Consider the following 71,857-nt stretch of genomic DNA (forward strand, 5'->3'; position numbering starts at 1 on the left):
TTCAGTAGTCTATTTTTAGTTTTTTGAAGAACCTCCATACTGTTTTCCACAATGGCTGTACTAATTTACATTCCCACACTTTTTGTACTTTCTGTCAACAAATGTTTGAGCACCCTCTATGAGAGGTAGTGTAGTGGACCATGCTTAGCACACAGGCATTGGGTTTAGCCTGCTTAGGTTCATATTCCATGGTCTCCACTTACTAGCTCCGTGGTGCTGAGCACATTATTTACCCTCTCCATATCTCAGTTTCCTCATCTGAAAAATGAAGGCAATAATACTGCTCACTTCATAGAGCAGACATGAAGATTAAATAAGTTAGCATACAGGTAACCTCCAAGGTAAATAAGTTAGCATACAGGTAACCTCCAAGGTGACTATCTCCCTGGGGTTTACAAAACAACTCTCCTGATCCATGCCCTAGTCCTGGGAGACTCAGATCATGTGGCAAACTCAGAATCCAGATACACGTGACAGGAGCACATGACTGTCACCAGGCAGGCAATGCCCTCTCTAAACCTCAGTCTCCTCATCTGTAAAATGGGCAGCACAGTCCCTGGGCTCCCCCACTCAAGGTGGTTGTGAGGTTCTGCTGAGATCATGGAGAGAAGGGACTTTGCAATCTATAAACTTGCCATGGCGAAATGGAGATTAGAGAGAACACAGCGTCACCCTTGCTGATGTGATGGGATCTACAGACAGGGGTGGCTGTCCTTGTCTTCTTCTCTACTCCAGGCTTAGGAGACACTTTCTCTTCCCCTTGGGCCTCACCTACTTCACTTCAGCATTAAATAGGGCTTGGGGATGGGGAGATGGTGCTGACTGTGGCATCAGAAGAGACCAGGCTGGCCTGTGCCACTTTGTGGTCCCGTTTCTCCCTGCACTTTTCTTCTCATAACATTCATCCCACTTCTGCACTGCTACTTGTTTAATACTGGCTTTCCTAACCAGACTGGCCATGTGACATGTTCCTCACACTTCTGGAGCTTGGGGCAGAGCCTGCTCCCTTGTAGCGAAACCGATTTGGTATGGTCTGGCTGCCCTGTTTGCTTTTGGTTGCTCACTTGCTTTTTGTTTTTTTTTTTTTTTTGGTGGTTTTATTTTTGTTTTCCTTTTTCCATGAAGCTGAAGCTACAGCACTGAACACTGAAACTTAACCTTCATTCGCTACTTTATAGGTAACATTCATAGGCCACTATGGTAATGATCTCTTCAGTTGTCTTTTAGGAACTTGGACTAGCTCCTGTCCGTCTCAAACTGGTGAGACCATTGGCCCTTCAACTGGGCAAGTGCCCCAAGAGGTGGCCTTTCAATGTCGGAGAGCCAAAAAACTCCACCCTTGGATCATGCTAACGCTGCCATTTTCTGCATATATGTCCTATGAAATACCATGAGCTCAGACTACACTGGCATGGAATGAACCTGTTTCTTCATTTGTCCCCACCGCCAATTGCCTTTCCCCATGGCTTAGACCACTCTACTTCCCTAACCCATAAATATCCTTAAGCCTTATCTTCTGGGAGGTGGATTTGAGAGCTGTTCTCCCCCCTCCTGTCTTGGTGCCCTTGCCAATAAGTCTTTTCTCTTTTCTAAAACCCATGTCACCTGATTGATTTCCTGCAGGGGCAGCTTGCAGGGCGGGCAGAGTGGACAGCGGACCCAGACCTGGCCGGCAGCTGGGAGCTTGGTAAATGTTTGTTCAATCAATGAAAAATGACACGTGAGAATCCTGAGTGGTGCTTATGACCAGTCTCAACTCCCTGCCTGCATTCACTTTCCTTGGGTGTCACTGTTTACCCCAGAGGCCCCTCCACCAACAAAATCACAGAATTTGATGGCCAGGTGCAGTGGCTCAGGCCCATAATCCTGGCACTTTGGGAGGCTGAGGTGGGTGGACCACCTGAGGTCAGGAGTTCCAGACCAGCCTCCCCAACATTTTTAGTCTCTACTAAAAATACAAAAAAAAATTACCCGGCGGGGTGGTGCATGCCTGTAATCCCAGCTACTCTGGAGGCTGAGGCAGGACAATCATTTGAACCCAGAAGGCGGAGGTTGCAGTGAGCCGAGATTGCACCACTGCACTCCAGCTTGGATGGCTAGACCCTCAAAAAAATAAAAATGAAAAATAAATCACAGAATGCGGCGCACTCCAGGCCCAGTTCTCTCATGAGGAAAGAGGAGGCTTGGAGATGAGAACTGGATGCCCGAAGTCACTCAGCTCGGCAGGGGCAGAGCCAGGGTGCTCACGGGGTGGCCAACCTTCCACGTCTGCCCTGGACACGGGACTTTCAGCACTAAAACGTGCGGTCCCGGACGTCCTTCTCCCAGGCCCTCGACACCATAGATGGGTGAGAAAAACGTGCAGGGCTAAAATCTGGGGTCCCCACCCCTGCCCCAGCCACGTGGCGGTCCCGATAGTGAAATCGACTAAGATCAAAGAGCTCTCCCGGTGAGCCCCCCATTGCAGCCGCAGCGCGGGCAGGGAGGACGCGGCAGGGGCCCGGGTTCGAGGCTGGGCCCTGGGGCTGCGGGGGCGAACGGGCGAGGCGGGCGGGGCGCGGGGGCCCCGCGGCGGCACAAAGAGGCCGGCCGCGGCAGTTTTGAAAATACCAAGGAAGTTGATCTGGGCCAGGGCCCAAGAAGTGACGAGGAGGGAGGGAGGCTTGCGAGCGAGGGAGGGAAGGAGGGAGAGGAGAGGAGAGGAGCAGGCGGGAGGGAGGGAGGGAGGAAGGGCGCGCGGGGCGAGGGGCGGCGGCAGACCTCGCGGGGCCCCAGCGGGAAGCGCGGGCGGCGGCGGGATGCGCGCTCTGGGCGGCGGGGCGCGGCGCTAGGCGCCCGGCGGGGCGTCCCCAGGCTGCGACCCCGCGGGACCCTCCACTCCGCCCGCCGCCTCCGCAGCCCGCTCGCCGGAGCATGAGTCCCAGCCGGCGCCCCACGGCCGCGGGCGGCGCCTAGGACGGCGATCCGCGCCCTGGAGGACCTGCCGGCCGCCCAGCTCCACTGCAGCTCCAGCCGCCTGCAGCGGGGCCCTCCTGAGGCCCCGGAGGAAGGGACCATGAAAGGTAAGCGCGGCCGGTGGCGGGCAGTTCCGAGGGGGGCCGCCTGCACCCCAGCTCCACCCAGGGCCTGGGGGGGCGCCTTTTCTGTAGGCGAGGCTGAGAGGAGGGCAGGGCGCCTCTGGCTTTTCCCCTGCCTTTTTGGGCATCCTGCGAGACAGGACGGATCTCTGAAGACTGGAGGAAGCAGAGGAGAGGGAGGATGGGGACACTCACACACCCCCCTTGCAGTCCTGTTCTCATCGGCCGTTGCTCTAACCTCACAAATAATTTTAAAGTCCAGAGAAGTTTCTGATCCCTTTAACCAGTAGACGCAGAAAGGTATCACCAGCCCAACTTTCCAGCAGTGTAAATTTCTACCCTGGGGACCCATCAGAGAGGCCCCTGAAGCCCCCACCGAGCCTTTCAACGGGGGCCAGGCCTAGGATTCTCCCCCAGGACCTCCAGCCCTTCCCCCAAAGAGACCTGCAGTGTCAGAGCCCCTCAGCCCAGGCCCTGCCCTTCCCAACCCCTGAACCCTGCCTGACCCACCCTCTGACCTGCTTGGGAGGAAGCCGCTGGGGAAGCCCCATGGGCCAGGACTGAGCTCTCCCCAGGGTGGTGAGCCAGCACCAGGGCGGCCCTTGCAGCCAGTTCTTGGGATGGAAATAAGAACCAGACATGATCCCACGTGGCCATTTCCGGGGCCTGGGTGTCTTTAGGCCCCTACTTGGTCTTCAAGGGCATTTTGAGGCTGGAGGAGAAGCAGGCTTTGGAGTTATCTTATGAGGCAGGGAACCTTTGAGGTTTTTAACGCCATTCCGGGTGTCTTTCGGTAATCCTCCTGCAACACCCCCGGCAGATGCTTGTGTTCCTAGCAGTGAGAACCTCCCCACCTCATCTGCTTACAGAAAGTAGAAACTGAAAAGGGCCTTTGAGATCATCCACAGGGCTCTCAACCACACTCTCAGGTGCCACTGACAGGTATGGAGGTGGAAGAGGTGGGGCCAGAGTTCTCAGCCTACTTCAACCAGAGCAACTCTGTTTATCTCTCATACATAGAACGGCCTGAGGGTTCATTGGAAGAAAGGGCTCCACCAACAAACTTCTGACTGGATGCAGCCTCCACATTGCATAGTTAGGGAAACTGAAGCCCAAGCAGGTAGGGCTGGCTTCATGGCTTCTGCAACCAGTGCCATCCTACAAGGTCCCACACTGCAGAGTTTAATGCTCTGCAGGTGCAATCTTGAACTTTTTAAAAATGTATTTTATTTTGTTTTATTTTAGAGACAGGGACTCACTCTGTTGCCCAGTCTGGAGTGCAATGGCATGATCATAGCTCACTGCAGCATCAAACTTCTGGGCTCAAGTGATCCTCCTACTTCAGCCTCTCATGTAGCTGGGACTACTGGGACTACAGGTGTGCACCACCATGCCTGGATTTTTTATTTTTTTGGTAGAGATGGGGCCTTACTTTGTTGCCCAGGTTGGTCTAAAACTCCTGGCCTCAAACGACCCTCCCACCTCAGCCTCCTAAAATGCTGGGATTACAGCCTTGATCCACCATGAGGCCTGAAATTCTTATAATTTTTTAACAAGTCATCCCCTCCCACCAACACACAAACACACACACTTTCCTTTTACACTGGGCCCCACAAATTACGTAGCTGGTCCTGTGGACAGAAGTGAGTTGTTACAAATCACAGTTAGTCGGGATGACTAGACCCCAGGACTCCTGACTTCTAGTCTGGAATCCACCTTGCCTCTTTGTGGCTTCCTTCCCTCTGCCTCTGGCACCTTTTTTCTGTGCTTCCCTTTGGCCTCCCCAAGTCCTAGGCTGTGCAGGATGAGCCAAGCAAGTTATAATCAGCCCTAGGGAGCACCTGGCAGGCAGTGAGGGGAGCCTCGCCCCAAGTCCTGCTCCTCACTGAGACACCTTTGCAGCTGAACCCTCTGAAGTCAGCTGGCCCAGGGCAAACCATTACCGGAAGCCTCCAGAAAGGTCTTGGACTACATCTTACACGGGGCCACACTGCCCTGGACCTTGATGATGGTGGTAAGATGTTTCACATTCTCAGAGTGGCTCCACCCCAATTCCAGACAAGCACCAGCAGGGCGTGGTGGCAGATACCTGTAATCCTAGCTACTCCAGAGCCTGAGGAGGGAGGATCACTTGAGCCTGGGAGTTTGAAGTGTAATGAGCCGTGATTGCAGCACTGCATTCCAGCCTGGGCAACAGAGTGAGACCCTGTCTCTGAAAAAATAAAATTTATTTAAAAAAAGAGGCAGGGCCAAAACCCTGTGAAATAGAGAAGAAAAGAGCTGGTGTGAATGAGTATTTAAAAAGAGGTGCCTGAGGAGGACCCGCTGACCACGTTGCGGGGTTCCAGGCTCTCCTTGTGCTGTGGGTTCTTATACAGGAAGCCAAGCCCTGTCTCTCTCCTCCTTTCCCTTGGATCCCACAGCCTTTTCATGTGCGGACAGCCTTTTCATGTGCGGAGCGGGATTCCTGTCTACGGAGGCCCTGAGGGCGGCGCTGGTGTGTTTTTCCTCCAGCCTCTGGAAACCCCTCAGTGATCTCCCATAACATCGCAGGGGCTGCCCGGGCTGCGGGGCTGGGGGCTGACTTCCAGCACTTCCCTCCCTGGCAGCCGGGAAGAGCTGCCGCCTCTACCTGACATGGAAACGGCAGGGCAGACAGCAAATAATTGGCTTCAGGGATCTGTGGGGTATAAAGAACCAGGATTTTTCTCACTCGAGTGGAAAAAGTAAAGTGCCCGGCAGAGTCGGGCAGGCAGCCCTTTCCAGAGAGCCCTTCCTGTGCTTTTCCAAAGCCCACACCAATCTTCGAAATACATCTGTTAGCAAAGGATCATGCCCTCCTCAAAACAAACACGTGATGTGATGTGATGTGATGTGATGTGATGTGATGTGATGTGATGTGATTGATGTGATGTGATGTGATGTGATGTGATGTGATGTGATGTGATGCTGTATGGAGAACGGGTGATAGTGAGGATGGTGATTAAGAAAACACGCTAGTCGGGCTGCCCAGCCCACCGGTGGCCGAGTGCCAGGGCCCACTCTGCCAGCCAAGCCATTTCCACCCGAGGCCCCTCCTGCCCCACGGCCAGCTGACGGGGCCTCCCAGGCCGCTACGTCTTTTGATCCAAGCTGGCACCTGGCCCCTCTCGCACGCAGCCCTAAGGGGACACTCAGGTGCCACCAGCCCCTTGGTGATAGGCCTACCTTGGAGCTTCCCACTGGCTTGTCCAAGCCATTAGCAGCCACCTGTGGGGTTGTTTCCACACCTCCAGTGAGAGGGACCCGCCCCCAAGATGCCCAAGACACAGGCTGGTGCACTGTGAAGACTGATTTGAGAGTCAAAGACATGGGCTTTAGTCCTGGCCCCATCATCTGCCCTCTTTGGCCCTGTTGTCCTCCTGGGTGGTCCCTGAGGCCCAAGAGCTCTGCGCCTGAGCACCACTTGGGGAGCGGAAGTGACTTAGTGATGAGGTATCTGGAAGCGGGCCCACCTTGCGGCCTCTTTGCCCCTAGAGACTTGTGCTTGGCTGCGGTGGCCAGGACAGGGGGCAGCCCTCTGTTCCTCAGGCGTGGGAGGAACAACCCCTCCTTGCAGAATCAGAGAGCGGCACCCACTTCATGTGGGCAAAGGGTGGAGGTGGGGAGAGAAAGGGCTGTGAAAATACAGCGATGCAGTCCCAGGAGGAATCTGCCCTGCACCGCTCATCTGGCTGAGAGGAGAGGATCTCCACTCATGAGCGGCCAGGCTGGGGGCCCCAGAAAGCCTGACCTCGCTCCCCAGGGACACCAGAAGGAGCCAGGGCTAGAAAAAAAGGAGCTGATGTGCTGAAGGTGAAAAGAGCCACCAGACAGCCTGACTGAGGGGTCCAGGGAGCACAGCAGCTTAGATGTTGGAGTTCGGCTCCAAACCCTCAAACATGGGCCCCACTTCCACCCCCAGCCAAAACAGTCACCTTGCCCTCTAGCTGGGAGTAAGCCTAATAACTGAAGACTCAGGTCCCAAGGCTCATTCGAGGGCGAGGGAAAAGCCTTCTGTTTCTCAGTAGGCTAGGTTGATGGATAGCTTGGCGGTTTCCGTGAAGGACAGGCAGCTGTTCTGGGTGTTAGAATTGATGCACAGGGTGGCATAGCTGGGCATGCCTCTCATACATGCACTGCCCATGTTTGATCATGTTTAATTTAGTGATTGTGTGTGTGTGTGTGTGTGTGTGTAGAGCACTGAGTCCCGAGGTCAGGCCCAGCCCCATCACAGGCCAGCTTTATCACTGGGATGAAGTCCCTGGTACTCCATGGGGTCAGTCCCCTCATCCAGGTGGACCAGATGATCCCACGGGATGGTATCAGAGTGTAAGTTTCATGACAGTGGGGTCTCTGTCTGTTTCTGGCACTTAGGGGGTGTCCACTACATCTGTTCAGTGTGCACATCTGTACTGTACCATGGTATCCTCAGAACCTCACACAGGCATTCCGTAAACATGCAGAAAGATGCCTGTATTCAACAAACATATATAGACTGCCAAGTGCCCGGCTCTGTACGTCTATATATGTCTAACGACTGAGGGAGCTACAAAGAGCTCAGACGCTGTCCCTTCTCTCAGGGAGCTTACTCTTTACTAGGACACATAGGATTTGTGCCCAAGTCACTCAAAAAAAGACTAACAGTGATACGTGTCTTAAAGGAGGTCCCAGCGAGAGAGTTTGGGGGTGGGTTGGGCTCTTTTCCTGGCTTTCCTTCTTTGCTGCTGTTCTTCGAGATGCGTCCTCATTTCAGCCACAGACAGGCTTCTGGTTCTTGCTGGCACCCGTTCCCTGAACAATCTCTCCCAGCCTCGAAGATGCGACACGTGGGAGTCAGTAAATCTGATGGCACCAGATTCACCTCTCTGGGCTTCACAGCCGTATTTCCATCAGTGTCTTCAACGTCTCCAGGTGGAGACCTGCAGGCACCTTCTTCATGGTTCAGATGAGACACCTTCCCCTTCACCTGAACCCAAGCTAAAAAATGGGTTATTCTGGGATGTTGCCCCAGCCCACACTTTTCAGTCAGCCAACAGGTATGGAGTTCCTGCTTTTGGGGAGGAAGCACACTAGTTGGAAGGCAAGCCTGGGTGCTTTCTGCCCTCCCAACAGAAACAAGACGTGCACACCTGAGACGAGAACTGAATCATCCAGGCAGATGCCACAAAAGAACAAATGCATGGCATAAATGGGAGATTGGATGGGAATCCCGGGAGAGAAAGGGAGCATTTCAAGTTAGGCAGTTCAGAAAGGCTTCAGGGAGGAGCTGAAGAGTGGGGAAGACTTGGATGGGGTCAGTGAAGAGGGCAGGAAGGAGTGCTGGGAAAAGCTGAACAGCAGGTCCTGGGGGAAGAGTGTTTGGTGGTGGGGGAGAAAGATGGCCTGCAGTTGAGGGAGCCCTAAGCCAGAAAGGACCTGAGTGCTCCATAAAGGGCATGTGGTTGTGTCTGGTTGACATTGGAGAGCCCTGGGAGGGTTTGTCAGGAGAAGGCCTGTTTGCCACTTGCCCCTGGAGATACTCTCTCATGGCCTTAGCCCATGTTGAGAAACCTCTACTTTTAGAGAGTGGGAGAAAGAAAATGAGCTTGTAAAGGAGCCAGGAGGAGCAGTCAAGGACACAGGCGGAGAACCATGATGGTAATGTCATGGAAATTGAGAGGAGAAAGTTCCAAGGGGGAGGAAATGACCCACTGCGTTGTCTGCTGATCAGCAGAGTTAGCTCAGGATTTGCGGATCAGAGAAGGCCAGGTTGCAAGGGCCAGAGGGGCTGAGTGGATCAGAAGCAAAGGCGCAGGAGGAGCTGTCCTTAGGGTGGGAGGCAGGGCCCAGCTCAAAGAGTTTTCAAGGCAGGGATGGCCCGTGCTCATTGGGAGGGGGAGGACAGAAGAGGAGGCATGGGGGGACTTGGGGACAGAGCAGTGGAATTGGGGGAGACTAGCTTTGAGAAAAAAGAATCTCTTTATTGGGAGGCAAGGGAAGGAGAAAAGATGGTTACAGACACAGACTCTGCATTACTAGCAGCTGCCTTTAACTTTTTTGTAGCACATTTATTATTTTTTTAAAAATCAAAAAATTCCAAAAAGGAAAAACATTCACTCACATGAACTCCTACCCTTTAGAGATAATAAATGACAAAATGTGGATGAATATTCTTCAGAAATCATTCTGTGTATGTTTGCACAGATTTTTTTCATGTAGATAAGAGTATACTATCCATGTTATTTTTATTTTTATTTTATTTTATTTTATTTTGAGACATAGTCTCACTCTGTGCCCAGGCTGGAGTGCAGTGGTACCATTGTAGCTTACTGCAGCCTTGACCTCCTGGGCTCAAGGATCCTCCCAGCCTCCCAAGTAGCTGGGACTACAAGCAGGTGCCACCATGCGCAGCTAATTTTTGTATTATTTGTAGAGATGAAGTCTCGCTATGTTGCCCAGGCTGGTCTCAAGCCCCCGACCTCAAGCGATCCTCCCTCCTCAGCCTCCCGATTACTTAGGGTTTTTGTTGGTGGTGGTGGTTTTTAGTTGTTGCTTTTGTTTTTGTTTGTTTGCTTCTTTGCTTGAGACAGAGTCTTGCTCTGTTGCCCAAGCTGGAGGGTAGTGGCACTATCATTGCTCACTGCAGCCTCAACCTCTTGGGCTCAAGCAATTGTCCTATCTCAGCCTCCCAAGTAACTGGGGCTACAGATACATGCCACCATGCCCAGCTAATTTTTGTGTTTTTTGTAGAGATGAGGTTTCACCCTGTTTCCCAGGCTGATCTCAAACTCTTGGGCTCAAGTGATCCTCCTGCCTTAGCCTCCCAAAATGTTGGGATTACAGGCGTGAGCCACAGCACCCAGCTTGCAGTGTTTTTTAAAAATGGTTTCATAACATCCCATAGTAAGACTCTGTGAGAATTTATGTAACCAATCCCCTAGAGATGGGTATTTTAGCTATTTGCATTTTCCCTCAGGTTTATCATAGCATGCAGTGATCACCTTTACATGTACACCTTGGCCTAGTTGTATAATTATTCTCTTAACATGAAGTTCCTAGAAGGAGGATTACTGAGTCAAAGGGCACTCACCCTTGCAGTATTGACAGAAGGTGCCAGGCTACTCAGAATGCACAAGAAGGCCTCTTTCCCCATCCCTCCCCCAGACTGGGTTTGAAGTGTAGGCATCTGGACAGAGTTAGTGGGTGATAAAGAAAGAAGTTGGAACCTCATGGTCTTGATCCTTTCAGAAAAGGAGGGGGTGAGCTCATCTTTGGAGAATGAGGTGGGCTGACCTGAGGAGGAACCCAGGAATGGGAAGTGAGGATCCAGATGGCAGGACTTGGCGGAAACCAAATGCATGCCGCCCTCTGACACTCTCCTGTAGCTCCGGGCTTCCCTAGTGCAATTCGAAGAAAGCAAGCTGAGGATGGAAGGGACCGTGGCCAGGAGAGAGAACTACAGGCTCTAGGGGGCGGAAGCCAACCCTGGGGACTGGGCTGGTCTTGGAGCTCAGGGTGAATGAGAGCTTGGAGGAAGGAGAGTAAGGAAAGGCTTAGTGCACTGGGGATGAAGAAGGGAAGGGGCTTGAGATCAAGCAGATGGAACAGCAATAAGCCTTAAGCTCCAGAGGGCAGGCAGGATGTGTAGAGATAAGACAGTAAATCCCGTGTCCAGGAGCCCTGAGTTTCAACAGAAAAGCTGCCTCCATTCAAGTTGATAGCAGGAGACAGAATGAAGAAATCACCCAATCCAGGTGATGTCATTATCCAGAACAGTGTTCCCTGAAGTCAGAGTCCCTCTGCCTCTGAACATACATCCCAGAATGAAAAGATACATATATTTTTCAAGATCTGCAGGAAGTTCCATGGCCAAATAAGTCTGGGAAACATGGAATTAAACACAGATTTAAATGGGCTTATTTTTTTTTTTTTGCAGGACTTTTCAAAATGTTTACTATGTGAATGTGAATCTCTAAGATGGCGATAGAGTATGCCAGGTTTTCCGCACTTACTTGATCAAATAATCCTTTTTCACAAAGAATAATTTGGGACTAGTGTCCCATAGGATATGTTTTGAAAAATTGATTTCTTGAAAGTTGGAAATTGGTCCTGGGACTGACGGGGGTTGGGACATGGCAATAAATGGCAGCATTATTGGAACAGGATAGAAAAATAATCCTAATAAAAGTGACTGCTACTATTTATTAAGCATTTACTATGTGCCAGGTACTTTTCATATATGTCTCATTGGATTTTCACAGCAGCTCATTGAAGCAGACAATCTCCCCACCATTTACGCACAAAGAACATGAAGCTCAGAGGAGGGAAGTGGGGTGCCCATGCGAGACAGGGTAGGGTTTGCAGTATCAGAGGTGACAACAGGGATCAAGAGAACTGGTGATTCCTGGCCAGGCATGGTGCCTCATGCCTATAATCCCAGCACTTTGGGAGACCCAGGGAGGAGGATCACTTGAGGCCAGGAATTTGAGACCAGCTTGGGCAACATAGTGAGATCTTGTCTCTACAAAAAATAAGCAAGATTAGCTGGGTGTGATGGCACAAACCTGTAGCCTCCGCTACTCAGGAGGCTGAGGTGGGAGGATCGTTCAAACCCGGAAGGTCTAGGCGGCACTGAGCCATGATCGCATCACGGCACTCCAGCCTGGCCAATAGAGCAAGACCTTGTCTATAAAAAAAAAGAGAGAGAAGAAAAGAAAGCCGGTGATTCCCACCCCCTCATCCCTCTGAATTCATGGGGGTCAGGGAAGTTGGGGGGGTTGGTGCTGTGTACACAGAGGAGATCAGTGTGTAAGTAATGGGGGGAGCGTTCCTGTTGCATTGAGTGAGTAGCCTGGGTTCTTGTCTCAACTAGAGGCAGCACCAGCCTGCCAGCAGGTATTTAGAAATGGGTGGGCATTCAGGGTTGTGACAATGACCAGGGATTGCTACCGGCCTTAAGCGGGCAAGGCCAGGATGCTGAATGTGCAGAGTGGGCCATGCCCGTCTAATGAAGAATTGCACCACCTAGAATAGGGTCCCAGTTAGAAAAGTTGAGGGCAAGAAAGGGGAGGAAAGTTGTTTAGGATAAAGAGGGTTTAGGATAAAGCAGGGATTTACCCACAACCTCTGTGGTTACCAAGAACAGAGTGGGAGGCAGCTGAAGGGATTCAGGTGGAGGTGGCAGGAACCTCGAGGGAAGCCTGTCTCAGAGCAGCAGATGTGGTTTTAGGGATGCAAGAGCTTGAGGATGGGGACCAAAAAAAGAGGCGAGTGCTGGAAGAGACAAACTGGCAGAGCCACGGAAGCAGAAAAGGACAACTTGGTGAGCAGGAGGATCTGAAGGGAAAGGACCTGCATCTTGAGACCTGAGTGGGCAGGCAGATTCCCAACCGATTACAGACAAACCCACAAAGGAAGCCTGTGGAGAGGGGGTAGTGGCGGAAGGGCTCTAATGAAAACCATTTTGCAACCTTACTTATAGCGTTCTCCAACCTTAAACTATAGCTATTCTGCACTTTAAATATAGTATTGGCTCCAGAGAAGACTCTGAAATCTTTATTTTTACTGATCCAATTGGCTGTTTTGAAAACCCACTCTGTGAACCCTGCAGAAGATAATTATCAAAATATGTTCCTTGAAGTGCCCAAAGAAAGACCTTTTATTCAATTCCTCGAATCTCTCCCCCTTGTTGACTCAGATGGAAGAATGCAGTCCCAGAAAGGCAAAAGAGGGAACCAAGGACACATTTTTGGTCAACCAAAAGAAAGCCGGCATTGGTGACCACAGTTGAGTTAGCAGTTGGTTAACAGGTCCAGGCTATTTTCTACCCCCAAGGGGAAAGCTGAACCAAGCTCAACCCCAGTGGAGTCAGTGGCCGTGCTTAGCAATGTGCCAAGACATGCACCCTCCATCAAACTTGCTACGTGGCTCTGTGAGAGCAGAGGCTTAAAAAAAAAAAAAAAAAGGAATTCCTCCTCTCGTGGCTGTCCTTCTTTCTGGAGTTTGAGATGGATATTGTGACCTAAGGGATGACAGAAAGAGAGGCCCTTTCAAATTTCTAGTGGTTGCCACTATTTTATGGGTCTGGGTTTGCAGCCTTGGCCTTGGCCTTCTCAGGCTATTTAACTTTTTTTTCTAATCACCTTGCCTGTGATTCGGATAGTAATCGCTGCAAGAAGATTGGGGCCTGGCTGTGCCTTTCACTAGGAAATCCATGGGGCTGGCTTCTTTATGACAGGGACCATGGCCTTCCCTCACAGCAGATGTGGTCCCTTGGGGCCTTGGGATCAGGGTAGGCAGAAACTGGCTCATGGAGTTTTAGATGTTCGTTCTTTCATGTTTCCCATGCTGTCCCAAGTTTGTCCCCAAAGAGGAGTTTTCCCATAGGTTTTTAGGTCCCAGCATCACCTTATCTTCTCCAGTGTCCTCTTCCAAGCCCACCCACTCCTGCTGAAATAACCTTTCTCCTGGAATCCAAAAAATGAAGAAAGGAAGGGGAGAGAGAGAGAGAGAGACAGAGAGAGAGAGAGAGGAGAGACAGAAGGCAACCAATGCTATTTCTGCCTTCCTATAAACGGAGCCTCTCTCCAGACACCTCAAGCCTATCATAACATGATGATTTCATTACCCTTCCAGACACCCAGCATGCTTCACACTCAGGCACTCCTCGATTTTCAGCATGTCAAGTGTCCTACATTTCTTTGTACACGACACAGACAAGAACCAGTGCCTTACTTTAGAGAGCTGTAGACATATTACATACAGGTGGTATTGAAAGGCAATTAACGGACAACAATGGAAAAACACCACCCCTCCAAACAAGAGCCCTTGGAGCTCTAGGAGAAGAATATGATGTCCCTTGTTCTGTTCTGAGAACGGGAGGAGAAGCAGAGCCAACATTTTGCTCCTACCCAGTCCTCCACCAGCTCATTCCTTTGCAGTTCAAACATCAGTCCTTGGTATATAAATTTCACCTTCACTGCTTTAAGCCTTTGCACTCCAAATGCATCCATCATCCCCAATACTCCCTAGCCATGGAGAATCCTAAGAATAAACCAGATTCCAACCCTATTTTAAGTCATCAATCTTCATTTTTTAAATACACATGAGCTCCTGATTAAAATAGCAGAGGATAACAGTTAACTGAAGACATAGGCCTTTGCCGAGGGCCAGAAAACACATCTTTATGGAACATCCACTATGTGATCAACCCTGTGCTGAAAGCAGTTGAGGGGAGCTTTCCTGACCACAGGGATGCAGCAAACTGCTAGGAGCATGACCTGTCAACAGATATCAGGCTTATAGGGAAAGGCCTTGTCCCAGTTCTGAGGCATTTCTGAGATAGGCATGTGCAACTCTGCAGACACTCAAATGCGTGTTTGGATTCTGCCTCAAATTCTTGGATATTTAGGAGCCACTAACCAGCTTCCAGGCCACTTAACCTCTCTGAGCCTTTGTGACATGATGGAGGTGAATCTGCAAATTCCCTTCCCACCCTCTCAGGCTGTGGTTCTCTATCCCTGAAACCCCTTTGGAGAGCTGGTGCACCTAACACTAAGTCAGTTTGCCCTTAATGGCAGAAGAATAGGCATAGAAGACGCAGAGGGGAAGGAAATTCTTTTCCCATCTCTATTAACCCCGCTTGGCCTAGTTCAAGGAGGGACTACGGATGCCTGCCTAATCAGTCATCCTCTGATCAATCACTACTCTGGGGCCTCAGCCAGGGCTTTTTCATTCTTGATGACTGTTTATTCATTCATACATACTCTGATCAGAACAATCTTGGTATAACGTGAACATAATGAGCTTGTGCTTGCAAAGGGCTCGGCTTATAAGAGCCTCACAAATGCTTTGGATTATGTTCTCACTAAGTGAACGAGGCTACAGTGGTGAGTTACTACAGCATTCCAGACATAGGTGAGTCAGGGGTCCCCACGGTCTGGGGCTTAGTGCTGGAAGACAGGAAATCCAAGGGATTAGAGAGAGAAGACCTCTTTGGGGATTGGGGAGGGCTGTGAGTTATGGAGCTGAGATGTCAGTGGAGGGAAGATGGCCAAACACCGTGGTCCCCCTAGTCTAGAGAGATCCAAGATCCTCGCTGGCAGCCGCCACTTCCCTTCCCATGGGTCACTCGGTGCGGTACTGGAAAGCCTCGTTAGCAATTTCCACTGGCTAACAGTTGCTAATTTGGGGGGCTGTCCATTGGGAAAGCTGGTTATAACAAAGCTCTGTGTTTTTTGAGAGGGTGTTTGCTGAAGGCTGGTGTCAGCCTTGCTTGATTTAAGTCATCCCAGATTCCCTGCAAAGGCTATAAACAGTGAAGTGATGAAATTGGCCCTAGAGCCAGAACAGGGAGGAGGCCCAGTCATGGGGGAGGGCAGAGGAGCTCAAGGATGGGGAGAAATGAGGAACCGGGCTGAGGAGGCAGCTCTGCTCTAAGGGATGGAAGGAATACCTCCCCACGGTAGCCCCGGGGCAGTGGTGAATACGGCCCACAGCGTGGTTCTGACTGGGGTCTCTGGAGGTGAGAGGCCATGGCTACTAGGGTGAGGTTTTGGTCAGACAGAAACAGAAGGTACCAAGGAATTCCCCTGCCTTGCCCCAGGCATTCATTTTGGGAAAGAGATCGTAATCCTGGTGACCGCCCAGGCCAGGCTTCCTTGCAAACTGTTGGCAGATTGATGACGGGACAGCTGCCTAAGGAGAGCTGAAAGTGATGCTTCTTAGGATATGCATGAAAAGGAACTTCTCATGCTTCCTTCCTGTTCCCACTTTACCCTCCAAAGCACTTGCCCGCACCCCCGCCCCCCCCACACACGCACTAGTGTCCCGGAAAGCAAACCTACCTGGAATCTCCTATTGTGGAGAGGAAAACCAAGATTCAGGAAGCTTTGCCACTGCCCAGCTCTATGACTTGAGCCAGGCATTAAAAACCTCACACCACACATACACAGGTACACACACGTGCACACTCATGGGCAAAAATGTACGTGCACACATGTGCAAGCACAGGCACACACACAGGCATGCACGTGTACTCACACATGCATCGGACACACTCTCACACACATGTGCACACATACACAAAGTTTAGTTTCATCACCTATCAAATCAGGAGAAAATGTTCTCACTCTGTCTCTCGGACTAGTTGTAGGGATCAAATGGGATAACAGATGTAAGAGCCCTTTCAAAGTCCTAAACCCCAGGTCTCCTTTGTCACCCCACATTAATTCAATCCCTGGGGGTGGTCCCTTGAAAGCTCCCCAAAGAGCTCCACAGGCAGGCAAAGAACTGCTGGAAAGCCTAATACCAAATCCTTCATTGGTTTATTTGAAATTGTGTTTGTTGAGCCTTTCTCTGTGCTGGCCACTGTGCTAGGGGTGTTGGATAAAGCAGAGAACATGACAGACAGTCCCTGCCCTTGGAACTGAAGCGCTGGAGAAGAGAGCTGCTGCATGGACAGGAGAGGAGCATTCTCCCACAGGAGAGCACAGAGCATGTGAGGTGTGGGCAACAGGGCCTTATGCTAGTCTGAGAGCTCAAGAAAGACTGCTGGGGAAGTGACGTTTAAGCCATGCTTGAAGGCCGAGCAGAGGGCATTCATGGCCATGATGGTGGCATCTTTAATTTGGGGTCACCCTCAGTCCCCTCCCTACTGAGTCCATTCGGAGCTGCCTTTGCTTACCAATGGCACCTTGCCAACTGCATCTCAGCTCCTATGTTGATCACAATGGCCGTGGCATGGCATTTGGGCCTCAGGTGCTCACAGGTCTAGGATGCGGCTCAAGATGCCCATCAGTCATGGTCAGGAGCCCCCGAGGCTCCGCAGCTCATTCATGTGCCACCCTCTTCTTGTCTACCCACTGACCTTGTAGTTGCAGAAGCAAGGTTTCTTAGCACTTTGTAGAACCTTTGCTCATTACCTCAAGGTGGTCATAGGTATGGTAGAAAAGATTTCCGAGTTCACATCTTGGCTTCACCACTTCTATTCTGTGGGCTGCTAAGCAACATTCTTCACTTCCCTGAACCTCAGTCTTTTTGTACATAAATGTGATTCTCTGGACTGTGAAGTTTATAAGGTGTTGTGAAGATTGCCTTGAGGCAAAACCCAGCACTTTATTGCATTAAAAACAAAAAGGAGGCCGGGCGCAGTGGCTCACGCCGGTAATCCCAGCACTTTGGGAGGCCAAGGTGGGCGGATCATGGTCAGGAGATTGAGACCATTCTGGCTAACACGGTGAAACCTCGTCTCTACTAAAAATACAAAAAATTAGCTGGGCATGGTGGCGGGCACCTGTAGTCCCAGCTACTCGGGAGGCTGAGGCAGGAGAATGGCATGAACCCAGGTGGTGGAGCTTGCAGTGAGCCGAGATGGCGCCACTGCAATCCAGCCTGGGCGATACAGCGAGACTTTGTCTCAAAAGAAAAAAAAGAAAACGAGAAAAGCAAAACTTGAAGCTTCTGCTTCTAGCATTACCAGCTTAAAATATTCTGGGGCTATAAAATGTAGACATTAAATAAACTACAGACATACTGTTAAGTGCATAGCTACAGGTGAAAGAAAGCAGGGAATCCTTAAGGACCCAGCAAAACAGCAAAGAAAGAGATAGAGAGGGAGAGGGAGGAGAGAGAAAAAGGAAGAGAGAAAGGAGGGAGGGGAGGGAGAGAGAAGGAAAGGAGGGAGGAAAGTAGGGAAGGAAAGGAAAGGAAAGGAAAGGAAAGGAAAAGAGAAAGGGAAGGAAAGAAGTAAGGAAAGGAGGGAGGAAAGGAGGGAAGGAAGGAAGGAAGGAAGGAAGGAAGGAAGGAGAAAAGGAAGAAAAGGCCAGGTCTTACTTACAGGGAGTGGGAGGTGAAGGGTGTCTGGGGAGCTAGAGGAATCTTCTGAGTGAGGGATACATCATTTAGGTTTTAGTTAGGGACCATATTGTCTCAGAGAATAAGCACCGAATCAACCTCTGACAGGAGACCTGCTCCGCCCAAGGCCCCTTGACACCCTGGTGGGTCCTGGGTGAGATTGTATGAGGCAGGGATCTGCGCCCATCCTGTCTCCTCCTCCCTCTGGCCTCCTCCTGGCTATACTGGAGGCAAAGTCTTGGTGGGGACTATGCTGGGGCCAGATTCAGCCTTGTCCCTGGAGAAGAGGAATTCTGCTTTGGTGACCAAGTTTTCGGGAATAGAAGGAAGCTAAGCCAGAGCAAGCAGCCAGCTCTTATTTCTCCTTACTCCACCTCCATGGGTTTCAGCGAGCTGCAGAGAGAGCAGGCACTGAGGTGGCCCATGTGTTTTTCCCAGCGTGTGGGAAATGGGGAGCTCTCCTTACCCAGAGGGGTGGACATCCCAGCTCCTCAGCCACTTGATTCCTATGTCCACCCCCATTTTGCAGCTTACATCAGGCCACCTGGAGCTCAGTGAGCTGGCTCAGAGGTAGAGGTGGGCATGGGATATGGGGACTGGTAAATAAAAATAAAAGGGGTAGAGAGGCCTGGGATGGCTTTGGGTCTGACGGCACTGGCTTCATTATAGTGAGGTCGGCCGGCGGCGATGGAGATGCCTTGTGCGTTACAGAAGAGGACCTGGCAGGTGATGACGAGGACACGCCAACCTTCCCATGCACCCAGAAGGGTAAGGACTCTGGGGCTGCCCCTGATCTCCACTCTGGGCTGAGAGATCCCTGTCTCCATCCCCAGGCCAGTGAGAGATTTGTCTCTTTAGATGGTTTCAAAAGCCTGGGTGTCCTTTCCCCACTGCTTCCTGGATGGTGAAAGGGCAGAGTTCATGGCCCTGGGCGTGCAGTACCAATGAAGTCAAAGGAATTTAATATTTTTTTTTCTTAAAGACATGGTTTTGCTGTGTCGTCCAGGCTAGTATGAGTGGTGCAACCACAGATCACTGCAGCCTCAAATTCCTGGGCTCAAGTGATCCTTCCACCTCAGCCTCCCAAGTAGCTGTGACTGTTGGCACATACCACCATGCCTGGATAAATTTTTTTATTTTTTGTAGATGCAAGGGTCTTGCTATGTTGCCCAGCCTGGTCTCAAACTCCAGGCCTCAAGTGATCTGCCCGCCTCAGCCTCCCAAATTGCTGGGGTTACAGGTGTGAGCCACTGCGCTTGGCCTGAAATCAAAGCTTGACACAAGTGCCAGCTGTCTCCCGGGGTCCTCCCGAGACCCATCAGGGACTTCTGCCATCTCCCGGAGCTACATACCCTGTCCCTGGGGCCTGTCTCCTAGCTGGCCTGGAACTGTCCCCTTCATTGTGTCCTGTACCACCTGAACTGGTGTTTGGAATGGGGCCTCTCAGTGGCTTTGGTGTAGATTACAGCAGTTGTTCTCAACCTTGGCTCTTCATTGCAATCACCCATGGATGCATGAGACCAACCCTTGGAAATTCCTATTTGGCCTGGAGTGTGATCTGGGCATCAGGATTTTTAAAAGTCCTAGTAGTCAGAATGTGTGGCTAAAGGTGAGTTCACCTTAGGAATTCGCAGCTGGGCCATCACTGCATTCCCACTGGGTGTTGGCCACCTGCCTGCATATTCAGGACCATCTGGCTCCCTCTTTCCTCCATGCCAACAACTCAACTGGTGGACCATGACAATTTGTTTGGTTTCCAGGAGAACTTCTGGTTTCCTGAAAAGTTTGGGGACTGGTAACCAATATTCTGGTTTGCCAGGGACTGAGGGGATTCCCAGGGTGTGGGGCTTTCCATTTTCTTTTTTTAAAATGAGATGGGATCTTGCTATGTTGCCCAGGCTGGCCTCAAACTCCTGGGCTCAAGTGATCCCCCTGCCTCAGCCTCCTAAAGTGCTGGGATTACAGGCATGAGCCACTGCATCCGGCAGACTTTCAGTTTTAAAACCTAGACAATCTTAGCAAACCAGGATGATTGGCACCATGCTGAGGAGCTCCTGTGACAGGAGACTTTCAGTGCTAAAACCCAGAAGGTCCTGGGCAAGCCCAGACAAGTTGGTCACCCAGTGGGGCCTCAGGCTGGCTGCTCTTCCTGTGGGTCATCAGTAGGACCAATGGAGAGGGAAGAGGTGTTTCCCCTCCCCATGGGCTGAATGAAGACGCCATGGAGAGAGGATGATGGTAGTGCTGGGGGCTGTTCTTTGAAGTCCTGACTCGGTTCCTGCATTCCAGAAAGCGCCAGCACCTAGAGAAAGGAGGTAGGGCAGGTAGAGAACGAGGGTCGAGAACAGCTCCCCTTCTGAGCCTGGTTTGAATGTGATGAGACAGGCCAGAGCAGGAACATGGAACTGACCCTTCAGCTCCAACCTGGGCCCCTGGCCTAAGCCATTGTCCTCCTTGTGTCCCCCACAGGCTGGCCAGGTCCCCGCTGTAGCCGCTGCCAGAAGAACCTATCTTTGCACACATCAGTGCGGATTCTTTACCTCTTCCTGGCCCTGCTCCTGGTGGCTGTGGCCGTGTTGGCCTCTCTGGGTGAGTCCAGGGCTTGTCCACCCGGGGCTGCAGGGGGGTGTCTGGTCAGGGATCCAGCACCAAAAGCTCCCCTGCAAAGACAAACACTTGACATCTGTATCCCAGGGCCCAGAGCCAGCATCTTCCTGGCTAGGGGATCTCTATGCCTAATCCAAACTGCAGACACTGGCAATTGACAAGATCTGTGGCCTTGAGGAAGGCACCCGCCTCTGGGGACCCCTGCTTTCCCATTGGTGTAATGAGATGATACGACCAGGTCAGTGCTTCTCAATTTCAGCTCCACGTTAGAGCCACCTTGGAGCTTTAAAGAATGTCGATGTCTAGGCCCCACCCCGATCGTGCAATTAATTTGGTATCTTTCAACTCTCCTGATGATTCTGTTGTTCACCCAGGGTTGAGATCACTGGACTGAGTGACTTCTAAGCCCCCTTTCATGGTCTGTGTGAGTATTTCTAAAAGTGAGGCTGGATGCCTACCTGCAGCAATTTCACCTCCAGTATTTGTTAAAATGCAAATTCCTGGGTCTCCCTCAGCCAGACCTGCTGAGACCAAGGAATCTGGGGGGTCCTGCAGGTGAGACCCAGGGATCTGAGGTTTGGTTCTTCTCATACACATTAGGGTTTGTAGTACTTGACCTAGGTCACAGCACACAGCCAGAGGCAAGTCACTTCTGCCTTCCAGATGCTGACAGATTGCGGTAAACTTGTTACAACAAATTTGATGTTTGTAATCCCATTCCACTCTTAGCTTCAAACTTTGAAAATCCAGGCTCTGGTAGGTTTGTTTGTTCCAATCTACCGGAGTTTAGAAACAAAGTCAGGAGTAGGGAGAGGCAGTCAAGGCTCCGAGGGGGGCCCCCTGCTCTCATGCAGACCCTGAGCCTGAGCACATCCCTAAAGAGAGGCGCCTCCTCCTGGTCCTGGCTGGAGATATTCAATACCCAGCCTTCTTAGCTTGAAGGCAAGAGGCCAGCATACTAATGATTTGAATAGACACAAGTCGTCTTCCAGTAATCCGAAGGCATTAATTAATCCAACAAAAGCCGAGCCCCTGCTGTGTGCCAGGCACTGGGAACACTGAGTTGCATCAATTACATTTCACCATCAAGGGTCGTGGTTCTTCCCTCTTGTCAGGGGATATTGGAATCCCTTGGAAAGCATTCAAAAATACTAGTGCCAGAGTACCCCCCTCCACTCACTCCAGACGAATTAAATCATCATCTCTGGGTAGGACCCAGGCCTTTGTCATTTATAAATCCCCTCAGGGGATTCCAGTGTGCAGCTAGATTTAAGGACCAAGAGTTTCAGAACTTCCCAAGCCCTCATCACCTGTCTCTGCTAAATCAATTCGCAAGGTTTGGCTTTTCAGAAAGTGGCCAAAATCCCAGGCCAGAGGAGGAAAGGAGCCATGGTCTGCCTGTCAGAGGCCACGAACTTGCTGTCAGAGAACTTGTCAAGATTTCTGGTCACCCCTTTTAGGGCCTCAGCTCACAGCACTCAAGGGACCTGGGGCCATTATCAAAGCTCCAAGAGCCACAGGATCAGGCCCACAGAAGAGCGTAGGCACTGAAGAGTTTCAAAGAGAATGACAGAATGTGAGACGCTGTCACATGCACAACGTCCATGAGTCAGCCTGGCAGGCTGGAGCGGGAGGCTGGCCCCATTCCTCGCGGGAGGGTACAGAACTGGGGAGGGGACAGGATTTGCCCCAAGATCCAGAGTGAATGGACAGGATCAGAAGAACCGGGGTGAGGAGTGTGTGTTTGTGAACCATGGGAGACCTTCGGGTTTCCTTTTTTGTTTTTGCCTCCAGCTTGGATATCCCAAGTCCCGAGAACAGTGTTGGCACCATCTTGGCCTAAATGGCAGGTGCCCAATAATATTTGATGACAGAATGATTATAGATTTGTAAAGTGTGTGTGTGTGTGTGTGTGTGTGTACGGTGTATGTGTGAGTGTGTGAATAGACTGGTCAATGCTTTACAACCAGAACTGTGACCAAAATCCAGAGGGTTGAGAAAATCAGTCAGCAGGCATTACAAACCAACTCTGTTCATTTTCATCAAGTATTTTATTTTAAATCAAGAGCATACTGGGGGCCGAGAACTATAGTCTATACTGGGCAGTATACTGCTTAGTAAAACACAGACCCCGCCTTCATGGAGCTTATAATCTAGAGCTGATTATGGCCATTTTTTTTTCTGTAAATGCTACATAGTAAATATTTTAGACTTTTCAGGTTACATACGATCTTTGTCACAACCAAACTCATCGCAGAGCAAAAGCAGCCACAAGCAGTCTGTAACTGAATAGGGGTGGCAACTCCTGTAAATCAGGCATTAGACTGGATTTCACCTGCAGGCCATAATTTGCAACCCCCCTGGTCTACAGCAGTGATCTCTAAACTTTTTTGACCATGCACCCCATCAGTAAAAAATTCATTTAAAATGCATCCAAAAATTGACATGGATTGATGAATGGGTGAAAGAGATGGATGAATATAAAATAAATACAGAAAAATGCTACTTGTAGAATCCAGGCGATAGGCATATAGGTCTTCACTGTACAAGTCCTTCTATTCTATTATTTGAAAAATTTTTAAATTAAATGTTGGAGAAGAAAAAATTGATAGGGTCACATCTCCAAAATATAGCTATTTATTTATAAGTCATATATATACATATATATATGTACTATTTGCCATATTGTCTACATAAAACATAATTTTATAAGGATGAAGAAAAATCAAGTATAAAAAGTAAGGAAAAATGGCTTAAAAAGCAAATATAGAATTATTAAGCCTGAGATGCACAATGAAGAAATAAGGAAGGCCAGGTACAGTGGCTCATGTCAGTAACCCCAGCACCTTGGGAGGCCAAAGTGGAAGGATCACTTGAGCTCAGGAGTTTGAGGCCAGCCTGGGCGACATAGTGAGACCCCAACTAATTTCAATTAAAAAAAAATTGAGAATTAACTGGGCATGATGGCACATGCTGGTAGTCCCAACTATTTATGAGGCTGAGGTAGGATGATCACTTGAGCCCAGAAGATTGAGGCTGCAGTGAGCCATGATCACACCACTGCACTCCAGCCTGGGTGACAGAGCAAGACTGTCTCACAAAAAAAAAAAAAAAAAAAAAAGAAATGAGCAGGTGAATGAATTATATGGAGCGGAGTGAGCCTTGGCTGTTGGCTTGGAAGTAGACTTAATGAAGCATAGGAATAGGAATCAAAGTCACTCAGTCTCTCTGTATCTTTATTCATCTATGCATGAAATCTTAATTGCAGGGAGGCTCAAATGGAATCACAACTACTGTAAACTGTACAGTGCTTATCTCATGTAACAGCATGTGCTTATTCCCAAACTCTCTCAACATGTTGCTGTTACTAATTAAGTAAATCTACTGACAGCTCTGAGATGTACAATATTAACTGGAGCCTGGAGCTTCCAAATAATCTGAAAGCATAGAATTTTGGCGCTGATGAGAGCCTTAGAGTCATCAAGCTCCACATTTTCATTTCACATATGATTGAATTGAGCTCAGGAAAGGGTAACTGACTTGCCCATAGTCACCTAACAAATGCGATGTAGACTAGGACTAGAAGCTGTATTACTCAATGCTCTTGGTGGCACTAATTCTTTCCCCTTGTACTTGACCTTAAGAGGATCTGAGGGAAACATCTTGCTGAACCTCAGAACAACCCATGCCCTCCCTCACTACCAGGCCCATTCAGGCACCCACTGGAAAAAGCCGGGTGTCCTGCTGCTGCCAAGACGTGCTCTAACCACCGGCCAACGTGGCCCCCCTTAGTAGAGTGCAGGGCTGCCCGTGGGGTATAAAGTGGTGTAACCTTTTCTAGGCAGCAGTTTGGCAGCTTATATCAAGGACTTCAAAAATGTTAATACCCTTGGGTCCCATAGTTCTACTTTAAGCAATTTATCCCAAGAGAATTGTCATATACACATAACCATCATATATAAGGATTATTTCTAGAATTAAGCATTACTTATATTTATATATCAAGTTTTATTTATGAGCTCAGAAGAAGAGGTACTTTAAGTGTCCCAAACAATAGGAGATTCTTACATACTTGCTGTATTATTTATATAGAGTGCCATGCAGATACCAAAAGTAATGATTTTAAAGTGATTTAACCCTGGATGGAAAAATGTCCATGACATGATACTGATAAAGCAACATCAAAGAAAACAGATGAGATGTTCAGAACATCCCAGTTTTGCTTTTATTGCCTATGAAAGCACAATAGTCCCTCCTTATCCGCGGTTTCAGTTACCCTAGGTCAATCGGCAACATCATGGCTTGATGATCCCCCTTCTGACATATGGTCAAGGTCAGTAGTAGCCCAACAATAAGTCACGATGCCTATGTCATTCACCTCACTGCATCTCATCACGTAGGCATGGTGTCATCTCATGTCAGCACGAGAAGAAGGGTGAGTACAGTACAATAAGATATTCTCAGAGACACAGAGACCATATTTACATAACTTTTATTATAGCATATTGTTCCAATAGTTCTATTTTATTATTAGCTGTTATTAATCTCTTACTAGGCCTAATTTATAAATTAAACTTTATCTTAAGTACGTATGTATAGGAAAACACATAGCATATATAGGGTTCCATACACTGAGGTTTCAGGCATCCACTGGGGGTCTTGGAATGTATCCCCTGCAGGTAAAGGGGGAACACTGTATATAGCTATGTAGCTGAAGAATGGTTATCAATGTAGACAAGACTAGAAGAAATACGTGAAAACATTGATGGCAGCAATCTTTGGGTGGTAGGAATAAGAATAATTTTTTAAAAAATATATTTTTCTGAATTTTCCCTGTTCCATTCTATGATCAGGTCCTATTTCTAAAATGTGGGGTAGGGGGTGAGTTATTATGTTTTTAAAGGGCCTTCTGGCAAACTCTGGCCATAAGAAGTATCTTCCCTAACCGCCATGAAGAAGCCTGAAAGGAGAAAGGTGAAAAGTTTTGGTTGCAGAGGAGCTGATAAGGATGCCTTCTCAAGGAATGACTGCTGTTTCTTTGAGCTTAGACCCTGCCCCAGCTTCTCATCTGTTTTCCCTACAGTTTTCAGAAAAGTGGACTCTCTCTCCGAAGACATCTCCTTGACCCAGTCTATTTATGACAAGAAGCTTGTGTTAATGCAGAAAAATCTCCAGGGCCTGGGTAAGTAGATGGGCTGATGACTGTGATGCAGTGATCTTCAGGGTGGGGCAGGGGTGCCCTCCCCACACCACAGTGCCCCAGCACCAAGCAACCTTCACCAGCCTTCTAGGCACAGAGGATATCCCCGGCTCCCTGATCCCTCCCCAGCCAGATCTCCATCCATTAGAGGAGGGCTGCTACCCTGGGATACTCCCAGGACTGGAGCAGGGGATTCTGGGTGGAGCACAGATCTAGCCAGAGTCTACAGGCAGAGAAGGAAGCCAAAGATCGTCATTCCCAAAATAGCCTCATGCATCTGAAATGAGAGTTTCGAGACCTTGCAAAACCTCCTGCCAGGTCAACCCTTTCTTCGTCATTGCCTTAAGCTGTGCCGCAATTCTTTTCTTTTTTCTTTTTTTTTAAATATGTGCCATCTATTTATCTATTTTCATAATTTTAACTTTTGTTGTTATACATTAAGAGACACATGTGCAGGTTTGTTACTTGGTTATATTGCGTGACACTGAGGTTTTGGGGGGTAGGAATGATCCTGTCACCCAGCTAGTGAGCCTAGGTACCCAATAGGTGGTTTTTCAGCCCATAGCCCCCTCCCTCCTCTCCCATCTAGTATGCACTGAAGTCTATTGTTGCCATCTTTATGTCTACATGTATTCAATCTTTTTTTTTTTTTTTTTTTTGAGATGGAGTCTCACTCTGTCACCCAGGCTGGAGTGCAGTGGTGTGATCTCGGCTCACTCCAAGCTCCACCTCCCAGGTTCATGCCATTCTCCTGCCTCGGCCTCCCAAGTAGCTGGGACTACAGGCAGCCGCCAGCATGCCCAGCTAATTTTTTGTACTTTTAGTAGAGATGGGGTTTCACCGTGTTAGCCAGGATGGTCTCGATCTCCTGACCTCGTGATCCGCCCGTCTCTGCCTCCCAAAGTACTGGGATTACAAGCATGAGCCACCGCACCCAGCGTCTACATGTATTCAGTCTTGCTCCCACTTATAAGTGAGAGTATGCGGTCTTTGGTTTTCTGTTCTTCTGTTAATTTGCTTAGGTCATGCCACAATTCTTGATGTTCTTTATCCCCTGCTTTAACCTGGAGCAATCTAAGAGACAATGAGACAGAAGGAGCAATGATAGAAGGGTTTAGAGGAGTCTTCTCTGACGCAAATAGAAGGTTCTGGTCTGGCACCAATATACGTGGCTATTTGCCAAGCCACTTCTCTGTACCTCGTTCCTTTTGAGTCACAAGTCAGAAATCCCTGTGCCACCTTCTCTGCAAATTTATTATTGTAAGAGGATTGAATAAGATAACAGATATAAAAATATTGGGAGAAATTTTTAAATAAAATTTAAATGGGAAATTCCTGGCCACCTAAGAAAAATTATGAGGATATATTCTTGAGAATTTGGTGGTGAGAAGGAGAAAATGTCCTAAATGCTACATTTCAGATCAGAGTCAAGACAGTTGGTAAAAATGAGATTCCATAGAGGTGGCAAGGCTTTTCCAAGAAGGAATTCATAACAGGACTTCAGGAAGGAAGCAGGTTTGGGAAACTACTTACCAATTCCTTATGCTCCGAAATATTTAATTTAAAGAGGAAGTGTCGTACCCTGGCCCTTCAGCAACTCAAACTGTTGTCCCTTTCCCCTAAAGATCCGAAAGCCCTGAACAACTGCTCTTTCTGCCATGAAGCTGGGCAGCTGGGGCCAGAGATCCGAAAACTGCAGGAGGAGCTGGAGGGAATTCAGAAGCTGCTTCTGGCCCAGGAGGTGCAGCTGGACCAGACCTTGCAGGCCCAGGAGGTGCTCTCCACCACCAGCAGGCAAATCTCCCAGGAGATGGGCAGTTGCTCCTTCTCCATCCACCAGGTTAACCAGTCTCTGGGGCTCTTCCTGGCCCAGGTGAGAGGCTGGCAGGCCACCACAGCTGGCCTGGACCTCTCTCTCAAGGACCTCACCCAGGAGTGCTACGATGTCAAGGCTGCAGTGCACCAGATCAACTTCACTGTGGGGCAGACTTCCGAGTGGATCCACGGGATCCAGCGGAAGACAGACGAGGAGACCCTGACCCTCCAGAAGATTGTCACCGACTGGCAGAACTACACACGGCTCTTTAGTGGCCTGCGCACCACCTCCACCAAGACTGGAGAGGCGGTCAAGAACATCCAGGCCACCCTGGGGGCCTCCTCACAGCGCATCAGCCAGAACTCTGAGAGCATGCATGACCTGGTACTCCAGGTCATGGGCTTGCAGCTGCAGCTGGATAACATCTCGTCCTTCCTGGACGACCACGAAGAGAACATGCATGATCTTCAGTACCACACCCACTACGCCCAGAACCGCACCGTGGAGAGGTTTGAGTCTCTGGAAGGACGCATGGCTTCTCACGAGATTGAAATTGGCACCATCTTCACCAACATCAATGCCACCGACAACCACGTGCACAGCATGCTCAAGTACCTGGATGACGTGCGGCTCTCCTGCACGCTGGGCTTCCACACCCATGCCGAGGAGCTCTACTACCTGAACAAGTCTGTCTCCATCATGCTGGGCACCACAGACCTGCTCCGGGAGCGCTTCAGCCTGCTCAGTGCCCGGCTGGACCTCAACGTCCGGAACCTCTCCATGATCGTGGAGGAGATGAAGGCGGTGGATATGCAGCATGGAGAAATCCTTCGCAATGTCACCATCCTACGAGGTAAGAGCTCGGTCCAGGTAGGGCTGCTACAAAGCTTCCACTGAGGCTTGGTGATCTTGCTGGACACAGAAGTACCTGGTTTTAGGCAAAGTACTAGTGGGCTAACACAATCCTATAGCAAATGCCTACAGCAATAGGCAGCTTTAAGAAATGTCCTTGCATTAGCCAGGCATGGTGGTGTGTACCTATACTCCTAGCTGCTTGGGAAGCTGAGGCAGAAGGATCACTGGAGCCCAGGAGTCTGAGGCTACAGTGAGCTATGATTGCACCACTGCACTGCAGCCTGGGAGACAGAGTAAGTCCTTGTCTCAAAAAAAAAAAAAAGAGAGAGAAAAAAAAGGAAAAGAACATCCTTGCAAACCTCTTTTGTAAAGGTATTATGGATTCTAACTTTGCCTATTATACAAATCTGGACTTTTATATTTAGATTTGTTTAACCATGTCATAATAGAGAAATAAGTAGATCTGGTCTTTTGACAACTGTCTCCTCTTTTTTTGTCCCTTCCCACCCCCTCATTAATGCTCCCAACCACCCAACCCTCTGCCCCTCCCTGGAGGCTGTCACTCTGAAAAACTCTTCTCCTCTCATCCCCCTCATGTCTTCCCTATTTATCAGGGTTCTCCAGAGAAACAGAATCAATAATGTATGAGAGAGAGAGAAAGAGAGAGACGGAGACAGAGAGAGAGAGAGAGAGAGACAGAGAGATCGACAGAAACAGAATCAATAGTGTATGAGAGAGAGAGATCCACAGAAATAGAATCAATAGTGTATATACATAGAGAGAGATAGACCCAGAGAAACAGAATCAATAGAGTATAGAGATGATAGATAGAAAGAAAGATAGATAGATAGATAGATAGATAGATAGATAGATGATAGATAGATCCAGAGAAACAGAATCAATAATGGAGAGAGAGAGAGAGAGAAAGAGAGAGGTGATAGAAACAGAGATGATAGAGACGAGATAGACAGAAGATAGATATAGATAGATGATAGATAGAGAGATAGATAATGATAGAGATAGAGAGATAGATAGATGATAGATAGATAGATAGATAGATAGATAGATAGATAGATAGATAATTATAAGTAATTGGCTCCTGTAATTAGAAAGGCTGGCAAGTCCAAAATCCGCAGAGCTGATATTCCAGTTTGCAGACCATCAGGCAGGAAGAATTCCCTCTTACTTGGGGGAGGCTCAGCTCTTTGTTCTATTCAGGCCTTCAACTGATTAGATGAGCCTGCTCACACGAGGGAGGGCAATCTGCTTGACTCAGGCTACCTATTTAAATGTTAATCTTATCCTAAAGCACCCTCATAGAAGGCCCCAGAATTATATTTGACCAAATATCTGATCTAGTCAAGGTGACACATAAAATTAACCATCACAAGCCCACCCCTTGTCAACTTGGCACCTGTACACATCTCCTTAAACCATACTTAATCTCCAAATAAAGACAACAGTAAGGTCGTAATTCCACCTAATTTGATGCAACTCTCCTGTGTTCAACCAAAAACACACACACACTTTCCCCTGAAGAGGAGTTAAAGTCCTTGAGTGAATTTTATTCTTTTGCTTATACCCTGTAACTTAAATACTATGATGTAAAGTTAACAATATTTATGCTATAAAGTAGATACATGTTATGTTACACAATAAGGGAATAAGAGAATACAGAAAACAAAATTGTTGGCTATACACACACACAGATATATTCATTAAAGAAATAAGGAGGATTCATTACATTCAGAATGTCTGAATGGAGAAATACAATAAAATATAAGGAGGACATACCATAACCGTGACAGTCCTTGTTGCTGTCATTGGTCACGTGGTTGTAGCTGGTATTCATCACCACCTTCTTCCACTCTCCATTCTGTATTCCCTTTGTCTTCAGCAAGCCCCTCATCTGGTCCTGGCTCTTTACCTGCTGGGGTGATATAAACCTTCCCTCCTGAAGGGTCTGGGCTGTAGTATTTCTACCTCGGTGGGGTTGTTGAATATTCCATTCACCTTAATCACAGGGCATGGTAATACTATGGGACACCCCGCGGGATCTCCTACATTCCAGACATCCTCTTCTTTACTTCCATCGTGGAGTAGCAGTCCAATTTCCCCTTGGCAGTCAGGATCAGTCACCCACACCAGCACAGGAACTCTCTATTTTGCTTGTTGATTCAGAGGCATAAGGAGCTCAAAGTGGCCAGGTGGCAGTCTTAACTTCCTGTTCAGTGGAATCATGGTTGTGTCTCCTGGTAGCAGCATTCCTCCCTTTGGAACTAGACCTCTATCCCAGCAGAACATAAGGTCATAGGAACAGGAAGCAAAAATTTTCTAGTGGGTCACCAGTATAAGAATAAGAGTGCCACTGCCATTACCTCCCCTTCATTTCTGGACCTGTGAGTCTGACTTTGGGAGAAACACCACTCTGTATTGGATGCTGATTCAGAGCATATACAGCCTCCTGGAGAACCACTCCTAAGCCCCGCAAGGTACTGCCACCTAGCTGGTGCTGTAACTGAGTCTTCAAAAGGCCCATGGATAAACTCCATCCCTGCCACCATGCACACTTTGTTCATGAGCCCATTGGGCAATGAAAGTGGTGGCTGGAGAAAGAGGCTGACTAGTATCCACAGAACAGGTCATGCTATCCACCTAATTATTAAATCCTCCCCTGCTGGGGTCTCTCTTTGGTGAGGATTCACATAGGATGTAAATATCTTCAGTATTTTTGCCTATTTGGAGAGGCCTGTCCACAGACCTCTTCCCTAAATTTTATTGTCACCAGTTTTTCAATCATGTAGCTTCCACATCCCTGACCATCCAGTCAAACAATTGGCCACAGCCCGTGGATCAGTACATAGTCACACATCTGACCATTTCTCCTTCCAAGCAAAATGAACGATCAGGTGCACAGCCCAAAGATCTACCCACTGGGAGGCTTTATCTTTCCCACTGTCCTTCAGGGATGTCTCAGGAAGGGGCTGCAGGGCTGCAGTTGTCCACTTTCAGGTGGTACCTACATATCCTGAAGAACCATCTGTAAACCAGGCCTGAATCTTCTCTTCCTCCATCAACTGATCATATAGAACTCCCCATGAGGCCACAGGTGCAGGCTGGGAGAGAGAAGACAGGGTAGCAGGAGCGGGACCCCTGGCCATTTGGGCCACTTCTTTATGTAACTTACGTGTGCCTTCAGGGCCTGCTCAGGCCAGATCACATGTATACCACTTCCAACTGATGATGGAGTATTGCTCTGCACACCCAACTTTATGGATTAGTGGATCAGCTACCACCCAGTTCATGATTGGTGGCTCAGACCAGTGGTCACTTGGTCGCCCATGGTTAAGTGTTTAGTCTCCACCAAGGCCCAGTAGAAGGTCAAAAGCTGTTTCCCAAAAGAAGAGTGGTTATCTATGGAGAATGGGAGGGCTGCTTCAAAATCCTAAGGGATTGTGCTGTGATTCACCTTTAGGGGCCTGCCAAGGGCTCCACATAATATCCCTACTTGCCACTGACACCTCAAGCACCACTGGATCTGCTGGTCCTATGGCCCAGGCAGCAAAGCAGCTTGCACGGCAGCCTGGACCTGTGGCAGAGCCTTCCCCTGTTCTGGGCCCCACTCAAACAAGAAGCTTTTCAGGTCACTTGGCAAATGAGTAGAAATACACACTCTAATGATGAATACGTTACCTCCGAAGTCCAAATCAGCCCACTAGGCATTGTGCGTTCTTTTTGGTTTTAGGAGGGTCCTGATGCAACAACTAATCCTTCACCTTAGAAGGGATATCTGTCTCCACATAACCATTCCACTTGACCTCTGGAAATTTCACCGAGGTGGAAGGCTCTCGAATTTTCATCAAATTTATTTCCTGTCCCCTGACATGGTAACGGAAATCTTCCCACAGTATTTCACCTAAAATATGTATGTGTATGACCTCTAGGACACAGTGTTCCAGGGAAGGGCATTAGTAAATAGTTCTTATGGTTCAGCCCCTGGCAAGTGTGTGGTTTCATTGAGTTCAACCTAAGAACAAAGGCAATTTAAAGCTTTCTTGATTACAATGCCCATTTACACACTTTGTTTTATTTCAGCCTCACGACAACCCTTGCATGGTAAACAAGGCAGATGTTGGTGACTCTATTTATAGAAAAGTAATCTGAGGATGGGGGAGGGAGTTTAAAGGAATAAGCACTGGGTCACTCTGATTTAAAATCCTGACCCCTCCCCAGTGCTCTGAAATGCACACAATCCAGTGCCCACCCAGGAAAGGAGATGCCCAGAGCATGAGTTTGTAGATGCCAACAAGACATTTCTGCTCAGGTCCTGCTAAGCTATAGGGTGTGGGGCAGGGAGTGGGGAAGAGGGAGATGGTGCCAAAAGTGTTGACAGGGGAACAGTTCTAAGTATAACCAATAGTACTCTTGGAAATTTACACTTGCTGCTGTCCTAGTCATGCGTGGAGTTTTCATGTGTGGAGTTCCATGACTAGGAGTCCTAGTCATGCGTGGAGAGCAAAACAGGGCATCTGTTTGAGCTACACCTGAGTCTTGGTTCAACGTCTGCACATTTGTTTAAATTGTGTCTACTGGCCAGCCTCCCTCCTGGTTGTTAAAGTCACCACATGTAAAATCTCTCACATCTGAAAGCAAATTTCGGGACACAGTGCACATCCCTTTCTCTGGGGACCTGGTCACTCATTCATTCATCCAGAGACAGGCACAGACAGGCTGTGACACAGGAGCTGGCAACGAGGTCTCCACCTGGCCGGAACTGAGCGGCTATCTGGAATAAAGGGAGGGATTGCAGTGGCCGGAGCCATGTGGAAGGTGCCAAGTCCTGATGGAAAGGTTGGAACTCTGAGACTGCACAGGCAAGAAGCCTGGCTTCTGATGTGCTCTGGATCTTTAGGCAGAATCACTTCATCCCTCCAGGGCTCTGCTTCATTCATCTGTAAATGAAGGGGTAAGACCAGCTGATCTCTGAGAACCCTTCCAGCTCTAATTAATTCTAAGCCCCTATTTACTCAACAGAAAGACTGTGGTACTTTCACAGTGTTTGTGTCTCTCATAAAATATTTATCTCTTCCTACTCTGTAGGGTAATTTCAGTGTCTGTTCTAGACTGTGTCCATGCTAGGACTATCATTTGGGAATTGTAGACTAAAACCATCATAACTTATTAGCTAAATGACCTGGGGCGGGGCTTTTGGCTAGTTTCTTTCTTTCTTTTTTGTAGAGACAGGGTCTCACTTTGTTGCCCAGACTGGTCTCAAACTCTTGGGCTCAAGCAATCCTCCCACCTTCGGCCTCCGAAAGTGCTGGGATTACAGGCATGAGCCATCACACCCAGCCACACTTTGAACTCAGTTTCTTCATCTGCGGATAGAAATATTAATGCGTTTCCTGCCTGTATCCCATAGGGTAATTGTGAGGATTAGTGTTCACAATGGGTGTGAACAAGTTCTCGTAAAATATGAAAGGGTGCCCTGCATAAGGGATTATTATGATGCTAAATTGCTTGGAGACCTAGGCTCCTTGTGTTACTCATTGAGGACCTAGCAGAGTGCTTGGCTCTTGCAAAGTACAAGAAATGTTTGCTCGGTGAATAAATAAATGAAAGTGTGAACAAAAGGTAAAAGCCCAAGGTGGGCAAGATACAAAGGGATTCAATCTGCAAATGTGTTCTATAAGCACCACCCTCCATCCTACTTCCACGCTGAAGTGTTCAGGAGTTTACATGTGAAGGACGAAAAAGCAGAGACTGTCATGTCATTCTGCTGTTCAGGCCAAAGGAGCGAGCTGCGGAGGTGGCAGTGAAGAGGATTTGGTGGCCCTGACCCAGTTTTTGTTCTCTCAGCCCTGTGATGCTGCTGAAAACTCCACTCAGCTTCTCAGCCTAATAGCTGCAGCCTTTTGTTGGTTTCTAAGCCTCTTTGCACAAACCAATAACAAATCCACAAATGCCTGGAGGGGAAAAGATGTCAGGCTGACTTCAACGAGTCTTCTCTTCTCTGGGATCTTGGACCTTGGTATCCCTCCAAAGCCTCCAGAAAGATGTTTTGGTCTTTCTCTAACAGCTCTGTTTGTTCTCCGTGGGAGGTTGAATCTGTCACAAACTAGTCCATCGTAAGCAGAAGTTGAAGCCCATGGGCATGATTTTAACAGCCCTCAGTTGGCAACAAGCAAGTTTGAGAGTCCCTGAGCCAGGCCAATATTCTCATGGAGCAGAGGGGAGCCTGAACCCCAGCCACCCGCTTTGCTAATATGAGAGCTGGGTCTCAAACCCTGGGTGCCTGATGTCCACACCAATGTGCCTCCCACGGCACCAGGCCAGTCCCTCCAGAGGCACCCCTTTGTTTTATTTTCGTCTGTCCTTGTAAGCTGGCCAGTTGCCTCTGACCATAAGATGTACCATGGGCTCCTCCTGGGCCATGCACTGCCCCTCCCATGGGTGGGCAGTGCTGATGCCCGAGACACTGGGCACTCTGCTCACCCCACCCCCTCCTCCCTATCCCAAGCGCAGACCACAGAGCCAGCCACTCCATGGTCCCAGACGTGAGGTCAGCTGTGGCTGGACCCTAATGAGCCTGGAAAGCCTGATTACAGCCTGTGGCTTCCTGAGTAATCATGGCCGCCCCCCTCCACCGGACTCCAGGGTGTGCCGGTCCCTCTCCTTCCCACGCACCTTGGCCACTGTTGCCCATCTTCCTTGGTGGCCTGAAGTGCCTTCCCTCAGCTCAGAGCAGCCACTAGCCCTTCTCTAGCCCTTCTCTCCTCTGCCCCTCACCCCTGCCTTGTAACTGGCAAGGTCAGTGGCACCACGGCCTGGAGGGGCCTTGGTCAGCCTCTGTCCACATTCCTTGCCCCCACACTAACTACTAAACCACAGTTGTTGACTTCCTCCCTAGCCAGACCAGGTCACACCTGCTGTCAGTCCTCTGCCGGCATGACTCATGCCTGGCCTGGAGGGCAGGTGGGGCCCTGCTCACCTAAGGAAGGCAACTTTCTGAGTCCCCTTCTCACTCAGTGGGGACCCCAAAGTACTCTTTAGAAAAAGGCTCTGGGGTCCTCCTCCTCCAGGCAGTACCCAGGATTGCAGCCTCTCCTTCCTCCAGGCAGTGCCTAGGATTACAGCCTCTCCCTCCTGCAGGCAGTGCTGGGAGTGGCACAGGAGCCAAGGTAGCAGCATGGGGGAAGGAGATTGGGTCTTAGAGCCTCTCGGGTCTGGATTGGAATCCTGACGCCAGCACTGTGGTCTTGAGCACGTGGCCACCCGCCGCACCTACATTGTCATCTGTAAAATGGAGCAACAGCCTCCTGCCTGGGACATAGCAGACACTCGACGAAGTTGGCAAATGTCACTGCTCTCATGTCCCTCCCTTCTCCACCCTGTGGGAGATTCAAGGAGGCATGGAGCAGGCAGAGAGTGAGTGGGGCTGACTGGCACTCCAGCACCGAGCAGCTCCATCCGCCAGTCGTGACACGGGCAGCAAGGGAGGCTTCTGTCGGCACCACAGGCACCCATCAGTAGCCCACGCGGAGGCCTACAAGATGTAGACAGGCCCCCGATAACATCGTCCACTCTATCTTCTCCCGGCCGCTGCCTGGGACACCTCCCACCCCCATCTGGGTTCTCAGAGATGGGGTCAGAAACGGCAGCTGTGGCTTAGGGGTGGATATAGAGAGGGAGGGAACCCTTCTCCCTGCATCCTCCCTCCACTCACGCTAGGCTGCGGCTCCTGGGCAATGAAGGGAATGATATGACTGAGGCTTCTGCACAAACATCCACCAGGAACATGTGGGCACTTGGGCCTCCACACCTAGGGAAAGATTCCCCAGAGCTTCCCGGGAAAGAGGAGCTGGAGGGGGCTGGTGGGGAGGAGGGAGAGTTTTTTCTCCTTTGTTGCTGGCATAGAATCCCTTAGAAATCACAGATATAGGCCAGGTGGGATGGCTCATGCCTGCAATCCCAAAACTTTGGGAGGCCAAGGCAGAAGAATCACTTGAGCCCAGGAGTTCGAGACCAGCCTGGGCAACATAGTGAAACCCCATCTCTGCCAAAAAATAAAAATAAAAAAATCAGCTGGCATGGTGGCATGCGCCTGTTGGAGGGTCATTTGGGCCCAGGAGTTCAAGGCTGCAGTGAGCTATGATTGTGCCACTGCATTCCAGCCACAACAGCGCAAGACCCTGTCTCTGAAGAAGAAAGAAATCCTCACAGCTGGCTGCTGTGTTCTTAGAGAACAGGGAGGAGAGGTTGTCCACCAAAGATGGTGGCATAGAAAAGAATGGAGTTCCAGAAGAAGGTGAGGGGGCCCCAGCTGTGTGTAGGAGCAGGGCGGGGCGTCCTTGTCCCAACGAGTCTTCTCAGGCTTTTCCTGAGTCAAGGCTGGAGATGGGGATTGTGAACTTGTCCACCCAGAAGGCGAGAGTGGAGAGAGTGGAGTACCAGGGAGCTGGGGACCAGCCCTGGGGGAGAAGTGAGCCCGGGAGGAGTCGGGACAGAGGGAGGAGGCGAGTGCCCACCCAGACAGGGAGGAGGGAGTGGCAGGAGAAGGGGTCATGGAGCTGCAGGGCCCTTGGAAGCTGAGTGAGCACGCAATTTTGTGGATGAAATCTGAGTTTTGGAACAGTGTTGCCAGCATTGCCGCACCGCCGACAGCTTCGGGGGGCCTCTCCGCCTCTGTACAGCTCTCTGCTTTTCCAAACCTCAGCTGGCCCAGGCGCCAGGAGCAGAGGTAGGGTGAAGACAGACGCTCTGGCTGTGCTGGTTCCCTGCAGGTCCTGCCAGCGTGGGGAGGTGGCTCCTGCGCAGGCACCAGCCTGGGCCCGTGGCATTCTGGCTGCTGAGCTGCCAGGGGCTCCTGCAGGCCAAGGGCATCTCCTGCCTCCCGGCTTCTCTCAGGCCAGGCTGCTGCCGCTGCTGCTGGCCACCCTTCATCCCTGGTTAACTCAACAATGGAATCTCAGCCTTGCTGCTGGCAGGCCACGTGGGCCATGCAGGGCCATTTCCCCGTGGCGGGAGGTGGGCAAGGGCAGGTGGTGGCAGGGAACCGACTGGAAGGTTTTTATTGGCTCTGGTGGGGCTGACTCTGTCTGGGCTCTGGTTTCCAGTTTAGGTCATAATAAAGGATGTATTCACTGACTCTGCTCCACTTAGAAACACTCTGGGAAGAAAACAGAGAGGGGCGCAGCAGAGGGCTCAGGTAGCAGCAGCCAGGATGAAGGGGCCTGTGCTGCAGAACTGGATACGGCAGTGGAGGGCTCCCAGCTCCCAGCATGCGGAATCCCTTCCCCCGAGAGGCCCACTTTCTGCCTTGTGTCCTCAGGATGGGCACAGCTATGAGGGGTGGAGACTCTCGGACCCACATAGCCAGAAGGACGTGAGGTCATCAGACCCCTGTCCTGGGCGCTAGACAGGGCTCCTTAAGGAAGGGCCATATCTTCATCTTGGCAACTCCCGTAGGCCCTCACGCAGAGCCAGGCTCACAGGAGGGTCCATGGCTGCTTGGTGAATCACCCTCTTCAAGCACATACTGAGTTTTCCTAACTGCATTCCAGGCTCTGTGTCCAGGGCTGGGATGTGAGCCGTGGCTCCTGCCATCTTCCTAGGGCTGCACAGTCTAGCAGGGCCCATTGGATAGTACCCAGTGTTTGCTTTCACTGTGCGGTGACTTCTCTTTCTATGTGTCAATGAAAAGACTCACAACGTAGTAGCCTTAAGAGCTCAGTGAAGAGGCTGGGTGATCAGGGTGGGCTTCCTGGAGGTACTGACCTTTCTCTGGGCTGTCATTCTGCACACTTACTCACACTGGGACACACCTATTTCTCATGCCCCACTTTCTTAGTTTTCTCCTCCATGTCACCTGACTTGAACCCTGTTCCCAAATGCCTGAGAAGTCATGGGGGCGGGGTAGGGGTGAATACAGTGGTCAAAGACCATGCATGAGAAGGTACAGGAGGTCAGACTGGCCTCAGAGCGGGACAGGCAATCCTGGACAACCTTGGCCTCTTCTCGAAGCTGGCCAGCCCCTCGGTCCCTAACCTCAGTGTGTGTGTGGAGCTATCGGCAAGCCTTGCCGTGAGAAATAGTGTCCGCTGGACTTGTTCGACCCTCGGGCTGTTGGCATGCCCGCTCTGCTCATGGGTGAGCCTCAGGTGGGGAGCCCCTGAGAGACTGACCTCTTCCATCTTCTCTCCAACCTCAGGTGCCCCCGGCCCTCCAGGACCAAGAGGACTCAAAGGAGATATGGGCGTGAAAGGGCCTGTTGGCGGCAGAGGCCCGAAAGGAGACCCCGGCAGCTTGGGCCCCCTGGGACCCCAGGGTCCTCAGGGGCAACCTGGAGAGGCCGGGCCTGTGGGAGAAAGGGGCCCTGTTGGCCCTCGAGGGTTCCCAGGCCTCAAAGGCTCAAAGGGCAGCTTTGGAACTGGAGGGCCAAGAGGACAGCCAGGCCCAAAAGGGGACATAGGGCCCCCAGGGCCAGAAGGGCCCCCGGGGTCTCCAGGGCCCTCAGGGCCTCAGGGAAAACCGGGAATCGCAGGGAAGACAGGGTCACCAGGCCAGCGGGGGGCCATGGGGCCTAAGGGTGAACCAGGGATCCAGGGTCCCCCTGGTCTCCCGGGGCCTCCAGGTCCACCAGGAAGCTAGAGCTTCTACTGAGGAGGGCTGTGGCAGAGCCACTGTCACACAGAATGCCGGAGGGGCACAGAGCAGATCCAGGCCCCAGAAAGCCTCACCTACCGACAGCTGTGGTCCTCTGATTCCAATGAGGGGGGTCCCCAGGGCTGACCCTGCAGCTTTGGGCTCCCCCATAGTGACTGTGCCATAGGAAAGCAGCCCCTCCTCACACACACATGTGCACATGCACACACAGGCACACACACACATACACACATGCACACATACACATGCATGCACACATACACATGCACACATGCATGCACACATACACATGCATGCACATGCACACATGCAGGCACTCACGCATGCACACATATGCATGCACACACGTGCACACACTCATGCACTGCACACATATCCGTGCGCACAAACACATATATACCCATGCATACACACAGATTTTTCTGCTGGCCAAGTGGGCCAACTGGGTTTCCCTGGCTGGGCAGGAGGAGAGGGCAGAGGAAGACCCCCTCTCCTGTGACTGAGCCTGCCAGGGAGGCAGCTACCTCGGAAGGAAGGTCTCACATCTGTCTCTGGGCACCCATGCTGGCCAGCAGTTTCCCAGGGCTCCCCGGGGTTGAAAAGCCCCAAGGAAACATTTGCAGGTGGGGCGTTACTGCCAAAACTCCAGAGGCAAAGTAGACCTGGCAACCACAAGACCCTCCCCATAAGCAGGGGAACAGCATACCTGGGAGCTGTCCCTGTCTGTCACAGCACAGTGGGGCCACAAGGCCGACATTCTCTGGCATTGCACACAGCGCCCCCTGAAAAGTTCAACATTTATTTCTTCATGTGTCCAGAAAATTCCTCGATTCATCCTTGCCTCTGCCCTTCAGGAGCAGCCCAGAAGGAATTCAAGCAGGAGTTTCATCTGCATGGGGGCACTCTGCAGGCCCTGGAACATTGGGCCTGAGTGGAGATGGGAGACAGAGGCAGGCCAGAAGGTTCTCTCTGCACAGCTGCCTCCCTTGCTCTCCCTGAGGCTGGCCTGCCCCATTCCCCAAGGGGGCTCCTCTGGAGTGATGGGGAGGATCAGGCTGCAGAAGGGCCAACCCCTTGCAACAGGGCAGCTCTCGCCTCCCACACATGGCTGTCCTGATCACAGCTGCATGCCAACCTGGTCCCACCAGGACCCACAATGGCCCGAGCCCTCTTTGCATGGGCAGCCAGCTGGACTAGGAGTGGGAAGGGCCTGGACACCCACAGAGGCCCCCTCTGTCATTACTCCTTGGCATCCACCAACTTCCTGCACACACTGGCAGAGAGGGGCGCTGAGAAATCACCCCACAGGGTGGAGGTCTCCTGTTGGCTACACTCTAAAGCTGCTTTGCCTTCATGTTCAAACAGATTCAGGCACCCCCCGCCCACCCGCAAGGTTAGGGCATAGAGTTGTCTCCTTCCCACACGGACCCAGAGACCAGCCCTTCCCTGCTCAAAGCCTTTCCGCACCTTCTTGACTGTCCTGGATGTGCAACTGGTTTGCACTGCACACCCCACGGCCATGTAACTCTCCTCTCCATGTATGATAATACCATTCTGCATAGTATTACTGACTCAGTAAAGGGCTATTTCCAGGAGTGAGGTGTCTTTGAGTCCTTTCTGCCTGACTTGGGGGCATGATGCCTTCAGGGCTGCACTCCAGGTGGGCCTCTGAAGGAGAACCAGTGACAAGGGTCCCCCAGAAATTCAATCTCACTGTGGAGTTGGGTCTAACTTCATTTTAGAAACACTGAGTTCAGCCAGGGACCAAGAGCGTCTGAGGGAATTACTCGGAGAGAGCAGAAACAGAGCGGGAAATGGTAAGCCCAATGCATCTTGCAGCCTGGCCCTGGAGCTCTTTGGCTAAAACAAGATTGGAAAACAGGGCAGGCCTGAACATGTGAGTGATATCTCCTGCTTCTGGCTTTTGTCTCCAAGACAAGGAGATAGAACAGGAAAGGAGGCAGAGACCAGGCCAGACTTGCCCCAAGGGGCCTGGCTTGGCGGGGTCTGCGGGTTACGGAAGAGGACAGCCGGATCCTCTGTGAGTCGGCACAGCAGCCTCACTCACTGGCAAAACGTGACCTAGTGCAAGCATGGGGCCCTGTTTTTTGTGTGTTTTTTTTTTTTTTGGAGTTTTTTTGGTAGGTGCTTAGTTGAGGAAGTGAGCAAAAGGGCAGGGGAGTGAGGATGGGGCCAAACACGGCTGCCTCACATGGACCTCACCACTTCCACTATAGTGAGTAGCATGAGGTCCCTCCTCCCCACCAACATCTGAGATGTCCACAGCACCTGACAGTGTTCAACACACTGTAAACATCAGCCATTGTCACGGTGGGACTTATTATATGGGTGAAGAGCCTCCTGGGCCACAGTGGGTGTGCTCCGTGCTCCTCTGCAGGTGAGTAACCAGCACACCAGCGCCTGCGTGTCTCATTTCACACTCCCTGAACTGTGAGAGCTGGGAGGGACCTAGGGGGGTCTGAGGCTCAAGTCTTTTACTTCTCATGGGACAAACCAAGGACTGAGAGCAGTCGAGGGGTTTGCTGCACATCTGGGGCTGGAACTCCAGTCTGGTGTCGCTGGCTAGTGGTAGATCCAGTTCTCAGGCTACTTTCCTATTGGTGAGGGTCCTCAGGAAGCCTCCTACCACATATTTCTTGGGAAGTGTTCCCGCCCCAATCCTGTTCCCTGTCCTAAGTCATCAAACTGCTGTCAGTATTAACGTGGCCCTTTGGAGTATGTGGACAGCTCTAGGTACTACTGAAATCCAAAGAGCGGAACCTGGGGCTTAAGGGGATGGACAGTTAGAACTGCAAAGCTTGAAGCAAATGCTGAGAATCCCTATATTCATAAATTTTGTAAATGGATGAAACCCGCCTCAGAGTGGGTGATTGGGTGAGCTCCATGATGGAGGTGCCTCGGTGGCCATGGAAACGGGGCAGGTTGTGCTTCTGCCCTGCTGGCCCTTCATCACTGTGGGACCTTAGGCCTAGCACTGGCCCTCTCTGACCTTCAGTTTCATCATCAGAAAACAGAGGGAGTGGACTGCTCTTGCCTCCATTGAGCCTGACAAGCTGTGTTCCTCTGTCCTGCAATTCTAACCAAGTGCTCCTTCTCCTGCCCTGCTCGATTATTTTGTGGAACTTTCCAGGGCCAAGGCGATGAAGTCTGAACGCACATTGAGTGGTAACAGCCAGTGGAATTTCAGTCCCCAGATTAGAAGCCCAGCCTTCACCACTGGGGTGATTTTAATCTCCACCAGACTTGCAAAGCCCTGAAGTCACTCTTGGGCCTCTTTATTTTCTTTCTTTCTTTCTTTTTTTTTTTTTTTTTTTTGAGATGGAGTCTTGCTCTGTCACCAGGGTGGAGTGCAGTGGCGTGATCTTGGCTCACTGCAGCCTCCGCCTCCCGGGCTCAAGCGATTTTCCTGCCTCAGCCTCTTGAGTAGCTGGGACTACAGGAGTGCACAACCATGCCCAGCTAATTTTTGTATTTTTAGTAGAGATGGGGGTTTCACCATGTTGGCCAGGATGGTCTTGATCTCTTGACCTCATGATCCACCCGCCTCGGCCTCCCAAAGTGCTGGGATTACAGACCTGAACCACCAGGCCAGGCTGCCTGGGCCTCCTTCTAAGGAGAGCAGGGGCTTGCTGGAAGCCACAGACCTGGCTTATGTCCTTTGAGTGCCTCTAAAAACCCCAGGCCAGCCCACTCATTTCACCCTGGCGACCTCACCACCTCTCCAACCCAGGCACGACAGGGGGCTGGGCAAGCCTTCTGCCCTCCCACCAACTCGTCTCTAGCCAGGGCTGAGCTGACAACTTCTGTTGCGCCAGCCCTGGATACACCTGTCAAAACAGAGCCACAGGAAAGGAGAGCAGAGAGCCGAAAAACATGGTCTGACCACAGTGAACTTTCCAGTAGGGCTGGGCTAGGCTGGGCTGGCAAGCCTTGACCTGTGGGTGGTGTGCTGAGCAGCCTGGCTGGGGATTGTTTGACCTGCAGGAGCACAAGCCCTTTGTTTTGCTTACCTTCTTCTGTCTTGCCCTTTTGTTTTCTTTTGAACACTTCCAAGTGCAAGACTCTGTGCTTGGTGTGGCAGGCGGTATACACAGGCTGGTGCAGTGCAAGCAGGCAAGAGTCCCTCAAAATGCAGATTGCCGGGCTGTGTGCAGTGGCTCATGCCTGTAATCCCAGGACTTTGGGAGGCCAAGGCAGGTGGATCACTTGAGGTCAGGAGTTCAAGACCAGCCTGGCCAACATGGTGAAACCCCGTCTCTACTAAAAATACAAAAATTAGCTGGGCAGGGTGGTGTGCACCTGTAATCCCAGCTACTTGGGAAGCTGAGGCAGGAGAATTACTTGAACCTGGGAAGTGGAGTTTGCAGTGAGCTGAGATTTTACTACTGCACTCCAGCCTGGGTGACACAATGAGACTCCATCTCTAAATAAATGAATAAATAAACAAATGCAGATTGTGGGCCTCCCCCCCAGAAACTCTGATTCAGAATCAGGGATGCGGTGGGATGGGAGGAATGGGGAGGGACGGAGTGTGGGGAGGTGGGGAAGGAACGTGTATTTCACCCAGTTTCCCAGGGATTCTCACGCCCCATATAAAACGTGAGAGCCACAGGTGTAGGAGATATAGAAAAATATTGTTTCTTTGATTTATGTATGTAATCTCAATTAATCTTCACAAGCAAAGTGTGTTTGCATTTTATAGATCAGAAAACAAGGCTCAGAAAAGCTAACTCATTCGCTCAAGGCCACATAGATGTTAAGTGGTTTTGAACCCAGGATTTTTAGAAGCCGCTATACCGAGCTACTTCTTACAGAAAGGTGGGATTGGAAATTAGATGAGACCTATGTTTGCGTCTGAGATTGCTGCGATCCACAGAATCAACTTGCTCAAGGTCCCAGAGCCAGCTAGTGACAAAGCTGTGACAAGGCTTCACACTGAGGGCTGCTGGGTTTCCCCGTTCCAGCTGCCTCGTTACTAACACCACCAGTGAGAGCAGTGCAGGAGATGGCAGCAGGAGCATGCTTCTGGCTGGGAGACTTGGCAGCTTCTCAAAGGAAGCCAGGTGCTGACCTCAGCCAGGCCCCCTGACTTCCCTGAGGCCTTTTCCCTAAGCCCAAGGTCTCTAACATAGGTGTCCAACGAAATCCCCTGAAGTGAGGAACAGACTATTAAATATTAGAACATCTCAATATGTTTCATCTATCCTAGATCACACTTTGTTTTCACATAATCGGATATGATATGAAGCCAGCCATAAAGCCCAGGATGACCAAGAATAGAATTTGAAAATGAATTTGTTTACTATCCTTAATGGTAAGCATCACCTTAAGCGCATATTATGCCTTGAGACACTAGCCAATTATGGTACATGAAAATAATTTATAAATAAATAAATTTACCTATATTAGGAAGATGATTCAAATTTTTATTTTACTAATGGGGGATGTGATTAAAATATTTGGACACCACTGCTCAAACCCAACTCTGTTGCGTCCAACACTCTGCCTTCTGATAAAACGCAGCTCCCTATAGGGAAAGGGAGAAAGGAAATATCCACGTGATTTTACCCAGATTTGTAATGTGATGGTTTCTTCTCCTTCTGAACTCCCAGACGAACCTGTTCCCCAAGTTTACAACTTGGGACTTGCTTGTTCCCCATCATCCATCATTGTCATCATTTCAGCTTCACAGGCTTCCCTTCCTCCAGACGTAGACACATTTAAAACCTTAATAGGCAATGTGCGGATCCCACTGAATTCCTTCACTCATTCAACAAATAGTTATTGAGTTGCAACTAGCTGCCCCATACTGTACTACCTGCAGAAAAGGCTAGTTCCAGATTCACCTTAGCTTCCTGTCCGGGGCCACTTTCCAAACTACCACACAGAGAAGTGGAGCCCAAACAAAGCCATAGTCTCATGGGAAGAAGAAACAGTGACTGGAGTTTGGGGCTGCCAAGGCAGCTGCAATTGGATGGGGTACTGAGCAGTAGGGAGCTGTGCACAGAAGGAGCTCAGATATATCTGCACAGACTTCCCCTTGAGTAACTGATCAGCTCGAATCTGTGGGGAATCTGTGAGCTGACTAGAGATGCTGAAGGGTATACAGCGGTGGGGAATTTTGGAGGTCTAACCAGCCTTACTAAACACCACCATGCATTCAGTTGAGACACCAGAAAATCCATAGCTTAAAAGTAAAACCACTGTAGTTCTAGAGTAACAGCTATTCTAGACTACAGTAACAAAGCTAAAAAACAGCATCTCTCTCTCAATAATTGATAGAATAAGTAAACAGAAAATCAGTAAGGATACAGAAGACTAGAACATTACTGTGGGCCAATTTGACCTAATAATATGAGAAAAACACTGCACCAGCTGTGGGTGAAGATCATTCTTTTCAAGGGCAGATAAAATATTTATCAAGGCCGAACATGATGTGAGCCATGAAACAAGCCTCAACAAATGTAAAAGAATTCAAATCACAGAAAGTATGTTCTATGACCACCTGGCATTTAATTAGAAATAAGCACAGAAAGATATCTACTGTCTTCAAATAACTGGAAATGAAATAACACACTTCTAGTTGCTCATGAGTCAAATAAAAAATCACAAGTGAAATTAGAAAATATTTTGAACTTCACGAAAATGAAAACATAACACATGAAATTTGTGTGATACCGCTAAAGCAGTGCATGGAGGGAAAATTATAACATTAAACATTTGTCTTAGAAAACAAGAAAGTTCTCAAATCAATGACCTAAACTTTAACCTTAAAGTTTAATACAAGAAGGGCAAATTATCAATCAATATAGTTTGTCATAGTTTGTATAGTTTGTCATATGTACAGAATTAAGGAGAAAAATAATTTTATCATCTCAATAACTGCAGAAAAAATAATTGTTAAAATTTAACATTTTATAATTAAAACCCTCAGCAGACTAGGAATCAAAGGAAACTTTAAACTTAAACAAAACCCTTTTAAGAAAATCCTTTAACTAACATCATACTTAAAGGTGAAAGACCAAATGCTTTCTCTCCAAAATCAAGAACAAGGCAAGAGTATTGACTCTTACCACTTACAGCCAACATTATACTGGAGGCCCTATCCTGTGAAATAAGACAAGTAAAGTAAAGGTAACTTACAAAAACTGGAAAAGAAGAAGTAAAATAATCTCTACTTACAAATAAATAAATTCCTAAGGAAGTTACAAAAAAACTCACTTTTAATAAAATATAAACTTTGATAAAAGCCTACAAGGTCAATATATAAAAGTTAATTGTATCTCTACATACTAGCTACAAAAAATTTAAAAAATGAAATTCAAGAACTGTCACTTACATGATCAGCAAAGAACGTAAAATACTTGGTAACAAATTTGACAAAATTTGTTTAATATCTCTACATATGGACTGGGTGCAGTGGCTCACTCGCATAATCCCAACATTTTGGAAAGCTGAGGCAGGAGGCTCACTCGAGGCCAGGAGTTTACAACCTGCCTGGGCAACATAGCGAGACTTCATCTCTAAAAAAAAAAAAAAATAGCCAGGTGTGGTGGCATGCACCTGTAGCCCCAGCTACTCTGGAGGCTGAGACAAGAGGATTGCTTGAGCCCAAAATGTCAAGGCTGCAGTAAGCCAAAATCATGCCACTTCACTCCAGCCTGGGCAACAGGCTGAGATTCTGTCTTAAAAAAATAAAGTAAACAAATCTCTACATATAAAGTTAAAAAGCATTGCTGAAAGAAATTTTTAAAAGCCAGACTAAATGGAGATATATACCATGTTCATGGATGATATATCTCTGTACCCAAATTGATCTATAGTCAATGTAATCCCAAACAAAATTCCATCATGTGTTGTTTTGATTTTTGGTTTTTTGGTAGAAATTGAGAAGCTGACGATAAAATGTACATGAAAATGCAAAGGACATAAAATAGTAATGCAAAATAAAACAAAAATACCTTGAAAAAAAAGAACCAATTTGGAGGACTTACATTGCTGGTTACTATAAAGATATTATAATCAAGACAGTGTGGTATTGATGTAAAGACAGGCAGATAGTCAAATGGAATAGAACAGTCAGAGATGAATTTAATAATAAATAGTCAATTGCATCTTTACAAAGGCACCAGAAGAAATGAATGGGGAAAAAATTCTTCAAAAATGGGGCTGGAACAATTGGATATCCATATGGGAAAAAAATGTATCTTGATATTTACCTCATCATATACACAAAAATTAATTTGAGATGGATCAAGACCTAAATATAAAAGCTAAAACTATAGAGCCTCTAGATAAAGAAAAATACTATCCTGAACTTGGAATGACAAAGATTTCTTAGCTAAAACAAGAAAAGCATTAACCATAAAAAATTGATAAGCTGGATTTTATCAAAATTAAAATCTGCTTATTAATAGGTCTATTTAACTGAATGATAAGGTATGTTACACATTAGGAGAAAATATTTGACAAATAATTTATAAATAGAATATGTAAATATCTCTTGCATCTCAGTAATAAGAAGATAGTCCCCAAAAACAGGTGAAATGTTTAAACAGATACTTCACAGAAGAATATGTAGCATGTGTAAAGATGGTCAACATCAACAACTATCAAGAGATCAAGGAAATGCAAATTAAAACCACTACACTCAGAATAGTTAAAATTAAGAAAACCATACTAAGTGTTGGCAAGGATGTAAAGCAACTGAAACTCTTTTACGCTATTATAGGGAATGTAAAGTTATGTAACCACTTTGTTTTTTTCTTTAGTTTTCCTCTTCCCTTCTTTTCACACGTATTGATAGATAACTACTTCGAAAAACAGTTTGGTCATTTCTTAAAAAGTTAAACAAACACCTCTCATATAGTCTAGCCATTCTACTCCTAGAAATTTACCCAAGAGAAATAAAAACATAGATCCAAAAAATTATTGTACAAGAATATTCATAGATTTGGTTATAATTAGCCAGAAACTGAAAAAAAAAAAAAAACCCACAAAAAACAAAGTCAATCATCAGGAGAATGGATAAACAAGTTGCAGCACACCCACAGTCAAAAGGAATAAGTAACATTAGACACAAAAATATGGATGAATCTCAAAAGAATATGTGCTGACTGAGAGAAGCCATACAAAAAAAGGGTACATCATGTGTAATTCCATTTATGTAAAATTCTAGAACAGGCAAAACCAATATAGAGTGGTAGAAATGAGATTGTAACCTGGGGCAGAAGTGGGTGTAATTGACTGTAAAGAAGCATAAGGAAATCTTCTGAGGTGAGAGAAATGTTCTATATCTTGATTAGGGGTGGTGGTTACACACACAGGTGTGTGCATTTGTCAAGACTTGCCAAATTATGCCCAATAATATGTGTGCCTTTTTTGTATATAACTATACATTATAAAATCATAAAACTAATTTAAAAACAACTAGAATATAATATTTTACTCAGTAGAATAATTAAACTTAAAAAGACATAAAATGTCAAATATTAGGATTTTCCTGGTAGGAGTATGAAACGGTAGAACCTCTTTGGAAAACCGTTTGGCTTCTTATGAAGGTAAACACCCATCTACCAGATGACGCAGCATTTCCACTCCTAGGTATTTGCCCAAGAGAAAGAAAAACATAGTCTACAAAAACACTTGTACAAAAACACTCATACCAACTTTACTCATATTTGCCCCAAACTGGAAACAGCCCATATATCCATCAACAGGAGAATGGGTAAGTAAATTGTGGTATTTTCATGAAATGTGACACTATGAAGAAAGAGGAGGAGGAGAACAAGGAAGAGAAGGAAGAAGAAGAAAAACAGGAAGGAGGAGAATGACAATAAAATATAAGGAATGACATGAAAAAAACTCAAAAACTATGTAATGAAGAAAAGAAGCTAGACACAAAGAGAATCATATAGTATGATTCCATTTATGTTAAATTTTGTAAAAGGCAAAGCTACTCTGTGATGCTAAAAATAAAAATAGTCCTTGCCTCACGTTGTGCAGGGAAGAGCAAGAGCTGATAGAAAAAAACATATGTTTTTGCTGTCATGAAAATGGTCTCTGTGTTAATAGATGGGTGATTTAGACAGGTATCTACATTTGGTAAAACACATCAAACAACACACATGCTCTGTGCATTTCATTAAATATAAAGTAAAACTCAACTTTAAAAAAAGTCATAAAAATAGAAATTCACTTCCAAATGCTCATGAGCCAAAAATGAAGCAATAAAAATTAGTTTAAGTAAATATAGAAAACATTTTCAAACTATTTTATAATGAAAATAAGTAGAGGAATGTGGCTGAGGCAGCAACTGGAGAGAAAATTAATAGCCTTGAACATCTATATTAGAAACAGAAGTCTGGGTGCTGTGGCCCATGCCTGTAATCCCAGCACTCTGGAAGGCTAAGGCAGGAGGATCACTTGAGGCCAGAGTTCTAGACCAGCCTGGGTAACATAGGGAGATCCCATCTCTACAAAAAATAATAATAATTAGCTAGGCATTGTGGTACATACCCATAGTCCCAGCTACTTAGGAGGCTGAGGGAGGAGTTCAAGGTTACAGTGAGCTATGATTGTGCCACTGCACTCCAGCCTGGGCAACAGAGCAAGGCTGTGTCGGAAAAAAAGTAAAAGGAAAAGAAGAAAAACTAAAATAAATGAATTAAATGAATTCAGTGTTCAACTTAAGAAGTTTGGCCGGATGCAATGTCACTTATAGTCCCAGCTACTCAAGAGGCTGAAGCAGGAGGATCTGCTTGAGCCCAGGAATTTGAGGCTGCAGTGAGTTCTGATGGCATCTGTGAATAGTCACTACACTCCAGCCTGGGCAACATAGTGAGACACTTCTCTAAAAAAAATTTTAATTAATGTAAAAAAAAAGTTTAAAGAAGTGTACCAGAACACACGCGAAGAAAGTAGAAAGGAAATAATAAAGGGTAGAAATCAGTGAAATGGAAAAAAGAAAGTTTAGAATGGAGAGGACCAGGAAAGCCAGAAGTTCCACACCTCCTTCTTCAGGTAACAACAACAAACCCTATGCAATATTGATCAAGAAAATGAAAAAAGCCATAAGTACAGAATATTAGCAATGGAAAAGGTGACATTAAAAGGAAATATTATGAAAATTTGACAGCAATAAGTTTGAAAACTTAGATAAAACAAACAAATTCATAGGAAAGCATAACTCACCAAAACTGACTTAAGAAGTAGAAAACCTGAATAAGTCTGAAACCATTCAAGAAATTGAATCAGTCGTTTTAAATATTCCCACAAGGAAAGCACCAGGCCCACATAGAAAGACCTACAAGCAAATCCTACCAAAACACTCAAAGAAGTCAAAATTCCAATCCAACACAAACTCTTCCTGAGAACTGAAAAAATAGAGCTCATCCTTTAACTTAATTTAGAGAACAGAAAATCCTGTAACCCAAAGCAGAAAAGAAAATACCTAAATAGATGCAGAAAGGGCATTTAGTAAATTAAGCATCCATTTACAGTTTTTGAAAAGTCTTATCAAACTAGGAATAAAAGGGAACTTTTAGATCTAATAAATAGTATGTACCCAAAATGCCCACATCTTTCAGAAAGCTGAAGCAGTGGAAGTATTCCATTTAAGAGAACCAGACATGACATGCCCCCTGTTATGATGCAGTGGAAAGTACACAACACCACCTATGAAGTTGACTTGTCAAAAAAAGAAAAAAAACAAAAGAAAATTACCCTAAGTGTAATCAAGCCTCTAGACCTATCTTGTTTAGAGGCAAGAGCTCCAAAGAAAGAAACATGTTAAACAACACAATTTTTTATGACTGAGGAGGTGCTGCCCAGTCAAACCCAGTAAAATCCAGTTTCTCCGACAAACACATGAGGTGGGGGCGACATGAGTACAGAGGATGTTAAAGATTAAAAGAGGCTTAAAGTTAATCCTCAAATAAAAGTTTATTGAAAAAGGAGGACTTAAGAGATACATCAACAAAATGCAATGTGCAGATTGTGTTTGAATCTTAATTAAACAAACCAACTTATAAATAAAAGCTTTTTTGAGAAAATCATAGAAATTTGAATGCAGGTTTTATATTAGATTATGTTAAGAAATTACTGTTGCTGGGCGTGGTGGCTCATGCCTGTAACCCCAGCACTTTGAGAGGCTGAGGTGGCAAGATTCCTTGACCCCAGGAGTTAGAGACTAGCCAGGACAACATAGGGAGACCCCTTCTCTACAAAAAAGGAAAAAATTAGCCAGATGTGGTGGCGCACACCTGTAGTAGTCCCAGCTACTTAGGAGGCTGAAGTGGGAGGATCGTTTGAGCCTGGGAGGTCGAGGCTGCAGTGAGCTATAATTGTGCTGCTGCACTCCAGCCTGAGCAACAGAGTGAGACTCTGTCTCTTAAAAAAAAAAAAAAACGTACATACATATGTATGTATATATATGTAAACTTTAAAGACAAAAAATAATAATACTACAAAGAAGTATTTTAGTAAGAAACAAGGAGGACACAAGGCTTCTCTGTTCACTATCATGGGGCCTCCTGGGGGGCCAGGCTGCTGGTTCAACCATCTACACCGCACCTCCCTGGCTTCTGCATGTACCTTTTATTTCTCCCTTGTTCTTTATTGCTCTGGGCTTAAATCCTGTCCATGCTGCAAACCCAGCTCAGATGCTGCCTATAGCAGGTAGCTGTTGTGTTAGTTTACGAGTATCCACACCCTCTTCTTCAGGTAACAGCACCCCTATTTTCTGTTTATCTTCAACTTTTATTTTAGGTTCAGGGTACATGTGCAGGATGTGCAGGTTTGTTACATAGGTAAACGTGTGCCATGGTTGTTTGCTGAACAGATCAACCTATCACCTAGGTATTCAGCCCAGCATTCATCAGCTGTTCTTCCTGAGGCTCTCCCTCTCCCCACCCACCCTCCGACAGGCCCGTGTGAACAACAATCCTATTTTCTTTTGGATAAACACCTTTAATAACTTCATATGGTTCAAATGGGGCTGATCTCAGCAACCACTTTCCCCCAGGGGTGGGCAGGTGACTCAGGTCTGACCAATGATAACACCACCTTGATTGCAGGAACAGGCTTGTTACCCAGGCTGAACCAATTAGCCAAAGAGTGTCCACTCCCAGAATTTTGCTGGAAGTATTAGAAAAGAGGCACTTTCTCTTCTCTGGGTTGCTAATTTAGAAGACTGAAAGCCTGGAGTTGTTGTGGCCATTTGTCTGAATAGGAGAGAAGACCCTACCTCAGAAAGAAGCCACCATAAGAAAGTAGAGACACAGAGCCTGATGCCAATATTAGAGTTTCTGAATACAGCCACACTTCCCCTGCTCTAACCAGTCTCCTTCCTCAGTCTTGCAGGATATTCATTAATAAAAGACCCTGGGTAGAGGGAATGATAAAAATGGAGAATAAAAGAGAGAGGTAGGAGAGAGAGAGAGAGAAAATGAGAGTGAGAAAGACAGAGAGAAAGGCAGAGAGAAAAAGAGAGGAAGGCAGGCAGGAAGAGAATGCATTGTCTTTAGAATCAAGAACAAGACAAAAGTCTGCCTGCATTTACCACTTACTCAACACTGAACTGGAGGTCTTATAAATTTCAATAAAGAAACGTAAATGGTAAAAGGTACAGAGGGACTGACTCTCTGGTGTCTGGCCCAAGAGGGGCAGAGCATGCTTAACTTAGAAAAAAAAAAAAAAAAGCAGGCCAGGCATGGTGGCCAACGCCTGTAATCCCAGCACTTTGGGAGGCCAAGGCAGGTGGATCTCCTGAGGTCAGGAGTTCGAGACCAGCCTGGCTAACATGGCAAAACCCGTTTCTACTAAAAATACAAAAATTAGCTGGGTGTGGTGGCAGGCACCTGTAATCCCAGCTACTCGGGAGGCTGAGGTGGGAGAATTGCTTGAACCCGAGAGGCAGAGGTTGCAGTGAGCTGAGATCTCACCACTGCACTCTAGCCTGAGTGACAAGAGTGAAACTCCACCTCAAAAAAGAAAATGAAAAACAAGGAAGAACTAGGAATCTGATGGCTTCTTTAGTAACCAAGAGGAAGAACATTTTGGACCGGAATAGTAGGAGCTGTTCCAAGAAACTTTCAACTATTCAAAAATATTTATTAAATGTCTCCTGTATTTCGAGTACAACGAAAAATGATAAACAGAACAGGAACCTGTAACCAGTCTGTCCCTGTAATTAGTGGCCTGTGTATGGTTTGTACTCTACAATTATTTCCATCTTCAGGAGGGAATGACTTGTTGTATTCATGATAGATGGTCAGTGATGACTTATGATGGGGAAGGAGGGGGAAAGTGAATACAAAGCAACAGACAAATATAAAGAAAAAAACTGGAAGTCCTTGATATTGGCAAAAAAAAAACTGCCAGGTGCAGTGATTCACACCTGTAATCCCAGTACTTTGGGAGGCTGAGGTAGGAGCATCACTTGAGTGCAGGAGTTCAAGACCAGCCTGGGCAACATAGTGAGATTCTGTCTCTACAAACAATAAAAAAGTTAGCTAGGCATGGTGGCACGTGCCTATAGTCCCAGCTATTCGGGAGGCTGAGGTGAGAGGATTGCTTGAGCCTGGGAGGCAGAGGTTGGGGTAGGGAGAGAGCAAAGTTTCAGAGCCTCTGAGACCTGGAGAGAAAACAGGAACGTACAAGATTCAATAGTGAATATGGCTATAGGGGCATTCAGGAAGGAATCCCTTAACCCAGCATTTTTCAGACTTGCTTAGGAAGGGAGCTCTTAGCTGCAACTTTAAACATCTAAAGTAGATTAGGGAGGGCCACACAGGGGGCTTTTAGGGTTCTGACAATATTTTATTTCTTGACCTGGGTGAAGGTTACACAGGTATTGGCTTTATAATTATTTTTCAACTGTACATACATGCATATGTTTTTGTTCTTTTCTAAAAGTATGATATATTTCACAGTATTTTATAAGAAGGGGCTGGGGAGCTCTGTGTTTAAAGAGGCTCTCTGTAGCAGCCCCCAAGTCACCTCCTTAGAACCTGGAATTCCACGGGAAATATCCTGAAAATGTTAGTGACCACAGCAAGTCAATCAGAACAGGCCTGAAAATCCAAAGCGGAGTCTGGGAGGAGTGTGTGTGTCCAGGCAGCCCAAAAGCATCCCAAGAAGTGAGATTTGATAAACCAGTTCAGGAAGTGTCCACAGGAAATGGAACCACTCTCTGGGTCCAGGGCCTAAGGACCCCCAGTTCCGACAGAAGGGCAGGCTTGTGGAGACAGTGGGAATTACTTTTGTTTCCCGAGAACCTGGAATGCTGAGAGCGAAAGGGCTTTACGCCAGGCTGGGGGTGGAAGTTCACAAGGAAGAGGAATGAGGAAGGGAAACAGGAGTGGCTGATGAAAAGCATGATTATCCTGAGCCGGTTCTAAGCTAGGCCAGTGACCCAACGCAATGCTGGGAATGCACTGAGCTGTGACCCACTCATATCTCATAACCTCCCCACAGCGCAGAGGGCAGATCTGGGTGGGAGGACAGGATTACCAAGGCCCTGTCTTTGAAAACACAAGTGCTATTGTGTTTGGATGTGGGTGTGTGAGCATCGAGAAAACACCTAATTTTTCTAGAATCTGGGAACCCTGTGTTTGGGGATGGCCCAGCTGGGTGCTTGCAGGGCCCCAGGTCCTCACAGAACCTAGTGGGATGGGAGGCCCAGTGCTCTCTCAGCTATGCTTAGGCTGGGCTGGACCTAGCAGAGGATCCTGGGCCCATCCTAAAGACCAGTGTGGACCAGAAAGGCGGTTTATGTATTTGTCATGAGCACAACTTCCTTCTAGGCTGGGCACGGTGGCTCAAGCCGGTAATCTTAGCACTTTGGGAAGCTGACCCAAAGTGGATTGCTTGAGGCCAGGAATTCAAGACCAGTCTGGACAACATAGCAAGACCTCATCTCTACCAAAATAAATAAATACAATAAAGATTTTTTTAAACGACTTACTTCTAGAGACCAAATATCTATATCTGTCATCCAGAGAGGCTACCTTTTCCAGTATTAGAGTACCCAAGAGACTGATCAGAAGTCACTGTGTTACTTCGGAATTTCTAGCCCCTTCTGATCTTAACACTCTGGGATAAAATACAGGAATTACTCACCTCCATGCCTCACCGTGTTGTCGCAAGAACTGAGACAAACAGCATATATCTTGGTATCTCTGACAGTTTCCTCCCATCATTCAGGGAGTCCACAGGCCAGCCCCACCTAGTCAGCACATGAGCAGCCAGCGCACATTTAAAGAAGGGGGGCAAACATTCTCCACATCTCAAAACACTCGTGCCATTGACTCTGCATCTTCACGTCTTCTCTCTCTCATTCTCTCCTTCTGTATCTCTCTGCCTCTCTGTCTCCCTCTTTCTCTCACACACGACGTGATGTATGTTCAAGGATATTTACTGAAGCAGTCTGTAATAGCAAAAGATTGTAAATTAACCTAAATTTCCATTAACAGGAGGCTACTTAAATTATGATACATTTCTAAGATGGAAAATTATGTGGCTGTTAAAAAGTAGTAAGACAGCTCTTTATGTACTGATAAGGAATAATTTCAAAAATACATTTAAAAAGTTAAAAGGTTTTAAAAAGCAATGTGCAAAAGAGCTATCACTTGTGTGAAAGTATAAATATAGACAGCTTTAAATTTTTTTTTACAAGACAGGGTCTCGTTCTGTCATCCAGGCTGTAGTGCAGTGGCAAGATCATAGCTCACTGCAGCCTCAAACTCCTGGGCTCAAGGGATCCTCCCACCTCCGCCTGGCTATAGGCACACACCACCATGCCTGGCTAATTTTTTTATTTTCTTTGGAGACGAGGTCTCTGTATATTGCTCAGGCTAGTCTCAACCTCCCAGCATGAAGTGATCCTCCCTCCTTAGACTCCCAATGTGCTGGTATTACAGGCATAAGCCACCACACCAGGCCATGTGCATAGATGTTTTTAAATGCTGAGGCTACATTTGAAAAGATCCATAAAAGCCTGGTAATAGCAGCTGCCTTTGGGAAAGGGAACTGAAGATCAGATAGAGAAGAGAGGGCAACTTTTCCCTGTATACTCTTCTGCCCCTTTTGAATTTTGTGAAACTTAGGCAATCATTTATATTTTAAAATATAAAAAAGTAAAGAAGGCAGGCTGCCTTTCCAAAGCAAGGAGTATTTACATTTAATCCAGTTTGGAGAAAGCCTAGGAATTCATCAGTCCTCATTAGAAAGTACAGCTTTCTAGGGATCATGCATCTGGACCCCACCCCAACCCCAGTCTTACTTCCTTGGCCAGAGTGGCAGAATCTCAGAGAGATTTTTACTTCCTTTTACTTTCTTCTCTTTTTCAAACTGATTCCCTTCTTTTTATGCTTGTCATGACATCATGTTCATTTCAATATACTTTCCTAACATGCTAACGTTTCCAGCCTGACTGCTTGTTTCATCCTGATTATAGTTCACAGCCCCTGTGGAGCCAAGGGCAGGCTGGTTGCACCCAGTGAACCCAGTCTCTTTTGGGAAGTCCCTCCGTCTGCTGCATTAATCCTACCGCTGGCAATTCCTGTAAATTTCAGTGCACAAATAGCCCTTTTTTCATGCGAGGGTTCTGTTCTTCCTCCTGACTTCATCCTCAATCCCTTTTTCTCCTAGACCTTGGGCCCATTTCCTTGTGTGTCCTATGATTCCCTTTCTGCACTTCTTAATTACTCAAATCTCTGATCCTCTCAACTAAGTTCTCCCACCCTTATCATTCACCAGTGCCTGATCACAAAGCCTCCCAGATCACTCAGGTTTCAGGTAGGAGGTTATCATAGAAGACCCCTAAGATCCAGCAATTCCAATAAGACAATGCCAGACCATGGGTCTACTTCCCTATGTATCTCCCGTCCTTCATTCTGTAAACCAAAAATAAAGTTCCAAACCCCCTAAACAAAGGAATGGACCCCTCCTCTCAGCCAAGGTCATTCCAAAATTAACCTGAAAAACCAGTTCTGCCATTATGGGAAGGGGGAGTTGAACATACCTCATTATACCCTCCTCCCTTTGGAATTCAAGCACAATCACCAGCATTAACATTAAAACAGAGATCTTAAAACTGATAGAACAGGCCATGTAAGGTGTCTCACACCTGTAATCCCAGCACTTTGGGTGGATCACCTGAGGTCAGGAGTTCGAGACCAGCCTGACCAACATGGAGAAACCCCCGTCTCTACTAAAAATACAAAATTAGCCAGGTGTGGTGGCACATGCCTGTAATACCAGATACTTGGGAGGCTGAGGCAGGAGAATCGCTTGAACCTGGGAGGTGAAGGTTGTGGTGAGCTGAGATCACGTCATTGCACTCCAGCCTGGGCAACAGGAGTGAACTCCATCTCAAAAAAAAAACACACACAAAAAAACTGTTAGACTATTTGTAGCAAAAAGATACATCATGTGACAGCAGGTCCTGAAAGAAATCAATGTATTTTACCCCAAATATATATCTGTAATGAATTTTGAAATGGTCCTGCAAAGCTGTCTCTGGTGGGGAAAATCTACATTCTGTAGAGAATCCTCTTTCCTTTCCAGATCTTTCCCTGATCCAGGAGAGAATTAACTAAGTGTCAGTATCTTTTTAAGCCTGATAAAAAAAAATTACAATCTATTCTCTCTGAAGCCTGCTGCCTGGAAGCTTCATCTACATAATAAGAATGTTGGTCTGCACAACCCCTTATCTTAACCCAGGCACTCTTTTCTATTGATTCCAGGTCTTTAAATAATAACTTAACTCTTTCAATCAGAAAATCTTAATCTAGGCTGGGTATGGTGGCTCACGCCTGTAATCCCAGCACCTTGAGAGGCCAAGGCAGGTGGATCACTTGAGGCCAGGAGATCAAGACCAGCTCAGCCAGCATAGCAAAACACTGTCTCTACAAAAAAAATACAAAAATTAGCCGGGTGTGGTGGTGTGCACTTGTAGTCCTAGCAACTTGGGAGGCTGAGGCAGAGAATCACTTAAACCCAGGAGGCAGAGGCTGTAGATCATGCCACTGCACTCCAGCCTGGGGAACAGAGAGAGACTCTGTCTCAAAAAAAAAAAAAAAAAAAAAAAAAACAGAAAAGAAAATCTTTATCCACCTGTGACCTGAAACCCCTCCCCAACTTTATGTTGTCCTGCCTTTCTGGATCAAACCAATATACACCTTGTATGTATTGATTAATATCTTAAGTCCTCCTAAAATATATGAAGCCAAACTGTAGCCTGACAATATTGGGCACATGTTCTTAGGACCTCTTGAGACTGTGCCTCCGGCCATAGTCACTCATATTTGGCTCAGAATAAATATCTTCAAATATTTTACAGAGTTTAAAATGCCAACTTCGTGAGTCAGGGAACTATGTACATTTTGATCACATTTCTTAACTGACTCTTTCTGGGGAGAGACTATTATAGAGTGGAAAAAGTTCTGATTTGAGCTGGAGAGATGTTGGTTTTGTAAAAAATATGTATACGATTCTAAGGCTCCCCCAACTATCTGAATGGATCACTCCTCTCAGCCAAGGGCATTCCAGAATTACACAAAAATCTTGGTCATGCCATGATGGAAGTGGGGGTTGGACATGCCTCATTATACCCCTCAGCATTAACATCAACACAGATCTTAAGTCTGATAAGAAACATTTACAGTCCATTCTGTCTAAAGCCTGCTATTCGGAGGCTTGATCTGCATGATAAAAACTAGGTCTCCACAACCCCTTCTTGTAATCCAGACATTCCTTTCTACTGATAATAACTCTTTCAACCAATTGCCAATCAGAAAGTGTTTAAATCTACCTATGACCTGGAAGCCCCTCCTTCAAGTTGTTCTACCCTTCCAGATGGAACCAATGTACGTCTTACAGGTATTGATTGATGAATTATGTCTCCCTAAAATGTATAAAAGCCAGCTGTATCTGACCATTTTGGGCACAAGTTGTCAGGACCTCCTGAGGCTATGCCATGGGTGCATTCTTAATCTTGACAAAATAAACTTCCTAAATTAACTGAGACCTGTCTCAGATATTTTGGGTTCACAGTTTGAATCCTTGCTCTGTTGCTTACCAGCTGTGTGGTCTTGGACATGTTACCTTTGCCTCATTAAGCCTCAGTTTTTTTCCTGAAAAATGAAAGTAAGAATCCTAACTTCATAGGGGAATAATGAGGATTAAATCAGATTTCTACGTAAAGAGTATATTTTACGCCTGGACTCAGAGTCAATGCTTACTTAGCAAAGTTAGTTCTCTCCCACTGAATATCCTCCAGCCTTATTCTTCCAACTTCATTCTACAGAAAATATGCCACATACACTCTTACCAGCATATGCAGGAACACCCGCCATGTGCTCATGTATATACAAACTGATCTACACAGAGATATAGAGATACATATTCATATGGCCCAAGAAACAAGAAATTTAAAAAATAATAATTTTTAAAATACAGTAATGACATATTTTATCCTATTTTAATATCCTAGGAAAGAAAGTAAGGTGAGGAAAACCATGTGTTGAAGAAGAAAGGAATGAGCAGGGAGTTGAGCAAATGGACAGTTGAGAAGCAGAATTAGGGGAATGTATGGGAGTAAGAAGTACTCTGATCAGCAAGGAGCTTACCTCCATGATAATTTGGTATGTACAGGTGGTTTATGACCTAATTTGTGAACTTGGCCCATCCAGGATAGCAGAGGACATGGAGGAGGAATGAAAGTTGACCACAGAAAGACAGAAATTTGTGCCTATAGATGGCCTACTAGGAGACGACCCCTTGCTGAGCTGGGGAGTCAAGGATTCAGAGTTTGGGGTAGCTGAAGCAACTGGAATCTGAAGGACAAGGCATTGTGAAGAAGAGAGAGATGTGCAGGGAAGGGGCCCTACAGTTATAGGTTTGGGTCACCCATGGGGTCTTAGATGAGGGTTTGGCTGCACATGCACAAGGTAAGACTGTGTAGGATTACCAGAGAGGCTGATAAGGAGTTATGAATTGAACAGAATATAAGAGATAAAGAAGCCCTGGGGATATTGGAGATCCCGACCAGCCAGAATGGAGAGATGCCATTAACATCTTGTTAATATCTCAGGCATCAAACTGAGACATCACAGAAGCTGTGCTTTAGGAGTAAGGACTACACCCTAGAGTATAGCCTATTACATATCTGCCCTAAAAACAAACTAGCTAACTAAAGCCAAGCCCTGAAATAAATCTGAGTTTGGAGATTGAGTACTATGAAGTTAGAGGGTCTGGGTTTTTCACAGATTTGCCATAATAAAGCATAAAATACAATCAAGACAAGTTCAAGGGGATCAGCTAGTGACTGAAGTGTATGCTAGACCAAAAATTAATGTTCTTCACGAGTAAATAACAGACTCCATAGTTTCTAAAGCATGTCATTGACACACTTAGAGAATTGACACACAATAGCAAATAAAAAATTACTAACTATAGGGAAAAAAAAACAGAAAAATGTGACCCATTGTCAAGAAAAATTTAGGCAATAGAAACTAATCCAGATGTAACCTAAATATTACCAGACAAACACTAAAATATGATGATAATATGTTCAAAGAACTAAAGGAAAATACGGTCATAATGAGTGACAAAATAGGGAATCTCAGCAGAGAATTGGGAGTCATAAAAAAGAACGAATGGAAATTCTAAAATTGAAAATTACAATAAATAAATTAAAACATTTATTGAATGAATTTAATGGCACATTGGAAATGAAAAAAAGTCATAAACTTGAAGAAATCAAAAGAATCTATCCACACTAAAGAATAAAGAAAAAAATACAGTAGAAAAATAAACAGAACTTCATGGGCATATGGGAAAATATCAAATGTTCTAACACACATGAAATTGGACACTCAAAAAAAAACTTTGAGGATAAATACAAACAAAAATCACACTTATGCACCTACTACTCAAACTGCTCAAAACCAGGAATAAAGATTTTTTTTAATTTTAATTTTTTTTTTTTTGAGACAAGATTTTGCCCAGGCTGGAGTGCAGTGGCATGATCATAGCTCACTGTGGCCTTGGGCTCAAGCAATCCTCCTGCCTCAGCCTCCCCAGTAGCTGGGACTAAAGGCACATGCTACCATGCCTGGCTAATTTTAAATTTTTTTGTAGAAACAAGGTTTTGCTGTGTTTCTGAGGCTGGTCTCGAGCTCCTGGCCTCAAGCAATCCTCCCACCTTGGCCTCCCAAAATGCTGGGATTACAAGCATGAGCCATCATGCCTGGCCAAGAGAAAATATATTTAAAACAGCTAGAAAATAAAAGCACATACAGAGGAACACTGTTATTAAAAACCACTGAATCTCATCAGAAATAGTAGAGATCAGAAACAATGAAATGAAATCTTTGAATCAATATTTTTTGTTTTGTTTTGCTTTTAAATTTTTTTGGAGACAGAGTCTCACTCTGTTGCCCAGGCTGGAGTGTAGTGGCAAGGCTCACTGCAGCCTCAAACGTCTGAGCTCAGGCAATCCTCTTGCCTCTGCCTCCCAAGTAGCTAGGACTACAGGTGCCTACCAACACACCTGGCTAATTTTTTTCTTTTTTTTTTTGGTAGAGACAGAGTCTCACTCTTGCCCAGGCTGGTCTCAAACTGCTGGTCTCAAACTATTGGCCTCAAGTGATCTTCCTCCCTCAGCCTCCCAAAATGCTGAGATTATAGGCCCTTTGAGATTACAGGTGAACCACTGAGCCTGGCCAGTTTGTTTTTGTTTTACATATTTTATGATTCTATTTATACGAATTGTCCAGAAGAGGCAAATCTAGAAAGACAGAAAGTAGATTAGTCATTGCCAGGTGCAGGGATGGGAATGGAGGATGACTATCATTGGGCATGAGGTTTCTTTTTGAGGTGATGAAAATGTTCTAAAATGATATTATGGTAATGGTTGCACAGTTGTATAAATGAACTAAAACTCATGGAATTACACACTTAAAATTGGTGAATTTTATGGTGTGTAAGTTGTATCCTGAATAAACCTGATTTAAAAAAAGAAAGAACAACCCTGAGATAACCATCAAAGGATTTATTCATGGTGGACACTCAGTGTCTGTAAAAGGCATCCTTTCTTCCAGTATGTCCTAAGGCAGTTCACTTCCTGGAGCAAATGGAAGATGGTGGACGGCACCTCAGCAGACGCAGCCTGCAGCTGCTTAGTGATAGCATGCATGATGACATCGTTCTCCAATTTATAGCCCATGTCATCTAAATTCTCCTTATCAAGCATCATTGAGGCCTCTGAGCAGGCATCCCACGCCTGCATTTCCCGAAATGCCCTGTAACTCATGTTGCAGATGTGGTCTGAGGCATCAACACTACTGAGAAGCCTGCAGACTTAGGGGAAAGGGAGCTGAACAATTGTTGTTTCTGTTTCTCTAGTACTCCATTTGGACCCAATTCTAGCAACAGGACTTTCTTGTCATGAAAGTAAATATCATATCCCACTCTGCCCTACTCAGAGCCCCACCAGGCCTGCCTTGGGCAGTGTTTCCAGAGAGAACCCTCCCGATATGATTTGGCTGTGTCCCCACCCAAATCTCATCTTGAAATATAGATCCCATAATTCCTATGTGTTGTGGGAGGGACCTGGTGGGAGATACTTGTATCATGGGTGTGGTTTCCTCATACTGTTCTCCTGGTAGTGAATAAGTCTCACAAGACCTGATGGTTTTATAAGGGGGAACCCCTTTCACTTGGTTCTCACTCTCTCTTTGCCTGCCATCATCCATGTAAGATGTGCCTTTGCTACTCATTTGCCTTCCACCATGATTGTGAGGCCTCCCCAGCCATACAGACCTATGAGTCCATTAAACCTCTTTCCTTTATAAATTACCCAGTCTTGGGTATGTCTCTATTAGCAATGTGAGAACAGACTAATACACCTCCAATCCCATGTCACCTCTGCTATATCCTCAGAACTGGAAATCTGAAATATTTGGTATTTTAAAAAGAAAATACTGTTAACAACAAAATTTTATATTCAGTGAAAATAGCCTTCAGAAATGAGAGGAAAACAAAGATATTTTCAGATCAATGAAAGCTCACAGAATTCATAGCCAGTATATCTGTACTATAAAAATTGCTAAAGGGTATTCTTTATGTTAACAGTAAACAGAAACTTGGATCTGAAAGAAGGAGTAGAGAGCAGCAGAAGTGGTAAATTCGTACATAAATATTACAACACATGGATTTTTTTCTCTCTGAATTTTCTTGAGAGACAACTGACTGTTGTAAGGCAAGATTATTTTAAGACTGCTTTAAGGTAAGACTGGAGATTGGATTTATAATGTGTCAAGTTTATATGACAACAAGAGCACTAGGGATAGCTAATTGCAAATTTAATGGTGGAAGACTAAATGTTTTCCCTTATAAACCAGAAATAAGGCAAGGATCTCATCTCCCACCACTTTTATTCTATTTGACTGGAGGTCCTCTCCAACGAAATAAGACAAAGAAATACATATTGGAAGGAAGAATATAAAGCTGTATTTATTCACAGATGGCATAGTTGTTTATATAGAAAATCCTAGGGAATTTACAAGAAAATAACAATTACTAAAAAGTGAATTTATCAATGTCATAATATACAAGGCTGATGTACAAAAACCCGTTGCATCTTTATATACTAGGAGCAAAAAATTAGAAAATTAAAATTAAATAATCATTTAGCAATAGCATAAAAATATAAAATATAAAGGAATGAATTTAGTAAAGGATGGGCATGACCTTTATAGTAAAAACTACAGAATATTGCTGAAATTTTTAAATATTTTTATAAATGTTGTATATATATATATATATATATATATATATATATATATATAGTGGTATCTATCTATCTATCTATCCATCTATCTATCTATATCTCATGTTCATGTATAAGAAAACTCACATTAATAAGACGTTCATGGCTGGGCACAGTGGCTCACACCTGTAATCTCAGCACTTTGGGAGGCCGAGGCAGGCAGATCACAAGGTCAGGAGATCGAGACCATCCTGGCTAACACGGTGAAACCCTGTCTCTACTAAAAATACAAAACATTAGCCAGGCATGGTGGGGGGCGCCTGTAGTCCCAGCTACTTGGGAGGCCGAGGCAGAAGAATGGCATGAACCCGGGAGGCGGAGCTTGCAGTGAGCCGAGATTGCGCCACTGCACTCCAGCCTGGGCAACAGAGCGAGACTCTGTCTCAAATGAAAAAAAAAAAAAGACGTTCATTTCCCTATATTCTTCTACATATCCTACACATTTCCAATCAAAATCCCAGCAGCCTTCTTTTTCTTTCTTTCTTTTTTTAAGTGACAAAGTCTTGCTCTGTCACCCAGCCTGGAGTGCAATGGTGTGATCAGCCCACTGCAGCCTCGACCTCCTGGGCTCAAGTGACCCTCCCACCTCAGCTTCACGAGTTGTTGGGATTACAGGCGTAAGCCACTGTGCCAGGCCTCCTCAGCCTTCTTTTTAAAGAAACTGAAAAAATTCATTCTAAAAATGTATATAAAAGTGCAAAGGATTTAGAAAATCCACAGAATTTTGAAGAAGAGTTCAGCTGGAGGGCCTATACTACATGATATCTAGACGTTCTCTAGGTCAGTCATGGAGGCTCACACCTGCAATCCCAGCACTTTGGGAGGCTGAGGCAGGAGGATTACTTGATCCCAAAAGTTCCAGACCAGCCTGGACAATATAGTGAGACCCCAATTCTACAAAAAAATAAAAATTTAAAATTTCAAAAAGAAAAAAACAGACTTACTCTAAAGCAGCAGTAATTAAGACAATGAGATAATGGTGTAAGGACGGACATATAGATCAATTGAACCATACTGAGATCCAGAAATAGATTTACACATATAAATCAATTGATTTTCCCCAAAGATACCAATGATTTCAACAGGAAAAGAAAAGTCTTTTCAACAAATGATTTTTATATGCAAAAAACAAACTTTGATATTACCTCATATAATACACAAAAATTCATCTGATATGGACCACAAACCTAAATGTAAAAACTAAATCTATAAAACGTCTTAAAAAATACGTAAGATAATTTTCATGACTTTAAGAAATATGGTCATGAAAGTCACAAGCCATAAGAGAAAAATCTTGATAAATTGGATTATATCAAAATTAAAGTCCTCTATTCTTTAAAATATCCCTTTAAGAACATGAAAAGAAAAAAAATCCCAGGATAAGAGAAAATATTTGCAATACATATATGAGACAAAGGACTTTCTTTCAGGATACATAAAGAACTCATACACCTCAATTAGCAAATCTGCACGTTGTGCACATGTACCCTAGAACTTAAAGTATAATTAAAAAAAAGAAAAAAGAAAAAAAGAAAAAGACATGCAGCTCAAATTAAAAATCCCAGCACTTTGGGAGGCCAAGGTGGGCAAATCACTGGAGGCCAGGAGTTCAAGAACAGCCTAGCCAACATGGTGAAACCCTGTCTCTACTAAAAATACAAAAATTAGCTGGGCATGGTGGTGGGCTCCTGTAGTCCCAGCTACTTGGAAGGCTGAGGCAGGAGAATCGCTTGAACCCAGGAGGCGGAAGTTGCAGTGAGCTGAGATAGCACCACTGCACTCCAGCCTAAGCAACAGAGCAAAACTCCACCTCAAAAAAAAAAAAAGATGAAAGACATGAACAGACATTTTGCAAAAGAAAGAATATGAATGACCATGTAAGCACATGAAAAAGTGTTCCAACTTCCTTAATCATCAGGGAAATGCAAATGAAACCACTCTGAGATACCACTAGAATGGCTAAAATTTCAAAAACCAACAATACCAAATGTTGTGAGGATGTGGAGCAAGTAGAACTCTTGTGCATTAATGGTGAAATTGTAAAGTGGTACAACCCTTTTGGAAAAGTTAGGTGATTTCCTATAAATCGGAACACATACTTAACCTATGATCCAGCAATTTCACTTCTGGGTGTTTACCCAAGAGAAATGAAAACATTTATCTATACCAAAATTTGTACATACTATTCATAACAGCATTGTCCATAATAGCAAAAAACTGGAAACGAGTCAAATGTTCATCAATAGGTAAATGCATGGAAAAATTATGATAAAGTCATACTCACCAGTAAAAACAAACAAACAAAAAAGAACAAACTAGTGATATGCAAACCAACTTGGATAAATCTCAAAAGCACGTTGAGTAGAGGAAGTCACACTCAAAAGAGTACAGACTGTATTATTCCATTGAGATGATGTTCTAGAACAGCTAAAATGAATCTATAGTTACAGAAATCAGGTAAGTGGTTACCTGGGATGGGATGGTTAGGATGGGATTGACTACAAAAGAGAAATAGGGAAGTTTCTGGGGTGCTGTAAATATTTTGATTGATATAACAGTTACATGAATGTATACATTTGTCAAAATTCATCCAAGTCTACATCGAAGTGTATGCATTGTATTATACGTAAATTATGCTTCAGTACAGTAGGTTTTTAAAAAATGTTCTCATAGCTCCCCATTGAACACATTACTGAGATCTTTCATTCTTTCATTCAAAAATTTTCTTTCTTCTTCTTCTTCTTTCTTCTTCTTCTTCTCTCTTTCTCTTTCTCTTCTTTTTCTTTCTTTCTTTTTTTTTTTATGGCAAGGTCTTCTTTGTCACCCAGGCTGGATCATGGTGTGATAGAAAGGGATGCCTCACCTGAGCTCCCATGCCTGTGCACCCTCTATTATATCACTCGTATGTCTACCATTGTTTGCAGATCATGAGCTGCTTGATGACTGATGCTAGGGTGAACAACCAACCAAGTATGCCCCAAAACAAGGGGTTTCCTGGGCTTCCTGAGCTAAGGGATGCTCAGTGCTAAAACTGGGAGGCCCAGGCAAACGGGGACAACGGGTCACCTTATCTGAGACCTTGTGCTACTCATCTCTGAAACCATTCCCAGGCTTAGCCCCCTATCAGGTGGGTGATGTATGCTCAGTAAATGTTTCCTGAAAGGCTAGAATATGTGTGAGTAGGACACTTGAAATTCTCCTTTGGTTTCCCATGCAAACTGAGGCCTAGAACGAGAAAGCCAAGCGTAGTGGCAGATCCTGCCCCAGACACCAGGCTCACTTGGGTCCTGCCTAGGGCGCCAGCCTCTCTCCCATATCATTGGTGTTCTGGAAGGCAGATAAACAACTGACTTCAAGTCCTATTTAAGTTTTATGGGGTAGCCAAGGTCTTCCAGGGCTCCATCTCCAGGAAGCCCCCTCCCTGCAGCCTGACCAGCTCTTCTTCTGGTGAAGTCATCTGACCCCAAGTGGCCCATAGTTTCCTTTCTCTCCACACCTCCCAAACCCGCTGCCCAGTCCTGGCGCTGCCTGGGGTTACTGCTGACCTTTCAGAGCTGTTTGCTCCGAAAGTGCCTTTATGACAACACAAACAGCCTTCAGGTTTGCCAGGGCCTGGCTCCTTTTCTCCCTGGGGTCCAGGGTAGAGAAATAATAACCAGTGAGAAGGAGAGCGAGCCACAGGGGAGTGACCCTGCGTCCCTGGACCTTGGGTCTCTGTCCTCTCAGGCCTGTCCCTCAGGGCCTCCTTTGTCAGAACTCAGTTCTGTGGGGAGAGGGTGCTGGGGAGGCAGCAGCTTTAAACAATGCCACAGTGTCTGGCAGGGAGCTGCCTGCTTGACCTGATTAGGCTCAGCGAGCCCGGGGGAGGGAGGGAGTGAAGGCAGGCTTGGGAAAGTGTTTTCCATCCCCACCCAACAGACTTTGCTTCCTTGTGTCTCTGCCAAGACCTCTTTTTGGGAAGGAAAGGCCAAATCGCCTCATTTCTACAGGGGCACCTTGGCCTCACTCCTCTAAGCCTGGGTAAGCTCTTTGACCTGCCTGTCCCCCTCCGTCTTGTCTTTCCTTCCCACCAACCAGCTCCCAAACAGAAAGTGTTTTTCACACTCGCAGCTCTCCCTCCTCAGGCCCCGCCAGGCCCGAAGCTAGGCCCAGAGGCCAGCTGGCACCCACATGAAAGGCCTTCCTGTCGAGAACCGGCATGGAACCCAGAGCCTCAAGGCTGCCCACACCGCAGCCCTGGCCCAGGGTCCAGAGCACAGGGCCACGGAAACTTGGCCACAAGGCTCTGGGGAGAAAAACAGCCTGAGCCGCACAGGAGAGGAGCCTCCCATCCCCGCAGCCTCGCTGGGCACATCAAGGGAGAAAGCGCTGTGCCCAGAATCCTTTGAACATGAAGCCGTAGCACCTGCACCTGGCAGAGGACCCGGGAACCAGGGAATCGTGCTGGGGGCAGCACTTGGGGTTTGTTAGTGCAGGTGGAGAGAAAACAGGAGAGTAGCAATTTCCAACCCATCAGCAGAAAAAAGTGAAAGCTGAGAAGTCAGGGTGAGGCTGGAGGGGACAGGAGCGGGTGGCTGGGTGGGCCCAGAATTGAGATTTGATTTGCAAAATGGTGGCAAAAGGCAACAGGCTGAGGCTCCCTTGAAAGAAAAACCTGGTCTCCCAACCAGCAATGGGTGTGGTTATCAAATGCACAGCCACGCCTGTTCCCAGTATGCAGGTGCAGTCTAGATAAACTGAGACTAGGGTTGGAGGTGATCTGTTCAAGGTTGCACAGCACATTCAAGATGGGGCTTGAACTACAAACCCAGGACTCCTGACCTGGAAAGAATCTCCTAGTAGGTTCTGGAGGGTTCATTCTTGGACAGAAATCTGGGAGAACCTACAGCAAAATGGCAACAATGTGATTATGGGTAACTTAAAGTTTGTGGTTTTGTGTGTGGTTTTTTGTTTTTTGCTTACCTGTGCTTTCTACTTTTTTTTTTTTTTTTTTTTTTTACAGTGAGAAAAAAATACCTGTGGGGAAAAAAACATAATGGAAAATAACAGTTTTGATGAAATGAGACACTACACATAAGGTGTTAAGCAGGATGAGGGGCTGGCATTTAATAATGGATAAATAAAGGTTAAAAGTAATTAGCTTAAGGGGAGAGAGGGCAAGGAAGAGGAAGCAGAGGGAAGGGAGAAAGGGGAAAGAGGAACATCCAAAGTGAGGAAGAAGTCAAAGCTAAAGGAAATGAGTGAAAGAGGGAAAGGAGAAAGAATATTAACAAGAAGAGTGAATATTCTTGGCCAGGTACAGTAGCTCGCGCCTATAATCCTAGTGCTTTGGGAGGCAGAGGCAGGAGGATCACTTGAGCCCAAGAGTTTGAGACCAGCCTGAGCAACACAGCAAGACCTTGTCTCTACAAAAATTGAAAAAATTAACCAGGCTTAGTGGCATGCATCTGCAGTCTCAGCTACTAAGGAGGCTTAGGAGGAAGGATTGCTTGAGCCCAGGAAGTCAAGGCTGCCATGAGCTATGATTATGCCACTGCACTCCAGCCTGGGTGACAGAGCAATACCCCACCTCAAAATGTATAATAATAATTTTAAAGAACAAATTTAATTTTTTAAAATAGTGGATATCTTCACGGATTCCTGGATCTCAGTGCTGCCTCGCAAAGACAAAATAAGTATCAAAGTATGAGTCATCAAGTTAGCACACCCCTCACCTTCCTTCAGGTCCATGTGAAAGATCCTGTGTTGAGCTGGACTAGAGAGAAGTTTCCTGAACTAGCTGTCGTTCCAGCTGTGAAGACAGTTAGATGGTTACTAACAGCATTCACAGAGCATCTGCAATGGGGGTTGTTTCATATGACTAGTTTCTAGCATTCCATCACACACACACACACACACACACACACAGAGGAGACACTGGGCACCTCGTTTCGGAAGCATCTTGGCTCCTGTTTGGAAATGAGTGTTATACGTGTCCTCTCTGGAGGGAGGCTGAGCTGGAGATAGGAGGGAGTCTTTGCTGCCAGCGCCCTGCAGGGTAATCCAACCATCCTTGGTGACATCATCTTTTCTGAGTGAATGTTTGCTTCAGAAGCTGCAAAATAATCTCAACTTTCAGCCCCAACTTCTCCCCAGGAGGGCAGCGTCCTGTGAATTTGGCCAAAATGGAACTCACACCACAACTCATTAAGGGAGCGATTAGTGAGGGCACCAAAATGGAACTCACACCACAACTCATTAAGGGAGCGATCAGTGAGGGCACCAAAATGCTGCCTCCCTCACACTTTCCACCCTGCATCCCCCATCAAAACTCTCATAGCCTGTGTCTCTCCGGGTGCCAGAGGTAGAGAAAATGCATGTTCCAATGGGGTATTGAGGAAGGGAGAGGAGAAAGAGGGGCAGGTCGAAGGAGACTGGTAGAGAAAGGGGGTGACCTCACCTGGCACCCTCCAGGGCTGGGGTCTCTTATGACAGGCATTGGGCTGATGGAAAGCAGCTGCGGGACCTTGGCAGACCCAAGTGGGGCCAGCTGGAGATAAAAACCACCCCTGAGCATCATAGGACTTTAATGCCAACTGAGTCAGGGGAGCCAATGTCAACATCTCTGAGCCAGAGGCCAGGGACTAGCAAAGCAAATGCAGCTCAAAAGATGAGGTGCCCCATCACCCAACAGGGGCTCCTTGGCTGTGAAGCCAGAGGGACCTTAGTTCAGATCCCGGCTGGGTGACCTTGAGTAATTTACTTGGCCCTTCCAAACCTCGCCTTTTGCACCTGACGTGGGGCTCCAGTCATTTCTTCATGTATTCATTTGTCCAATAAGTATTTACTTAGTGCGTATCATGTGCCACGCACCGTGCATACAACAGCAATCAAACTATTGCTCCTATTGTCTCTGCTCCAAAGGAAGTTGTAGCTTAGTGAAGACAAGTAAAAAGTTTCTAAAACAGAATGAGAATTGCTACCCTAGCGATATACACTGGGAAGGATAGGAGTATAAACTAGTCTTGAGATCAAAAATCTTTCTGTAAGAAGGAACATCTAAGTTGAGACTTGCAAGATAAGTAGGAGTTCTTGCAAAAAGAAAGAAAAAGCAATGTGTGCATACAGCTGGTGGTGAGAGAGAGCATGGCTTCATGGAGGAACAGAAATAGTTCAGCATGGCTGGAGATGGAACATGTTTGGTGAAAAGGAGCTCAGGGAGGGTGAGGCTGAAGAGGGAAGTGAAGGTCTGACTGTGGAGGCCTTGTATACCATGCTTGAGTTTATTTGTTTGTTTTTGGTTTTGTTTTTGTTTTGAGACAGAGTCTTGCTCTGTCACCCAAGCTGGAGTGCGGTGGCATGATCTTGGCTCACTCACTGTAAACTCTGCCTCCCAGGTTCAACATTCTCCTGCCTCAGCCTCCCGAGTAGCCGGGATTACAGATGTGCACCACCATGCCCACTAATTTTGTATTTTTGGTAGAGATGGGTTTTCGCCATGTTAGCCAGGCTGGTTTTGAACTCCTGACCTCAAGTGATCTGCCCGCCTCAGCCTCCCAAAATGCTGGGATTACAGGCATGAGCCACCATGCCCGGCCTCATGCTTGAATTTAGATTTCATCCTGAGTCTACACTTGAATGAAGGTTTCCAGTAGGAGAATGAGATGATCAGATTTCTCTGGCTAGAGGGTGTAGAACTGATTGGAGGAGAGAAGGACATGAGATGGAGAAGAGACTGTTAGAGGGAAGCTATTGGAAGGATCCAGGCAAGAGGCAGCAGAGGTCTGAGCTGTGGAGGTGAAGAGAAGGCAGAGAAGATGAAAGCAGGTAAATGTGTGAGGTGTTGGAGAGGGAGAATGGATGAAACTTGGGGACTGAGTGGATGTTGCAGTGGAAGAAGAGGAGGCTTGGAGGTGGGAGGAGTCGGGACTATTTTTGGACTGAGA

The 71,857-nt window shown here is 46.8% G+C and overlaps 1 protein-coding gene across 2 annotated transcripts; it reads left to right on the top strand.

The window, feature by feature from the left end:
• Window positions 1-2,736: 2,736 nt before the first annotated feature.
• SCARA3 (scavenger receptor class A member 3) lies at window positions 2,737-40,661 on the top strand. 2 transcript variants are annotated; one of them, XM_032144143.2, is made up of 6 exons: window positions 2,737-3,062; window positions 18,600-18,698; window positions 20,400-20,519; window positions 25,621-25,719; window positions 27,363-28,406; window positions 38,619-40,661. In XM_032144143.2, exons 1-6 carry the CDS (start codon window positions 3,056-3,058, stop codon window positions 39,056-39,058), a joined length of 1,809 nt encoding a protein of 602 aa, XP_032000034.1. In that variant the 5' UTR covers window positions 2,737-3,055; the 3' UTR covers window positions 39,059-40,661. The 2 variants fall into 2 exon arrangements, with proteins under 2 accessions (XP_032000034.1, XP_058289582.1); XM_058433599.1 differs by lacking the exon at window positions 18,600-18,698.
• Window positions 40,662-71,857: the final 31,196 nt, after the last annotated feature.

Source organism: Hylobates moloch, unplaced genomic scaffold (genome assembly GCF_009828535.3).
Source record: "Hylobates moloch isolate HMO894 unplaced genomic scaffold, HMol_V3 SCAFFOLD_22, whole genome shotgun sequence".
NCBI classification, from domain to species: domain Eukaryota; kingdom Metazoa; phylum Chordata; class Mammalia; order Primates; family Hylobatidae; genus Hylobates; species Hylobates moloch.

Excerpts from the sequence above, each read along its gene's own strand:
- SCARA3 (XM_032144143.2), top strand. Across the intron at positions 25,720-27,362 it reads GAAAAATCTCCAGGGCCTGG|ATCCGAAAGCCCTGAACAAC; the intron begins GTAAGTAGATGG and ends TTTCCCCTAAAG. Across the intron at positions 28,407-38,618 it reads CAATGTCACCATCCTACGAG|GTGCCCCCGGCCCTCCAGGA; the intron begins GTAAGAGCTCGG and ends CTCCAACCTCAG.